This window comes from Notechis scutatus, chromosome 2 (assembly GCF_049901735.1).
Source record: "Notechis scutatus isolate UNSWTSFEM ecotype Mainland chromosome 2, rNotScu1.2, whole genome shotgun sequence".
In the NCBI taxonomy this organism is placed as follows: Eukaryota; Metazoa; Chordata; class Lepidosauria; order Squamata; family Elapidae; genus Notechis; species Notechis scutatus.
In genome coordinates, this window is record NC_142010.1 from 149,772,877 (window position 1) to 149,833,824 (window position 60,948).

Here is a 60,948-nt window from a genome sequence, read left to right on the forward strand (position 1 = left end):
TTAATTTGCTTGTGTACTTATTTCTTAGATTGATACAGCTGCTCATCTCATGTTAGGTGACTCTGGGTGGCTTATAATGAAAACATTATCTGTACAGAGCAATTATCTGGAGAGAGAGTGATACATGTACACACACACATGCACCAAAACAGAACCTTCTCTACCCTAAATGCAACAAGAACTTCACAGTCTTCTGGGTAGAAGGCTCTGTTTATGTTCCCTTAAAATCCTAAATCTTCCCTCTGCCGCCATCCTTCATTCTAAGAACCTATTTTTTGCTCTGTTTTCTATGACTAATTCTGTAGCATTTCAGCAGAATATATTATCCCCATGCAAATCAAACCTGCCGATTATCAGAGAGCTTCCTTCCTTCCTTCCTTCCATCAGGATCTCCCTTTTCATCCAGAGGCTGCAGATTTCTCAACATCTCTTCTATATAAATATGCAAACTTTATGCCTGGTTCTCTTCTCCCAGCCTAGGGGCCCCCAAGCTTGGGGAAAAAGGGAGAGGAGAGGGGTCTCCAGGGATCTCTATACATAGCATGAGGGAGGGGACTTTTCCTGGGACCCATGTCTGTGTTTGTGGCCACAAAGATGTCTATGTTGTTGTTTGTGAATAAGCCAGTCAATTGCCACTTGCCCTTTGCACAATCCTGTTGTCCCCATTCCTTAGCTGCCCGCTTCCAACTCTTGTTGCCTTGGCTGCAGGTTCCGCCCCCACTTCAGCAATGTGCAACTTTATTCCCATGCGTTTTGGTAACCGTATACTCGGCAAGCCTTAATCTAGACATACAATTCCTTTCCATCCTACCTCACACTGTTTTTTTCCCCCCTCCACCCTCCTAATAACACTGCAGAAAACTCCCAGTCTGTCACTCCACCGTAAGCTTTAGCACCTACTGATCATCAGGAAGGTGCTGGGCAGGGCCAATGAGGTACTTTATCCTCAAACCTTTTGCTAACCTGGTTTAGACCCCAGTTGTCATGGAGGAGAGACAATTGGCCAATATTTGAGTTTGTGTTGGAGAATGCAGTTGTTTTTGTCAAGCCCGTTTCCTGTTCTTCCTCCCACTTGGCCAATCAAATCTATCTGCTCTTCTCCCAAAACAGCCATAGTACTGCCACTATAGCCAAGGGATGCTTTTTCTATTTTGATGACTGAAGAAATAAAACTTCATCCCTGATGGACACATACAAAGGGTTCACACCCAAAAGCAGAACTTGGTCCCCTCCCTCTCCCCCTTGTATATAACTCAAGAGAGAAACACCCCACTCTATTTTTGTGATTCTCCTTTATCCCTAAAGCTGTGTCAATTACTCTTGTCCCCTTCTTTGAAAGATCATGGGGACAGGGCCACTTAACGCGTGATGGTCTGATAGCTGCAAAGTCGCGTGTTGTAGCTGTGTTGTGACATGACGCTTTGAGCTGTGTTTGCAACTTAACTGTCAGGTTGGGGAGGGGGATATGCAGCAGAGGCTCAATCCCTGTGTATTACACCCCCTTTCCATTCTTCAGCCTCTTCTCCCCAGAGATCTATTCCTTTGCCACCAAGAGATCTGGGAAGGACAATTTAAAGTGCTAACTTGGTATCTTTGTTATTTATTCTTGTCTGGAAAGTGCATCCCCCTCGCACACTATTTTGGTGGGAATAGAGGCCTTTCCTATTGCTGTGATTCTGTCTCTGTGAATCAAAGTTTCAATGGATCAGTGATGTAAAAAACCATAAATAAATAAATATATCTATATTAAAAATCTGAATGCTTGCTGGAAAATGCATGTTCTGTCACTGAAATGAAATCAATGCACACACAGAGACACTACATGTGCAGAGAGATGAAGCAAAAAGGGTATGATGATGACATCAAAATGGAGAAGCGAATCGATGACAGCAAGTATATGTAGTATGGGAAGAAAGGGGTGTGGATTTTCTTCTGTTTTTGTGGCCTCGAATCAACAACACGTAGATGTAATCTGTCCCTGCTGGTGAGCTTCCCAATGCACACGTGGGTCCTGTTGAGATACAAAATGCTGGGTTACATGGATACTTATCTTGATTTGGCAAGATTCTTACTCTGTTTTGTTAACTTTGTTGATGTATCCACTAGCAGTGAAAATAATTTTCTCAATATCCCACATTCTTAAGGACCCTTTTTCACATTGAAACCTGTGAGACCAGTATGAAACATTATTTTAAAAACAGCATTTATTGCCGTATTACTTTTATTTTATAAGCAAAATTCCAATGTAAAATAAGTAAGGGCCTACTGAATACACACAAACCATTTAAAGCAGCAGCTTGTTCATTATCATGGTAAAATGTGGCTGGGCAGCCATTTTGAAAAGGGCAGCAGTCCCATTTGCTGCCATGGATCATGTGATCTACCTTTTTTTGGAAAAAATGTAAAGTCATTTAAAGTCGAGGGGAATTTATGCTTAGGCTGTATAGCGCTTTGAACACAATAATTTTGAGTAAGAGGTTTAGATGCTATTTTATAGTACAATACAAAGATACACTGTTAGTGTTGTAGCAACACTGTACCAAATCCTAAAAATTAGACTGCATGGTTACTACATTTCCCAATGTTGTTGGGAAATTTCTCCTTACTTCTAGGTTGCTTCTCTCCTTGATGAGTTTCCACCCATTGCTTCTTGTCCTGGAAGAAAATGGACAGACACCAATTTTAATTAAAGAGTTTTAAATACAGCTGCTCCTCACATAGTGACCACAATCAAGACTGGCAATTTTGTTGTTAAGTGAAGCGGTCACTAAAAGAGACCATAACTTTGCTTATGATCTTACTTCAGCTTACCTTTGTTGAAGTAAGGCCCTAAATATGAGCATTGTCTGTAAAGTTACTTTTTCATCACTCACAATTGCAAATGATCTCTAAATGCAGTTGTTAAATAAAGGTTACCTATATACAATTATTGCCACTGGCATTACAGCAGCAATAGTCGTGTGCTTGCACTGTATCATCTGGTATACAAAAAAATAACTCCTATAGTATCATGCTAGTTCTTCCTGAGGTGAAGGAGAGGCATCCATTTTAAAGTTCTTTCTAAGGATGAGGAATGCTGAAAGTCCAAAATCCAGGTAAGTCGACTCTAGCCTCACATCACGCCTAGGCTGTGGGGCCAGGCCACTCCACTTCCATTTGATGGCAGCTCTGATTATGACTCCTTGTTAGCAAAATAGGGAGAAGAAGCTGTAAAATGGGTTTCGCCTCATCAGAGGGAAGATGTATCCAAATTCATTTCTGGAAGGTACAAACGGCAAACCTCTATGGTGCATTTCTTTACAGATACTCCTTGACTTACAACCATTTGTTTAGAAACTGTTTGAAGTTATCATGGCACTGAAAAAAGTACAGCCAGTCCCCGTACTTACAACTGTTGCAGCATCCTTGCGATCACCTGATCAAACTTCAAGAACTTGGCAGCCAGCGGGCATTCATGGTGACTGCAGTATCTCTGGTTCATTGATTGCCATGTGTGACCTTTCTAGCCACCTTCAGACAAGTAAATTCAACCAGGGAAGCTGGATGTGCTTAACAACCATGTGATTCACTTAACAACTATAGTGATTCACTTAACAACCGTGGCAAAAAAGGTCCTAAAATTGGGCATCACTCAGCAATAGCAATAGTCCTTAGACTTATATATCGCTTCACAGTGTATTACAGCCCTCTCTAAGTGGTTTACAAAGTCAGCATATTGTCCCCCAATAATCTGGGTCCTCATTTTACCCACCTCGGAAGGATGGAAGGCTGAGTCAATCCTGAGCCAGTCAGAATCGAACTGCCTGCAGTCAGCAGAATTAGCCTGCAATACTGCATTCCTACCACTGCACCACCATGGCTCTTACCATAGAACAGTGATCCCCAACCTTTTTTATGGCGCAGCCCGGTATCCCCAACCTTTTTATGGCGCAGCCCGAGTCAGTGGCGCCGCCATCTTGTTTGATGAAAAAGTGCCCGTGAGCTCACGGAGCATCAAAACAGTGCAGCTGGGCGCTTTCCGGTGAAATGGCTTTCTCCGGAAAAGCTCACGAGCTCGCCGATCTTGTTTGATGAAAAAGTGCTTCCGGTGAGCTCACGGAACTCCGAAGCACTTTTTCATCAAAACAAGATGGCGGCGCCAGCAAGCCAGCGGCCTGGTAGGACTTGTTCCACGGACCAGTCCCGGTCCGCGGACCGGTGGTTGGGGACCCCTGCCATAGAACACAGACCATGATTCTTAAGTTAAAACTATAGACTATAGATCAGTGGTAGTCAACCTGGTCCCTACCGCCCTCTAGTGGGTGTTCCAGCTTTCATGGTGGGCGGTTAGGGTTTTATCCCCTACTTTATCAATCACCATTACTGTGGAACCGGTGGGCGGTTAGAGATAATTTTACTACTAACAGAGATACAAAAGTGGGCAGTAGGTATAAAAAGGTTGACTACCCCTGCTATAGATCATAGTTTCTAGTTAACCACTGCCTTGCTTAGCAATGGAAATCCTGATCTCAATTATGGTCAAAAGTCAAGGACTGTTTTGAACCAATTTGTATGCCACCCAACTCCTAATGACTCTTATTTATTGTTCCCTGTTTATAGGGTTTCTGGTGACAGGTTTGGCCAATGTAAAAAACAATAGGGTGAACTAACTAGACCTTTGGCTTGATTCAGCCAGCAAGCTTTCTGGATTGCCAGTGCTTCTTCTTTAGGAACAGCATAAAGAATATGATATCTTTCCTCTCTTCGGTCCTTGTGTCACATCAGTTACTGTTTCAGGACTTCCTGCTGTTTTCTCAGACTGTTTATCATGCTTACCACCACCATAACCACCCTGGCCCCAATTGTGACTGTTCTCACCAAGTCTAATATGTTTTTCTTCCGCTTCCACCCTGTGATGACCCGGGGCGTGGCATGAAGGCAACACAGCCAGAGAACCAGTATGAGTTCCTTTATTGGCACTAGCTTTGCCTCCAACATCCCATTTACTCTCCGGCCTGGAGAAAAGCTCTCCCACAAACCTGCAGCAGCCTCTGGCTGCAGATACTCCAGTCCGAACACTGTAAGCAGAATGACTGCAATCAATCACTCCAGCGGGGCAAGATAATGAGTCCAAGAAGCATTCTTCCAGGAAGACAAGCACACAGAAGCAGGGCAATAATTCAAACAGTCAGGAGGAGTGCCAGGAATGCAGGCCAGCAACTCTCAACACTAGATGAATTCAGCATGTGTTCCTGAAAAACGCCCCCTCCCAACTGCCCCACCTTTAAGCTCCATCCCCAGGTGCGCCTTGTGAAGGGGATTGGGGCCCTTCCTTGTAAGCCACGCAACCTATGTTGCTGTCTTCTGTGTTCTTCCCTACATGACCTAGGATGAGGTGGGCGTTGGTCTTTATCTGAACAGCATCTGCCTTGTTCTACCTCTTCCTTGCTCTGCCCAGCCTGACTTTGCTCTTCCCCAGTTTCCTCCAAAGCCAACAAAGCCACTCTCCCGCTCTCCGTCAGCTGTTCGTCTTCCATCTCAGATTCAGATTCTGACGGAGGCATGACACACCCCTTCTTCCTGCATTTTTTCAATTTTTATTACCCACTTTCTCCAAGACCTGCTCACTCTTTCATTCGTCTATTTATTTCTCCAACTCATCAAAAAAGAAGAAAAGAAGAACCGATGTTTCCTTAATCAATAGAGAGGGTGCTAGAATAGTGGGACATAGTATCACTGTTATAATCTCATTAAAAGAAAATGCTCTGTTCTACTAACTTCCCTTCAGGAAAGAAGGCTATGAAACTGAGTCTGTAGCACCTCCAGCTGGTAAAGGAAATAGCTAGGTTAATTTTTTTGTTGTTCTAAGTTCTCCCGCATGATAAAATAAAACAAAACGTAAACATAAAAGTTATAAATTTAAAGTATAATATGTTCACTACCAAATTTACAATTAAAATCAGTATAAAATTTAAAAAATGAACCCAACGTTTGGAGCATAGTCCTTGACATGCTATTCAAAACCTGGCCTGGCCCAGCAACCAAACTCTTTCCTGTTTTTGTTTTGGGCCAGTGATTGGTCTATCTATGTCTAGATTAAATCTAGAGTAATCTAGATTAAAGCCTTCTAGACATTCAGCAGCTAATGAAGGAAAAAGGAATCTGAAGGCGGAATTACAGTAGCAACATGGACCGTAAGCAGCATAAGCAGGAAAATTCAACACATTGAAAGATGAGATGAACTGATTTTACAATTGAGCATTAATGAATTGAAATGGCCTAGAATCAGGCCCCTTCGTTTGGAAGATCATTTTTTTTTTACTACTTGATTTTTTACTACTCAGGACATAAAAACCAAAGGAATGGTGTTGCTTTTACAGTAAGGACTCTTCTTGGATACAATGTAATCAGTGACCGAGTAACATCAATTAAAATTCACAGGTGGCCCTTTAATATGATAATTATTCACATTTATGTTCAACTACCAATGGAGAACAGGAAGTTGACAGGTTTTATTTGCCAAGTTCAAGCTAATGACAGAACATGCAAGCAACTTGTGCTGCTTGTATTTTAAATATGGAATGTCAATGAAGGATAGAGTAGGAAGGAAAACATAATTGAATGATATGATCCAGTAGATAAAAATAAAGCAGAAGAATGCCTTATCATGATGTGGCTGGTATATCCTGCTGACCAGTTGTTAAGAAAAGGGATTTTTGCAGTTACCTAACACTTAACAAAAGGAAGGAAAAAAATGTTTTTCCTCTTTCATAACTTGTTGCAATAGCAGAACCCTGTCAGGTTAATTAATTAACTAGCTTTTAGGCTCAGGAAGAATTGGCATCAAACTTTGTAAATTTTGGGTTGGAGACAAGACAAAGTGATATCATATGACTGAAGGGACTATGGGAGTTGTCAAGTGCTGATGTAGCTGCAACTGAAGAAGGAACTGTTGACCAAACAACCTAAGTTTTTGCATTTTTCAAAGTAAGTTTTCCATTCATAGAAAAAAATATATGTGGTTTCCAGGAATCGAAAACAATTTCATGGCACATAACCAATCCAGCAATCCTGTAACTCTGATGTTTTAGCAGGGATAAACAACTTCCAAACATCATGCATGGACTGGGAAACCAGCACTTAAGTAATGAAAAAAAGAAAAGGAAAGCCAAACAGAAAAAAAAAAAAAACACAGAGGAGGAAGAGATATGGATAAAGGCACAAAAAGCCAAGGAGGCAACTAGAGTAGAGTCAGGCAGGGGAAGAAATGCAGTATTTGAGATGACCAAATGATAGAAAAGCTGAGAGCAGAAAAAAAAGTGACCAAGAAACATTTTATGGAATGGATGGAGAGGGACAGAAGGGGAACAGAAGCAGTGGGGAGGGACAGAAGGGGTGTGAAAGTGTTGAGCATAACTGAAAACAAACATGGCCCCTCACTTCTTATTTTTTCCCCCTTTTCTTCCCTTCTGACTGTATTTAACTTGTTTATTGACCGATAAAATGATCACTCACGTATTGTATTCCTGTGATCTCTCTTTGGAATGCCCTTTAAAATCCTTATTGTACAGATGAGGATTGGTGAAACCGAGAGAGCATGTGGTCTCTCATGAACATTAAACCTGAGAATGGGGATTCTGAATTGGTGAATGTGGTTTGCACCCCTGTTTCCCACATACCCAACCCTGTTGCACAGCAGCAGTCCAAATGAAGTCAAAGACACTGACACAAACCTGTGGGTTTATATAAATAAATATATTTTGTCATTTATATTTACAAGAAACAAGATAGTCAGGAACACAGAAACATCATGAGGTAAATCGGACACCACACAGAACACATAGAAGAAAGGTGGGGGTGGAAGGGAAATTCACCCTTTAACCCCCCACAGCAACCAAACATAGCATAGATTGCCTCATGCATGAGCCAACAGTTTCCAAACCAATCAGCTACAAGTGTGTGTTCTGGCCCATTGTGTATTTTACTGTTTCAGCTCCTAAATTCAATATCCTAATAAACCCTAACTTATTATACACTCCATTGCCTTACCAATAGTGAGACAAGCTGATCTTGTTTTCCTGGCCATTGCGGAACCAACAGAGCCATTAATTTATGAGTTGCATTCTTACAGCTCACTTGCTGTAAGGTTTTGAGGATGCAAGGCTAATGAACTGTCTCTAGACTAGCTCTACATGTTCCACCTCCCTATGCAGTTACATCCATCCATCCATTTAAGAATATAGCAATATAAAAGGAATGCAGGTGCATCAGAACAATCACCTACTTCCTGAGATCTTTCAGGAAGTCCAGCATGAGAATAAGAGGGCACATTTTTTCCGTGCTTCTAATCCTGGATTGTCTATATACCATCCATTACTTGGTTAGTTGTAGACTTTCCTTCATGTACAGCACTGTTTCTGTTCTCTTATAGCGGTTTTTGCAAAAAGCTGTTGTGTCATCCAGTAACAAACTGTGTAACTTCTTTTTATTTCTATGTACAAGTACCTTTATTTTATCTGCCCTGAATCTGCGATTGATCAATTTCACATGAGGATGTCAAGATACACTTATTAGGATCAAGGGAGCGTGCAGTGTCTCTTCACATTTCCTCTCTCATGTCCCATATCAAGCCCATTGTGTTACAAGAGTACTCCACAGTTCTCAGTCCACAGTTACAGTCTCTGCATCCTTCCATTTAAAGTTGATGTTTTTCAGATCTTCCTGATATATTTGGTCCCCGGTTTTTGTTTGGCTTTCCTCTTTTTCTCTACTTCATCCAATTGATTGTGGTCTTTGCTGGGCATTGTTCACTCATGCAGAGCACATTTTACATCCCGATTATTTTAGTAAACATTTATATCTAATTTGAAATCGCTCACAATCTTGTCTCCTTGGATGGTAATGGAGAAAACTGGGCTGTTAAACCTGCATGTACATGGTTGTTGGTTGTTAAACCGGCATGTACATGGTTGTTGTTTCCAGTTTGTTTGTCTTAGTTGATAGTTCCTTGTTTGGAGTAATGTTCATTGTTAAACCTGTTAAACCCATGTATCTTTTTTTAAAAAAATAAATTTTATTGAGTGTACACATTGAAAACATTGAACGTAGTGGTCTTTGACATACATTTTTGTCAGTGCATATTACATTCAGAAAGAAATTATGTACATTTTCCCCAACACTTTATTGGTTTTTTCTGTTGGAAATTACGTACATTTATATACATGTATATACATATATACATTTGAACTTTATAATTTTTAATTCTTTCTCATTACTCCTTGAATAAGTGGTCCCTCACATCCTCCCTATTTCACCTTTAATTCTTATTCCAGTTTTATGAACTCCCTTTCATATTCCTCCAATAGTAGAACTTATTCCATATTTTGTGGTATTCTGACTCATCTTTATCCTTGTCAACCTATCCATTTTGGTGCATTGTAGTGCATTTTGGTGCACTGTAGTATCTTATCAAATGTATCATCCTCCCTAGGAATTTCTCTTGCCTTCCAATTTTGAGCAAATATCATTCTTGCCGCCGTGATTACATGTATTATTAGATAAGTATCAGCTTTGCTGATACTTCTCTTCCATTATTCCCAGTAAGAACATCTCAGGTTTATAACAAATTTTTACCCCCATCATTTCCTCTAGCCATGACCAAATTCTGTACCGGGACTCCTGAGCCTTTTTACAGGACCACCATATGTTTTTACTATGTTACAGAGCCCCTGATTATAACATCGAACATGCAAACAAGCTAAATACACTACTAACATGGGCAGCATCCTGCCCACACGCTTTTATCTTTCTTGGTGACTTCAATCTACCTCATATTATCTGGACCCTTAACGAATGTACAACTGAACCCACACATGCAACCTTCTACAATGCAGTAACCAATCTGGGACTAGAACAACTCGTAACCAACAACACTAGACTTAACAACTGCCTCAATCTCATCTTCTGCAATAGTTTGAATTCAATTTATGGAATACAGATTAAAGAACCCTATTCCAACAGTGACCACAACATGATTGACTTTTGTCTCAACATACGTCCATACAAAAATCATCCCAATGACGGAATCCCCAATTATAACTTCAAAAAAGGCAACTATGATCTTATAAACAATGATCTCTCATCCCTTGATTGGCCATTTCTATTCACTGGATGCAATACTGTAGAAGACCATTACAACATATTTTTACTTGAAGTCAAAAGAGTCATCAAACTATATGTACCAATAACAACTCCCAAAACCAGAAAAAACAAATTACCTATAACAATAAGGAAACTTCAATCCAAAAAGAAATCACTTTGGTGGAAAAACAAATCTGGTCATGTTGCCAACTTCAAAAGCCGATACAAAAATTTATGCCACCAGATAAAGGCTGAATGCACCATTATCACATTGAACAAGAAGAAAACCTTCTACGCACCAATTCCACCCGTGCTTTCTACAATTTTGTAAACAACAAACTAAAAGACTCAAGGTCCATCCCACCCCTGAAAGGGCCTAATGGTAAAGACTGCAATGATGACACCATTAAAGCCAACCTCTTTAACACATTCTTTGGCTCAGTATTTGTAAACAGCAATGGATCATACCCAGTATTTCCTAGCCAAACCACAGACAACTACAATGATCTAATACATATTGATTTTACTGAAGACATTGTTGAAAAAGCACTGCGCAATCAAAAACCATCTCCATCTATTGGACCGGACGGAATATGGGGCTACTTCTTAAAAAAGCTACCCACTGCCATAGCCAAAGCTCTAAGCATAATCTTTGAAAAATCTTTCAGGATCAGCTCCTTGCCAAAACTATGGTCACAAGCCACGGTCATCCCCATCTTCAAAAAGGGAGACCCCAGCCTAGTTGAAAATTACAGACCAATTTCTTTATGCTGCATCACCTGTAAAGTCATGGAATCAATTATTAACCAATCTATTATCCTCCACTTAGAGACAAACAACCTACTCTCTAATAAACAATTTGGTTTTAGGAAAAAACTATCCTGTAATCTGCAACTCTTACACTGCAAAAACATATGGACCACACAACTCAATCAGGGCAAAGCAATAGACACAATCTACATAGACTTCTGTAAAGCCTTTGATTCAGTGGTACATGACAAACTACTACTAAAACTAAAATCTTATGGTATCTCTGGACACCTGCATAACTGGATAGAAGCATTCCTGTCAAACAGACAACAAATGGTCAAAATTGGGAGCATCCTATCAAATTCTGTACCTGTCAACAGTGGTGTCCCCCAAGACTGTGTTCTAGTACCAACTCTTCATACTCTACATAAATGACCTCTGTGATCATATTAAGAGCAACTGCGTTCTCTTCGCTAATGATGTAAAGCTATTCAATACCACAGACAATACTGCCACCCTTCAAAAGGACCTTGACTATGTATCAGAATGGTCAAATAAATGGCAACTTCAAATCTCAACAAATAAATGTTCTGTCCTACATATTGGCAAAAAAATCAGAAAATAAAATACAGGCTGAATAGTCAAGACCTTGTTGATGATCCAAACTCTGTCAAGGATCTTGGAGTACTCATCTCTAATGATCTACGTAAGTGCTAGAGCCCACTGTAACTACATAGCCAAAAAGGTGTTAAGAGTTGTTAACCTAATCTTACGTAGCTTTTTCTCTGGTAATATTACAGTACTAACTAGAGCATACAAAACATTTGCTAGACCAATACTCGAATACAGCTCATCAGTCTGGAACCCACATTATGTATCTGATATTAACACATCAGAGAAAGTCCAGAAATATTTCACAAGAAGAGTTCTCTACTCCTCTACTCGTTGCAGAATATCTTATGCCACCAGACTTGAAATTCTAGACCTAGAAAACCTAGAACTACGCCACCTTTGGTCCGATCTAAGTATAGTATATAAAATCATACATTGCAATGTTCTACTTGTCAATGAATACTTCAGCGTCAACCAAACCAATACAAGAGCAAACAATAGATACAAACTCAAGGTTAACCACGCCAAACTTGATTGCAGGAAATACGACTTCAGCAACAGAGTGGTCAATGTCTAAAATACTCTACCTGACTCTTTGGTTTTTTCCCCAAACCCCAAAAACTTTAACCTTTGACTTTCTACTATTGACCTCACCCCTTTCCTAAGAGATCTGTAGGGGGCATGCATAAGCGCACCAACGTGCCTACCATCCCTGTCCCATTGTTTCTTTTATATTTCTTATATGTATCCATGTATTCATAACTATGTTTTTACTTATACCTATTATCTTGTAAGCAATTGACAAACCAAAATAAATAAATAAATAAATAAATAAATCAGAGCAATCCTAGATTTCTATGAAATAAATGGGACTGAAAGAAGATTAGGAGATCATGTCTTTCCATCACAGCATCAATCCTAGGAAAATCCCAATCTCTTTGTTGAAAAGATGGTTTCCCCTACCTAGCTCATCCTTTCAGAAAGTGGTAAAACTGAGCTTTTCCATTCTTGAATGGCACCTTGCTATTAAATTAACTTGTGAATTGTTGGGGAATTATCATAGAATTGCTGTTTTTCAGAAACCTGTTTTTAAGATAGTAAATTGTACTGTGTTTTTTTGTTTACCATGGCTTATTAATGATATTTATGGTGGATGGTTTTTTCCCCTTTTGAACATAGCAAGATGGAATGTCATGGAGAACATACACATCTGAAAAATAAATGACACTCTTCAATCACTTATTTTATTTTATTTCATTTCATTTATTAGATTTATTTGATGCTCATCTTATCTTGAACATTTGCTTTCTTGTAATAAACATTCAGGTACATATAGTTTATTTGTTATTCTCTAAGCAGTAGTATATTGATAGCCAAGGCCATGAATTTTATAACTGTGCACAGATGGTACTGCAATCCTTACCGGCGACACTGTTCAGTTTCTTTTTCTGTATATCATTTATTTTATTCCATGGTTTTGCAAAGTTGCACAGTTTGATTTGAGGTCTATTTTCATTAATCGACCCTTTTGAAATAGAAAAGATACATAACAGCGGTGTCAATATGTAACTGATAAGATTTCTTCACAGTAACTTGTCAAAACTCCTTGACAATTTTCTGACATTTGCTCCACCTTTTAAGTAGGGATTGATGTCAGTTCCAAACAAGCCCTTTCTCAACATTTATTATTTATTTAGTGTATGGCATACAATGTCAGGGAAATCTACACATGGTAGACCCAATGCAGTCCTGACAGCCGAGATTGCATTTTGTCTCTAGATTGCATTAGATCCAAAAATGGGATGAAAAGTGACCAAGAAATAATATAGACTAGATTAGGAATAATACATTTGGGGGAATTAAAAACCAAGCAGTAGTCAAGGGATGGACATTGCATGGTGGCCACAAATGCAGATACAATATCAATACGAGAAATTTGCTAAAATATATGGTTTTAATAAAGAATTAACAGAATTAATTTATTAATTAATTAAATTAATTCTTTAATTTGTTAATTAAAGAATTAACAGAATTAATTTAATAAACAGAATTAATTTACTGCTACCCTACAAAAAGATCTTGACTATGTATCAGAATGGTCAAACAAATGGCAACTTCAAATCTCAACAAATAAATGCTCTGTCTTACATATTGGCAAAAAAAATCAGAAAATAAAATACAAGCTGAATAATCAAGAACTTGTTGATGACCCAAGCTCTGTAAAGGACCTTGGAATACTCACCTCTAATGATCTAAGTGCTAGAGCCCACTGCAACTACATAGCCAAAAAGGCATTAAGAGTTGTTAACCTAATCCTACGTAGCTTTTTCTCTGGTAATATCACACTACTAACCAGAGCATACAAAACATTTGCTAGACCAATACTCGAATACAGTTCATCAGTCTGGAATCCACATTACGTATCTGATATTAGCACAATTGAGAAAGTCCAGAAATATTTCACAAGAAGAGTTCTCCACTCCTCTACTCGTTGTAGAATACCTTATGCCACCAGACTTGAAATTCTAGAACTAGAAAACCTTGAATTACGCCGTCTTCGGTCTGACTTAAGCATGGTATATAAAATCATACATTGCAATGTCCTACCTGTCAGTGAATACTTCAGCTTCAACCATAACAACACAAGAGCACACAATAGATACAAACTCAAAGTAAACCGCACCAAACTTGATTGCAGGAAATACACTTCAGCAATAGAGTGGTCAATGTCTGGAATACTCTACCTGACTCTGTAGTTTCTTCCCCAAACCCCAAAAACTTTAACCTTAGACTGTCTACTATTGACCTCACCCCTTTCCTAAGAGGTCTGTAGGGGCGTGCATAAGCGCACCAACGTGCCTACGTCCCTGTCCTATTGTTTCTCTTATTCTTTTTATTTTTCATATATGTACCCATTTCATGTATTCACAACTATGTATACTCTTATACTTATTATCTTGTAAACAATTGGCAAATCAAATAAATAAATAAATAAATAAATAAATTGGACCGACTGGAACTGATGACAAATTGCTAAAGAAAATATATTGTTATTATTGGGTATTAAACTTGAAAGTGAGCAGGTAAAGGAGACAATGATTGTTTGGGCTAAACATTTGGGAATTAGACAAATGGCAGAAACCATGGGATAGAAATGTTAAACTGACTATGTCAACTGCATATAAAAATTTTTTTTATAAAATGTTTTACAAATGGCATTTTGTACCAACAAGATTAGTGAAAATTTATAAGGATAGATCTACTAAATGTTGGAAATGTGATCAAACATCTGGTTCATATTAATATGTGTGATGGACATGTCCACAGACTAAAAAATATTGGATGAAAATACAGTACATACTTGGTTGGAAAAAATGATAAAACAGCATATAGATATGAAACCAGAAATATTTTTATTGGGCATTCTACCAGAAAAATATGATAAAGAGACTATATACGTGATTTTACATGTACTAACAACAACTAGAATTGTGTATGCTCAACAATGGAAGTGTGATGAGATCCCAAGAGATGAAAAGGTAATTAAGAAAGTATTAGAATGTACAGAAATGGATAGACTAACACATACTATTAAAGACAAAGAAGAAACTAAATACTTTTTGACATGGGGCTTATTTTACTGATGGTTAGACAATAAAAACAGAAATTAGAAAGAAAGCAACATAAAAAGGATAAGTGTTAAAATGGAAATTTCTAAAATGGACAAAAATATTGTTACTACAGTAATATTATTCTGATGCATGTTATTGTAAATGCCTTGATTATGATTGCCTAAAAATAATTGTACCCAGACAACACCTTATTTAATTGAAATGGAATTTTTATATATTATACTAATAAAACAAAACTTTTTTTAAAAAAGGAATAATGATTATATTGAAAATATTAATATGCACTGTGCCATCCTCTTTAATTTATATATGCATTAATTGTGCTGTTACTTGTTAAGTGGTATTCTCTACCTGAAATAAGGTATTCTTCTTTGAAAGGGCCTCTGTGTAGATATCCACAGAAAGACTGTGATTCTGGGCTGTAGAGAAACTTTGCACTTCTTAGTTTCTCTGGACCCTTGTATATCTTCAGAAAGAAAGAAAAATTCAGTATATGATAAGGACAAGAGAAGGTCAGAAGAATTTGTCATGAGAGGAACAATATCCCTTCACAAAAGACTGAATATCTGTCAACTTGCTCTTCATCATATGTTTCAGGAAGTTGGCAGGCTTACCTCGATGGGATGCATAGTAAACTTATTTATGATCATATAGGAAGGAGACTCAGGATCCTGCATGACGCTTTTAAATTCGACCCTCATCACTGCAGAGAGAGAGAAAGAGAGAGGGAGGGAGGGAGAGAGGTTTTCCAGTAAGAGGTTTATTTTATTTATTTATTTATTTTTGTCAATTGCTTACAAAACAATAGGTATAAGTAAAAACATAGTTGTGAATACATGGGATATATATAAGAAAAATAAAAAATAAAAATAAAAGAAACAATAGGACAGGGACGGTAGGCATGTTGGGTCTGTAGATTTCTGAATAAAAAAGCAAACTAGATGGTGCTGGTTAGTTTTCTGCACAAAGGCTTCTGAAATAAATAATATGTTTGGCTTTCTTGCCATAGGAATGATTTTACTGCAACTGGAAGGATTAACGCTGGCAGCAAAACCTGCAAAGTAAGGAAGTGGGGAGTACTAAAAGATGGAAGGGAGAAAAACATTCATTTTCAAAACTCACCGAACTCATGTTTGCAACATGCTTCCTGGAGAGATGTTCGCTCACATTTACAGGCCTCTGTGAGAACTCCCAACAACATGAGAACAAGGAAGCTGACTAGGAAAAATCCATGTGGTTTTGTAGTATCCATTTCTTGCCGCTTATGAAGCCGGTCACTTAGGACAGAGGAGATGTTTTCCTTCTGCAGCAGTCTTTCTGGAAGAGCGTTGAGTGAGAAACACCAGCTGCAGATTGAAGGCAAAGTGGTGTTTGAGATGGTCCTAGAATTGGTCTTAGGACGATTCGAGTCCTGAAATATAAGGAAGGAACATGGGTGCTTCATCCTGTGGGACAAATTGAGAGTTAAAGCTTTGTCCCTGTGGGAATCACTCTCCACAGGACCAAAGCCTCAGCAGAGCCAGAACACCATGTCTGAGTTGTAGCGAAGAAACATGTGACAAGTTAGGCTCAAAGACACATCATACACCACATACTGTATATAATTTGTCAGTTTCCTGATAATGTTATTCCACACTCAACAAAATCAGAGGTTTCTATGGGAGTCCAGGAAAGAGAGTCCCCTTCTAAGGAGAGATGGGTCTGAGGCATGGAGGAACACCTTTAGGATAAGAATTATTGTCTTAATACAAGTATTTTATTCTTGTTAGTTTCAAATCAGTCATCCCTTCTGGTTCAACTCCATGCATTCTCTTGATAACCTTTTCCATAAATGTTTTGCTGTTGACTACTTCTTAGAGCTTCCTTCCTTCCTTCCTTCCTTCCTTCCTTCCTTCCTTCCTTCCTTCCTTCCTTCCTTCCTTCCTTCCTTATTTATAACTGCCAAAATGAGGCCACCTTTTCTCTCTGTTTTATCATTGGCCAGAAACAAATCACTTTGGCTGTACTCTAATGGTAGTTATCGACAAACCAACAGTTGGCCCAGATTCTCATCTCCCAACATTTGCACTGCATGTTGTTATCTTTTTTTTTTTTTTAAAACAAATTTTATTAATTTTCAAAACACACAAGTCATCATTATCCATTACATATTTAAACCTTTTTCCATTATAAATTTAACAAGTCAGATGAACTATAATTCTGTTTTAAACCATTTCCATATAAACATACAAAAACCTCTTATCCACTTTCTCTTTATTTCTCTTTACTCTTATTCCATTTTATTATTATTATTTCATCTATTTCTTTCTGACTTAGTTACCATTATTCTCATTCTATATTTCTGCAAGGTTTCATTAATTCTCCCCCCCCCCCAAAAAAAACATATATACACAACACACAAAACATAAAAAAAATCTTTTTGGAAAGTAACTTGGACCCAGGTATCTCTTTCTTCATGGACTTCAACTGTATTCATGCTCATCTTACATATCATTACTTATTTTATTTACCATTCTAAGTCTTCTATATTAACTTCTCCACATATTTCACTCTTTTTAATTCTATCTTAATTAATCATCTTAATTTGAGTCATTATATTTGTATCTTTTGTCCATTCTTTATTGTACCTTTGTCTCATTCCTTATAAAAAGAAAGAAATTTCTCCTGAAATCACTAATCAGAGTATGATGCCTTTCTATCTCCCCACTAAATTAATCAAGTTAATCTTTAAAATAACACCCAATACCCAATCCGATTTTGCTTGGTACATTCTAACTGAATAATACATCCAGAATAATTAAATACATAGTTAAACAATAGATCTAAATATTAAAAACAAATACTATAATAAAAATTTTATAATAACATCAATACCATAATCTTATTAAACTCTTTAATTAAAACTCAATATTCCAAACCTCCCCTCATATTATTAAATTTTAAAACCAATCATTATTAACATTTCAACATTTTAATCTCTTATCAACTCTTAAGCCATTTAAGTTTTCTATTTCTAATACAATACTACAATATCATCTTATGTACCTTGCAAAATCTCTTTGAAGAAATTATACTTATCCTTTATCCCTAAAAAAGATTCCTTTTTTCCCATTTAATTTCAAAACTTTGTAGCTTTTCTCCACCTTTTCCCTTTCTTTCTTCTCCCAACAAACCTTTCTACCCCCCCTTCTTCTGGCCTCTGCCTTACTGGCTTCCCTTCTCTGTCGTATTCCTCTTCCCTTTTGTTTACTATCATTATATTGATTTTGCACCTTATTTTTCCCTTTCTTAAATGTTTTTTTAAATCTTAAGTCCTTTATTTCTCTTCCTTTCCCTCTTCCTTCTTTCTTGGTCGAGTTCTGAGATTTATTAAAGATGGCTTCCTCTCCTTCTTCTTCTTCTGCTGTCTTCATCTGTTGTAATGTTTGTTGATAGTTAATGAGCGCCATTTCTAAAAAAAGGAAGGCTTCTTTCAAACCAGCTTTACCATTTTTTTTTGCTTGTTCATAATCTTTTCTCAGTTCCTCAATAGAAGGAGCCATTATAAATCTTTTCTTTTCTTTTCTCTTACAACAACCAGAATATTCCAAAGGAAAAATAAAACAATCCCAAAGTTATCAATCAGTCCAAACCAAGGCAGAGTTCTCACTTTCTCCTCCTAGGGTAGTATCAATCAAAGAAAAAGAAAGTCCAAATCTGTTTCTTAAAATCTTATTGCAATATATTTTAGTCTTTCAATCCTTAAGGCATCTCCTCCAACAAAGTCTTAGCATACAAATATTTTTTTTTTAGTCCTCTCTTTTCCCACTCATCGCTTAAAGCCAGTTTTCACCTAAAAAAAATAGGTTTCTTAATATTCACTTTTTATTCCGTAGAAAAAGAGGGTAAGCTATCCTTTCAGCACCATCAAACTGCTGCTTTTTTCCTCTTCTCGAAGGTATCATTCAGAAAGTCATACTTTTCAGGAATTTTGTTAAATATGTCTTAGAGTCCTAGGAACCAAGAAAAACTTTCTCCTTTCGAACACTTTCTCCACTTCCTCCTGCACATTCTTACCCGGCTGCCAGCTTCTTTGTGGCGGCCATTACGGACCGCCGCTGCACTGCCCCTGGGAAGAGGGGTTCTGCCGGCCGGGAGGGGGTCTGCAACACCCCCAAACCCCTCTCCGGACCCCCTACCTTCAGCTGCCCCTGCAGGGCAGCCTAGCTCCGTACCCGTCCGGATCGGAGCCCCAAAAACGGCTAGCACGGCAGGGATCGCGCAGCTTCGCAAATCCCTGCCGCTCGCGAAGCCGACAAACCGGAAGTTCCTGCATGTTGTTATCTTGCAGCATCCCCCACTTGAGGATATTGGCCTCATATTTAGGCACTCCCACCCTCCGCCGATTCAATGTCCTCCAAGTAAGATAGGGCAGATCAAATCCATCAGCCACGTTCTCTTCTAGGACTATTTCTTGTTCTGTGAATTCTTTCTTCCATCTTCTAATATGTTTTTGCTCCTGTGGGCCTTCAAGCATATTTCTTTGTGCCACAAAAGTCTTCCTAGATCTAAGTTGATGAATTTGAGGCACCTGTCCATTCAGAGGATGGTGGGGATCTTTCTGTTGTTTGGGTCCCTCACCATCTGTTGCTACTACTCTCCTAATCCTCAGTGGAGCAATACCAACAAGAGGACACTCTTTCTCAATTGGTGTGGGTTTAAGGCATCTTGTCATGATGCACACTGCTTCATTGACAGCAATGTCAACTGGCTCTGTGTGTGTGGAGACACTCCATAGGAAAGCCAATTTGGTGGCATGGGTAAAGCACTGAGTTAAAAGTGCCTTGACCACCACTCACACACTGCTGAAATACACAAGCACAAAATGATGTCTGCAGAGTGAGTGGCTGAGCACCACATACTGTATATAATTTGTCAGTTTCCTGATAATGTTATTCCACACTCTAACTTTAGCCTTAGTATTCAGGCAATGTTGTTTAAATGAAAGTGTCCTATCAAGTCTCACACTGAGATACTTTGGTGCAGTGCAATGCTGTATTTGATTCTCTTGCCATGCAACTCGACCCCTGCACCTCGATTTCAAGGAGGAAAAACACACACTTGGGTCTTGCTTGGATTGGGCGGCATATGACTGATGGTATATAATACCATCCTAATTTTTCAAGGGCTACAGTGAGCCTTGCAACTAACTCATCAAACCTTGATCCTTCTGTGGCCACTGATATATCATCTGCACAGATAAAGAATCATGTATTGTCAGCAGGGATGGGTTTCAAAAAAATTTGCAATGGGTTCTCTGTCTGGTTGATGGGTGGGCGTGGCCATGGTGGGTGTGGTGTAGTTGGCCTCCTGCACCCCTGGGGGGGTGTTTTTGCCCTCCCCAGGCTCAGGAGACTTTCCTCGAGCCTCTGGGAGGGCAAAAATGGCCTTCCCAAGCCTCCACGCATCACCTACACTTACCGGCATCCAAAATGGTCCGCGTGGGGATTCCTGGGAGGGGCAGGTCTGGGTGAGCGAGGCCAGCCTGGAGTGGGATTTGGGGGGTTCTCTGAATAGTGCAGACTCTTAGCTAGAGGATCTCCTGAACCCCTGCAAACCCCCAGCAGCTCACCCCTGATTGTCAGAGACCTGTTGATCGTTTGTATATACTGCATGTGACACAACATCAGAAACAATACATTTCCTTTCCTATGCCTAACTAGAAGTTTTTAACCTACTGCCTTGCCCACTATACCAAACTGTCTCTCCTGGAGAGTTGGCTTCAAAAGAAATCGGCTCTTTTTTCCTCACCTTATTCTCTGTTACTCCTGGTTCTTCTCCAGAGGGAAGTTTTGTCCCCAACCTATTCTGCTGGTATTTAAAGCTTCCCCTCACTCCTTCCCCCAAATTTCTCTTGCGTTTATGTTTACACTTGTCATTCAAACTAGCCACACTTGATTTCTCCAACGTCCCCATTTGGTTTGCTGAATAGATTAGATTTCTGGAAGACAGGTTTGGACACAGCGTATCTTACATTAATGTCATGTTAACACTGACTATAAAAAACCAGCCATTTGTGTTTCTAGACTCTTCACGGTTTAATGGAGGGTGATGAAAAAATAACTCTGCTGGAGAGAAGTTCCTTAAGTCTGAAAGCTCTGAAGACTAAACCCCTGGTAAGAGATCAAAATCAATTGGTTTCAAATGTTTGAACGCTTTGTGAGATTCTGTGTTGAATATTATCTAAAGTCTTTGCTTGGCTATATATGCAGTTGAAACATATGCATTGAACAGTATGGCCCAGAACTTCTAACAACCTCCTTCTCCCCCATGTATATAGATTAAGAGAGAAACTCCCCACTCGGTTTTTGTGATTCTCCTTTATCCCTAAAGCTGTGTCAATTACACTTGTCCCCTTCTTTGAAAGATCATGGGGACAGGGCCACTTAAAGCATAATGGTCTGATAGCTGCAAAGTCGCATGTTGTTGCTGTGTTGTGACATGATGCTTTGAGCTGTGTTTGTGACTTAATTGTCAGGTTGGGGAGTGGGATGCAGCAGAGGCTCAATCCCTGTTTATTATACCCCCTTTCCATTCTTCAGCCTTTTCTCCTTAGAGATCTATTCCTTTGCCACCAAGAGATCTAGGAAGGACAATTTAAAGTGCTAAATTGGTATCTTTGTCACTTATTCTTGTCTGGAAAGTGCATCCCCCTTGCACACTATTTTTGTGGGAATAGGGGCCTTTCCTATTGCTGTGATTCTGTCTCCGTGAATCAAAGCTTCAATGGATAGTGATGTAAAAAAACCTGTGCTATTGTGAACAGCATTATTGTACACGACCTCCATGAAAGGCAGGAGGTCCACCCAATTGGACTGCTGATAATTCATGTAGCACCTCAGGTACTGCTCTATCATGGCATTCAGTCTGTCTGCCCCCTGATTGGTGTTCAGATGAAAGGCTGAGCTAAAGCCCTGGGATTACCCAATAGACCGCAGGAAATCCCTCCAGAACTTAGCTGTGAACTGGACCCCTCTGTCTGAGATAATTCTCCATGGTACTCCATGCAGGTGGTAGATGTGCTTCAGGAACAGCTTGGCTAACTGGTGGGCTGAGGGTAGTCTGCTGCAAGGTATGAAATGCCCCTTTTTGGAGAATGTTTATTACAGTCCAGATCACTATGTTCCCCCCACTTTTCGACAACCCCACTATGAAGTCCACGGCGATCTCCTCCCATGGCTTCATCAGCTCCACTACCATTTGTAGCAGTCTGGGGGGATTTCCTGGTTGTTTTTTTCATTGCGGCACAGATGGTGCAACCCTTCACATAACTGTCCACATCTTTCTTTATGCCAGGCCACCAGAATTGCCTGCATGCTAAGTGTAAAGTCTTTATGAACCTGAAGTGGCCTGCTGGTTTGGCGTTGTAGCTCCTCTGGAGGGCTAGGGTGAATAGGGATTCTGGGACATAGAGTTTTGTCCCCTTCCATGCTAGGTCATCTCTTTTTGTCAAGATGTGTTGATTGTCCTGGAACTAGGGGTCTGCTAGCAGCTCAGTTTTGAGTTTTGTGGTTAAGTCATTTGCGGGTTGGTCTTGCTGATCGCGGCGTTATTGTCTGGTGATTACTTGGCCAGCTATTTGGATAGTGGGGATGATGGTGTTTACGACTTCCTCCCATTCGCATTTGTACTGGGGTATGTGGGAGAGGGCATCAGCAAGAAAGTTCCACTCCCCTGGGATGTGTTTTAGCACAAAGTCAAATCTGTTGATTAAGCCCAGCGGACTTGTTTGAGTGATAGTTTTCACGGGGTCCTAAGGGCCTCCAGATTTTTATGGTCGGTCCAAACTTTGAATGATCTCTGCCCCCTTCCAGCAGGTGGCGCCAGGTTTGCAGTGCCCATCTCACTGTGAAAGCCTATTTTTCCCATTCAGCTCATCACCTCTCTGTGTCCGTGAGCTTGCGGGAGGTGTAGGCGCAGGGCTGTAGGCTTACTTGGTTCTTTCTTTGGAGGCAGCATTCAGCAGTTACCCCAATCGAATCATGAGTCTCGAGCCAAACTTCCAAAACTTCAAAGGATTTATTGGGAGTTAACATGGGTGTAGCCGATTCTGAGACACATAATTCACTGTCACCTTGACCCTGGTGTTCCCCCACCCCCTGGATGTATTATAATTCATATTCTCCAATGAGATACATCCATAGCCAAGAGTCATCAATCATGTTCTCCAGGTAGATTTTTGCACGGTAGAAACTTCAGTCACCTAGTTACTATCTCTGAAAAACTATGTATGGAATGCACTTTTGATTTTCAAGCTGCTGCACTGCTCTTTCAAACCCCTTTCCCCCTCCCTTTCTGTTGGCAACTCTAAAAAGACCATAGAAATATTTTATGAGTTGACAACTGCTCCCACTGCTACGTCACTGGTATCGGCTTGAATGACGAAGGGTTGTTTGGGCTCAGGATGCTTCAGCACTGGTTCTTTTCCAAAAAGTTCTTTTAGTGTTTCAAATGCCTTTTAGCAGGTTAGGTCCCACTGGTAGGGGTTGGGCAGGGTTTCATTCCTGGACTTCCTGTCATTAGGAGGTCCATCATGGGTTTGGCAATCCTCATTAAGGAGGGGATGAATTGCCGGTAGAAGTTTGCAAACCTCAAGAAGCTTTGTAACTGTCTGCAGGTGCGAGGGGGCCACTACTTAACAAAAAGAAGGAAAGAATTTTTTTCCCCTGTCATAACTTGTTGCAATAGCAGAACCCTGTCAGATTAATTAATTAACTAGCTTTTAGGCTCAGGAAGAATTGGCATCAAACTTTGTAAATATTGGGTTGGAGACAAGACAAAGTGATATCATATGACTGAAGGGACTATGGGAGTTGTCAAGTGCTGATGTAGCTGCAACCGAAGAAAGAACTGTTGACCAAACAACCTAAGTTTTTGCATTTTTCAAAGTAAGTTTTCCACTCATAGAAAAAAAAGTATGTGGTTGCCAGGAATCGAAAACAATTTCATGGCACATAACCAATCCAGCAATCCTGTAACTCTGATGTTTTAGCAGGGATAAAAAACTTCCAAACATCATGCATGGACTGGGAAAACCAGCACTTGAGTAATGAAAAAAAGAAAAGGGAAACCAAACAGAAAAAAACAGAGTGAAGGAAGAGATATGGATAAAGGCACAAAAAGCCAAGAAAGCAAGTAGGAGAATAGAGTTGGGCAGGGGAAGAAATGCAGTATTTGAGACGACCAAATGACCGAAAAGCTGAGAGCAGAAAAAAAGTGACTGAGAAACATTTTATGGAATGGATGGAAAGTTCAGCAGTGGAGGAGGACAGAAGATAAAGAAAAAGCATTGGGGGTGTGAAAGTGTTGAGCATAACTGAGAACAAACATGGCCCTTCACTTCTTTTTCAATATTGTATTCCCATCTTATTGTTTATTGATTTGTTTATCTTCTTCAACTTGGATGCTGCCCTACTTCAACTGACTCTGGGTGACACACAGCATGAAAAGAAGCAACAAAGATACAAAAACAAATAACAATAGCAATAACCAGATGGAAGAACTAGTCAAGGAAACAAATCATATATCCATCAGGGACTCAAATCACTCTAGCTCAGGGCTGTCAAACTCATGGTGTCTGTTGAGGTAATTTCCCGTTAGAAGAATGAGCGCATACAGGGAGACGTATAGAGAGTAGTGTTGGAATAATACACACAGAGCACACAGATACACTGTACAGTAAATGTAGGTTTTTACTTCCAGAAAGTTTAAGCAAAGTTCAAGATAAGCAGTCCAAAGTCATTCATAGGTAAATCAGTCAGTTTTCAATCCAGGGATAATCCAATAACAAATTTCAGTGTCAAAAACAGTTCAGTATCAGACTTACATTAAATCCAGAAATATCAATCAATTAGGAAAAATGGAGCAACGGCAATACTTTCCAACAGAAGGAAACAGAGATACATTTACACTCTCTTCTGAGACTCAGACTAAACAACCCAGGTTTCTGGCTCCATCTTATGGCCGTTTGAGAAACCACACCTAATTACAGTTTTGCATTTTCTTAAAGATACAGTTTTAAAATATTTATCCTGGTTTATATATATTTCTAACCTAAATAGCTGTTAGGTGACCCATATTCCTAACAGTGTCACATTGTTGTCACGTGACATATTATGACTTTTTCCCATTCGCTAAACCAAGGTGTAGGCGTGGCCAGTGTATGATGCATCTGGCCTTTGGGATCGAGTTTGATACTCCTGCTCTAGCTCAACACCTAGTGCAAGGTATTTAAAGCCTCCTGGAATGCCCTTTAAAGTCCTTATTTTACAGATGAGGACTGGTGAAACCGAGAGAGCATGTCATCTCTCATGAACATTAAACCTGAGAATGGTAATTCTGAATTGGTGAATGTGGTTTGCACTCCCACACACCCAACCCTGTCAAGGAATTGCACAGCAGCAGTCCAAATGAAGTCAAAGACACTGATGCAAACCTGTGGGTTTATATAAATAAATATATTTTGTCATTTATATTTACAAGAAACAAGATAGTCAGGAACACAGAAACATCATGAGGTAAATCGGACACCACACAGAACACATAGAAGAAAGGTGGGGGTGGAAGGGAAATTCACCCTTTAACCCCCCACAGCAACCAAACATAGCATAGATTGCCTCATGCATGAGCCAACAGTTTCCAAACCAATCAGCTACAAGTGTGTGTTCTGGCCCATTGTGTATTTTACTGTTCCAGCTCCTAAATTCAATATCCTAATAAACCCTAACTTATTATACACTCCATTGCCTTACCAATAGTGAGACAAGCTGATCTAGTTTTCCTGGCCATTGCGGAACCAACAGAGCCATTAATTTATGAGTTGCATTCTTACATTTCACTTGCTGTAAGGTTTTGAGGATGCAAGGCTAGACTAGCTCTACATGTTCCACCTCCTTATGCGGTTACATCCATCCATCCATCCATCCATCCATCCATCCATCCATCCATCCATCCATTTAAGAACATAGCAATATAAAAGGAATGCAGGTGCATCAGAACATGAGATCTTTCAGGAAGTCCAGCATGAGAATAAGAGGGCACATTTTTTTCAGTGCTTCTAATCCTGGATTGTCTATATACCATCCATTACTTGGTTAGTTGTAGACTTTCCTTCATGTACAGCACTGTTTCTGTTCTCTTATAGCTGTTTTTGCAAAAAGCTGATGTGTCATCCAGTAACAAACTGTGTAACTTCTTTTTATTTCTATGTACAAGTACCTTTATTTTATCTGCCCTGAATCTGCGATTGATCAATTTCACGTGAGGATGTCAAGATACACTTATTAGGATCAAGGGAGAGTGCAGTGTCTCTTCACATTTCCTCTCTCATGTCCTATATCAAGCCCATTGTGTTACAAGAGTACTCCACAGTTCTCAGTCCACAGTTACAGTCTCTGCATCCTTCCATTTAAAGTTGATGTTTTTCAGATCTTCCTGATATATTTGGTCCCCGGTTTTTGTTTGGCTTTCCTCTTTTCTCTACTTCATCCAATTGATTGTGGTCTTTGCTGGGCATTGTTCACTCATGCAGAGCACATTTTACATCCCGATTATTTTAGTAAACATTTATATCTAATTTGAAATCGCTCACAATCTTGTCTCCTTGGATGGTAATGGAGAAAACTGGACTGTTAAACCTGCATGTACAAATAGATTATTTGTAGCTCAGTGTTGTGGTCCAAAGTACTCTCAGAGCTTGTTGTTTTCTTACAGATGTTTCATTACCAAACTAACATCTTCAGTCCTAGAAGGTCATCGGGCTTGTTCTTATTTTTATAACTTGTTGGTTGCCCTGTCAGTGTTGGGGGGGGGAGGCCTGGGGGTGTGTGTTCCTTCTTTAAATTGTTGTTTCCAGTTAGTTTGTCTTAGTTGATAGTTCCTTGTTTGGAGTATTGTTCACTGTTAAACCTGTTAAACCCATGTATCTTGTAGAATATAAACATGTTTGAATATTAGCTCCAGTCACGGTAGGTTGCTTTTGAGAGTGGAATTTACAAAATTAGGTCTGGAAGTTGGATGGTTGTTTCTATTTGAAGAGTAAATAGAAATGAATGGTGATTTTGCATGTTTAAGGCTTTGCTTTATGTTGTTCTCTGCGGGATTTGGTTGAGGGCTTTGGCAAGGCTTGTAAGAAACATTCTGCATTCTTAGTGTAAACATGACACCCCCCCCCTGTTATTGAGATAGCAAGTCATTACATTATATAATAAAACTCCATTCCATTTTTAAGGGTGCTACTAAAATAGTTTCAGTAGCATCATTTAAGGAGAAGGAAAGACAAAATTATTAATTATTATTCTTTAGGATGCTTAAAAGTTACTTTAAGAGTAAATGTAAGGCAAGGTTGCATTGCTCAAACCATATTTGGTAAATAGTTTCAGTTGAGACCTTAGGTAACATACGCCAGGGCACAGATGTTTCAAAAAGGGAACACACCACCATGGAGTGGTGTGGTGGGCTAGAGGTGAAGCTTTCGCCTTACAATCAGGAGGCTGTGAGTTCGATCCTTGGTAGAGGTAACTATTTCTGCCTCTGGGTACAATGAGAATATATCTGCTGAAGAAAAACCCTGTATTGGTGACAGGAAGGGCATCCAGCCATTAAAAACTTTGCTAGTTCTATTCAGTTGCCCAGACTCCACCCCGCAAAGGATTATGGGGTCATTAAAAGATGATGATGAATACAGATTGATGCATCCCGGGGCATGTTTTGCTGATATCAGAGGTTCCATTCTCTGTATTTAGACTTGGGAGATCAAGATATGGAGGTGTAAACTGGGAAAGTTGTAAGCAAACTGATTTTGTGATATTAAGCAAGATTCCTTCTGATCATGACTATAAAAACTGTATTGATTAGCAGAAGAAGCCTATTGCTACCCATCTTTGCATTTAGTTCCCTCTCCATAGAAGGCTAGGCACACAGTGTCAGGGCTCCAACAAATCCTCCTCATTCAAAGCAAAAGTCTCTAGCTGCATCTCAGAAAAAGTAAATTGGTTTATTAGAAATTGCCATGTTGGTGCCTGGCTGGGTGCAGCCGGTACTAAATCACATCATATATTCCCCCTTGACCCTGGTCTTTCCCCCACCCCCTGGATGTGACTTCTCCAATAGAACACATCAGTCTCCAAGAGTCACCCATCATGCTCTCCAATAACCTTCTTATGCTCTGACAACTTTGGGCTGCTGAGTTGATTATCTAGGCATTCAAGAATGCCTTGTTTTCCCACACTCTCTTTTTTTGGCAGCTAAAAAGACTAAAGGAGTATCTTTTTAGCTGACACACAGATTCCATATACACTTCTGAAAGCACCAGACTTCCCAGTCTACTGACTGAATGTTTGCAATTATCTTTCTGAATTTTCACTGTAATTTGGATCATCTTGTGAACATTCTTACTAGATATAGAAGAGGGAAATTTCCTTTCTTTGTGCCGGTAGTGTAAATGATTTTAATAGGATGGGACATGATGAGAAGAGATTGGGGGAATTTGGAAATGGGTTGCAATCACAGAGTCTCTTAAATTATAGCCCAACACTATCTACACCTGGCCCATTTGAAGACCACCCTATCTGAAGCCTTCCTTTCTGGGAAAAGATAGTGGCAAGGCAATTTCAAAGTACTGGAGAAACAACCTTTTTGGCAGGGTCCCTTTCAGTCAGGATTTAAACCCAGGCCTGGGAGAGAAAACACTGGCTATATAGTTGATATGATTTGCCAGGACTTTGTTTGGGGTAGTTTCCATCTTCTAGTATTGTTATACTATTCAGTAGTTTCTATAATATTAATCCTGTTATACTTAACAGGGTCATCTGCAAAATTTGGGAACCGTTTTATGGTAATTTAACTCCTTTCTTAGGCAGTTGCATTCAGAGGGGAATGTGATCAATGCCTTGCACAGGTTACCTGTAATTTTCTGAGTGGAAATCCAAGGGATGGTTTTGTCTAACAGAGCCCCACATGGTTGGCACTACAGTATTTTCTGGACCACCTTCTCCAACCCGGATTGACATCTCCAATACATAGATCATAATCAGAGCAATCCCAGATTTCTATGAAATAAATGGGACTGAAGGGAGATTAGGAGATTAGGAGATTATGTCTTCCCATCACAGCCTCAATCCTAGGAAAATCCCAATCTCTTTGTTGAGAAGATGGCTTCCCCTACCTAGCTCATCCTTTCAGAAAGTGGTAAAACTGAACTTTCCCATTCTTGAATGGCACCTTGCTATTAAACTAACTTGTGAGTTGTTGGGGAATTATCACTGAATTGCAGTTTTTCAGAAAATTGTTTTTAAGATAGTAAATCATACAGTGTTTCTTTGTTTACCATGACATTAATGACATTTACAGTGGATGTTTTTCCCCCCCTTTTGTACATAGCAAGGTGGAATGACATGGAGAACATACACATCTGAAAAACAAATGATACTCTTAAATCACATTTTATTTCATTTCATTTATTAGATTTATTTGCTGCTCATCTTATCTTGAACATTTGCTTTCTTCTAATAAGCATTCAGGTACATCTAGCTTATTTGTCATTCTCTAAGCAGTAGTATATTGATAGTCAAGGCCATGAATTTTATCTATCTACACAGATGGTACTGCAATCCCTACCAGCGACACCATTCAGGTTCATTTTATCTGCAAGAGTTACTTCTTCCCATGGTATTGCAAGATCGCACTTCTTGATGTCAAGTGTATTATTATCATTAATCCACCCTTTTGAAATAGAAAAGACACATAACAATGGGGTCAATATGTAACTGATAGGATTTCTTCACAGTAACTTGTCAAAACTCCTTCACAATTTTCTGGCATTTGCTCCACCTTTTAAGTAGGGAATGAGGTCAGTTCCAAACAGACAAACTTTGTCCTTTTCTCAACATTTATTATTTATTTCGCTTATGGCATACAATGTCAGGGAAATCTACACATGGTAGACCCAATGTAGTCCTGACAGCCGAGATTGCTATCGGTAGTTCATTCTGTTCAATGCTTGAATGCCTGTCCTTGGTACACCATGGGGGCAAACTAGCTTTGCACCAACAAAGAAGCAGTGCTTGGCTTGCTGGCTCTTCCAGCTCATCCACTGGTCTCCCCTAGCCATGTGCTGCGATGCCTCGCATCTGGCCAGGTCCAGCACTGGCTTCTGCTTTCTGCACATATGAATGCAGCTTTCCCACTGAAGTGGTACCCATTTATCTACTTGCAATATCATACGTTTTCAAACTGCTGGGAGGATAAGAGCTAGGAATCTAGTGATGGGATCTCACTCTGTCTCACGGAGCTGGGCTGAAAGCACTGGAGTAAAGACCATTTCTGGCCAGGAGTTCCAGTGTCATTAAGCCCCTGCACCACTGCATTCCCTTTCCTCAACACATCTATAAACTTTTAAAGCAAGCTTAGTATCTCTGAGGGAACTGACAATACATCACTGACACTGGTTTATCCCTCCAAAAATGGGATGAAAAGTGACCAAGAAATAATATAGACTAGATTAGGAATAAGGATAATGTTGAAAATTTTACTATGCGATGTGCCATCCTCTTTAATTTATATATGTATTAATTGTCTGTTACTAGATAATTGGCATTTTCTACCTGAAATTAGGTAGTCATCTCCTTTGAGAGGGCCTTTGTGTTGATATCCACAGTGATATTCTGATTTTGGGCTGTAGAGAACCCGTGCATTTCTTACATGTCCTGGACCTTTGAATACCTTAAAAAAAATTCAGTATACGATAACAACAAGAGCAGGTCAAGAGAATTTATCATGAGAAGAACAATATCCTTTCACAAAAGACTGAATATGTCAATTTGGTCTCTCCACCATGTTTCAGGAAGATGAGAGGCTTACCTGGATGGGCTGAATACTAAACATATTTATGGAGAAATATATAGACCTAGGATCCTTCTTGACACTTTTAAATTCGACCCTCATCACTGCAGAAAGAGAGAAAGAGAGGGAGGGAGAGAGGTTTTCTAGTAAGAGGTTTAAACTGCAGATTTCTCAATACAAAGCAAACTAGATGGTGCTGTGTAGTCTTCTGCACAAAGGCTTCTGAAATAAGTAATAGGTTTGGCTTTCAAGCCATAGGAATGATTTTGCTGCAACTGGAAGGATTAACGCTGGCAGCAAAACCTGCAAAGTAAGGAACTGGGGAGTACTAAAAGATGGAAGGGAGAAAAACATTCATTTTCAAAACTCACCGAAGTCATGATTGCAACATGCTTCCCGAAGAGATATCTCTTTACATCTGGTGCAGGCCTCTGTGAGCTCTCCCAAGAACACAAGGGCAAGGAAGCTGGCTAGGAAAAATCCATGTGGTTTTGTAGTATCCATTTCTTGCCGCTTATGAAGCCAGTCGTTTAGGACAGAGGAGATGTTTTCCTTCTGCAGCAGTCTTTCTGGAAGAGCGTTGAGTGAGAAACACCAGCTGCAGATTGAAGGCAAAGTGGTGTTTGATATGGTCCTAGAGCCTTCCTTCCTTCCTTCCTTCCTTCCTTCCTTCCTTCCTTCCTTCCTTCCTTCCTTCCTTCCTTCCTTCCTTCCTTCTTTCTTTCTTTCTTTCTTTCTTTCTTTCTTTCTTTCTTTCTTTCTTTCTTTCTTTCTTTTCTTTCTTTCTTTCTTTCTTTCTTTCTTTTTTTCTTTCTCCATTTATTATTTTTAACTGCCAAAATGAGGCCACCCTTTCTCTCTGTTTTAGCATTGGCCAGAAACAAATCACTTTGGCTGTACTCTAATGGTAGTTATCGACAAACCAACAGTTGGCCCAGACTCTCATCTCCCAACATTTGCACTGCATGTTGTTATCCTGCAGCAACACCCATTTGAAGATTTTCGTCTCATATTTAGGCACTCCCACCCTCCGACTATTCAATATCCTGCAAGTTAAGATAGGGCAGATCAAATCCCTTGGCCATGTTCTGTGAATTCTCTCCTCTATCTTCTAATTCATTTTTGCTCCTGCGTATTTCTTTGTGCCATCAAAATCTTCCTAGATCTAAGTTGATGGGTTAGGGCATTCAGAGGATGGTGGGGATCATTCTGTTGCTTGGGTCCCTCACCATCTGTTGCTACTACTCTCCTAATCCACAGTGGAGCAATACCAACAAGAGGACACACTTTCTCAATTGGTGTGGGTTTAAGGCATATTGTCATGATGCACACTGCTTCATTGACAGCAATGTCAACTGGCTCTGTGTGTGTGGAGGCACTCCATAGGAAAGCCAATTTGGTGCCATGGGTAAGGCACTGGGTTAAAAGTGCCTTGACTACCATCACACCTGTGCTGCTGAAATACACAGGCCCAAAACGATGTCTGCAGAGTGAGTGGCTGAGCACCACATACTGTATATAATTTGTCAGTTTCCTGATAATGTTATTCCACACTCTAACTTTAGCCTTAGTATTCAGGCAATGTTGTTTAAATGAAAGTGTCCTACCAAGTCTCACACTGAGATACTTTGGTGCAGTGCAATGCTGTATTTGATTCTCTTGCCATGCAACTCGACCCCTGCACCTCGATTTCAAGGAGGAAAAACACACACCTGGGTCTTGCTTGGATTGGGCGGCATATGATTGATGGTATATAATACCATCCTAATTTTTCAAGGGCTACAGTGAGCCTTGCAACTAACTCATCAAACCTTGATCCTTCTGTGGCCACTGATATATCATCTGCACAGATAAAGAATCATGTATTGTCAGCAGGGATGGGTTTCAAAAAAATTTGCAATGGGTTCTCTGTCCGGTTGCTGGGTGGGCGTGGCCATGGTGGGCGTGGTGTAGTTGGCCTCCTGCACCCCTAGGGGGGGTGTTTTTTCCCTCCCCAGGCTCAGGAGGCTTTCCTCGAGCCCCTGGGAGGGCAAAAACGGCCTTCCCAAGCCTCCACGCATCCCCTACACTTACCGGCATCCAAAATGGTCCGCGTGGGGATTCCTGGGAGGGGCAGGTCTGGGTGAGCGAGGCCAGCCTGGAGTGGGATTTGGGGGGTTCTCTGAATAGTGCAGAGTCATAGCTAGAGGATCTCCTGAACCCCTGCAAACCCCCAGCAGCTCACCCCTGATTGTCAGAGACCTGTTGATCGTTTGTATATACTGCATGTGACACAACATGTATATACTGCATGTGACCCTAACATCAGAAACAATACATTTCCTTTCCTATGCCTAACTAGAAGTTTTTAACCTACTACCTTGCCCACTATACCAAACTGTCTCTCCTGGAGAGTTGGCTTCAAAAGAAATCGGCTCTTTTTTCCTCACCTTATTCTCTGTTACTCCTGGTTCTTCTCCAGAGGCAAATTTTGTCCCCAACCTATTCTGCTGGTATTTAAAGCTTCCCCTCACTCCTTCCCCCAAATTTCTCTTGCGTTTATGTTTACACTTGTCATTCAAACTAGCCACACTTGATTTCTCCAACGTCCCCATTTGGTTTGCTGAATAGATTAGATTTCTGGAAGACAGGTTTGGACACAGCGTATCTTACATTAATGTCATGCCATTTGTGTTTCTAGACTCTTCACGGTTTAATGGAGGGTGATGAAAAAATAACTCTGCTGGAGAGAAGTTCCTTAAGTCTGAAAGCTCTGAAGACTAAACCTCTGGTAAGAGATCAAAATCAGTTGATTTCAAATGTTTGAACGCTTTGTGAGATTCTGTGTTGAATATTATCTAAAGTCTTTGCTTGGCTATATATGCAGCTGAAACATATGCATTGAACAGTATGGCCCAGAACTTCTAACAACCTCCTTCTCCCCCAAGTACATAGATTAAGAGAGAAACTCCCCACTCGGTTTTTGTGATTCTCCTTTATCCCTAAAGCTGTGTCAATTACACTTGTCCCCTTCTTTGAAAGATCATGGGGACAGGGCCACTTAAAGCATAATGGTCTGATAGCTGCAAAGTCGCGTGTTGTTGCCGTGTTGTGACATGACGCTTTGAGCTGTGTTTGTGACTTAATTGTCAGGTTGGGGAGTGGGATGCAGCAGAGGCTCAATCCCTGTTTATTATACCCCCTTTCCATTCTTCAGCCTTTTCTCCTTAGAGATCTATTCCTTTGCCACCAAGAGATCTAGGAAGGACAATTTAAAGTGCTAAATTGGTATCTTTGTCACTTATTCTTGTCTGGAAAGTGCATCCCCCTTGCACACTATTTTTGTGGGAATAGGGGCCTTTCCTATTGCTGTGATTCTGTCTCCGTGAATCAAAGCTTCAATGGATAGTGATGTAAAAAAAACCTGTGCTATTATTGTACACGACCTTCATGAAAGGCAGGAGGTCCATCCAATTGGACTGCTGATAATTCATGTAGCACTTCAAGTACTGCTCTATCATGGCATTCAGTCTGTCTACCCCCCAATTGGTGTTCAGATGAAAGGCTGAGCTAAAGCCCTGGGATTACCCAATAGACCGCAGGAAGTCTCTCCAGAACTTAGCCATGAACTGGACCCCTTTGTCTGAGACAATTCTCCGTACTCCATGCAGGTGGTAGATGTGCTTCAGGAACAGCTTGGCTAACTGGTGGGCTGAGGGCAGCAGTGGGTTTCTACCGATTCTGTCCACCTATGTAGAACCAGTAGCTCTGAAGAGCAGCAGACATAGGACCAGTTCTATGTCTGCTGATGTTTTTGCCCACCCGCCCACCCGGGCTCTTACCTGACCTTTATTTCCTGATTTTTCAACTTCAGCTGCCGTGCGAGCCACAGCTGCAGTTTAAAAAGCAGGAAAAGAGGGCTCTTTCAAAGGCTGTTTCTCTGCACGCAGCGTGCTGATGATGATTTACAGGTGCGTGCTCGCAGCATGCAGGAAAGCACATCCTAAATCACCAAACCTTATAAATCACCGAACCGGTAGTTAACCCTGTCGTATCCCACCCCTGGCTGAGGGTAGTCTGCTGCAAGGTGTTGCTGTGATTCTGTTTCTGTGAATCAAAGTTTCAATGGATCACTGATGTAAAAAAACATAAATAAACAAATATATCTGTATTAAAAATCCAAATGCTTGCTGGAAAAATGCATGTTCTGTCACTGGAATGAAATCAATGCACACATACAGACACTGCATATGCAGAGATATGAAGAGAAAGGGGAATGATGATGACATGGAAAAGTGAATAGACGACAGCAAGTATATGTAGTATGGGAAGAAAGGGGTGTGGATTTTTTTCTGTTTTGTGGCCTTGAGTCTACAACAGTTAGATGTAATCTGTCCTTGCTGGTGAGCTTCCCAATGTACATGTGGGTCCTGTTGAGATACAAAATGATGGGTTATCTTGATTTGGCAAGATTCTTACTCTGTTTTGTTAAGTTTGTTGATGTATCCTAGCAGTGAACATATTTTTTTGCTATGTCCCACATTCTTAAGGGCCCTTCTTCACAATGAAACCTGTGAGACCAGTATGAAACATTATTTTAAAAACAGCATTCATTGTCATATTACTTTTATATTATAAACAAAATTCCAGTGTAAAATAAGAAAGAGCCTACTGGATACACACAAACTATTTTAAAAATCTGCTTGTTCATTATCATTGTAAAATGTGGCTAGGCAGCCATTTTGAAAACGGCAGCAATCCCATTTGCTGCCATGGATCATGTGATCTACCTTTTTAAAGAAAAAAATTAAAGTCATTTAAAATCGAGGGGAATTTATGCTTAGGCTGCATAGCGCTTTGAACACAATAATTTTGAGTAAGAGATTTAGATGATGTTTTATAGTACAATACAAAGCTACACTGTTAATATTATTGTACCAAATCCTAAAAATTAGATTGCAAGGTTACTACACTTCCCAAGGTTGTCAGGGAAGAAATGCAGAGCTGACTCAGACAAGTGTATACAAAAGTAACAATTTATTTTGTTTATATACTGGTATAATTAAAGACTCCTGGAGTAGATCCATCCTGCTCTGTTAATTAGTCTGGACAAGTGGGTTTCTTTGAAAACGTATATGTGGAAGAAGAATGAACTCTGTCCATAGTCAGTGCAGTTCAAACTGATTAGAGATTAAAATAATCCTTATGGTTAAAATAGTTTTAACCAAAACAAATGGTGGACTGGGGTAATCCTCTCTGTCATGCCAGTGTAACAGAGGTGGTATTCAGCAGGTTGTGACTGGTTATGGAGAACCGGTAGTGGAAATTTTGAGTAGTTTGGAGAACCAGAAAATACCACCTCTGACTAGCCCCACCCCCATCTATTCTCTGCCTTGTGAGTCCCAGGTGATGGACTGGGTCTTCTTTGGTTGCCCTGCACAGGAGAACGGAGCTGGAAAGCAGGGTAGTGGAGTGGGGAGGGAATGGAGATTTTACAGTATCCTTCCCCTGCCACGCCCACCAAGCCGTGCCTACCAAGCCACGCCACACTCACCAAGCCACACCCACAGAACCAGTAGTAAAAAATTTTTTGAATCCCACCACTGCAGTGTAAGGTTCAAAACAAAACAAAAAGAACTGCACTTGAGTCACCAGAATGCCTCAAGAAGAGGCTTGGAAAATTACAGTTTTTATTTGTACAAAGAAGAGCTGGGTAGACTTATTCCATATGCATATAGACAACGCGCAAAGAGCAAAGCCACACCTAGGTAAAATTTGTCTAGGATCTTATACACTTGTTTAGCCAATCAGAGACAAAAGTTCATTATTCAATGTGGGCAATGTCTTGCCCATGCCCTCCTCCACTTATCCATGGAGCGTTCCTTGTCCGTGCTCTGTCCATGCTTTGTTATCTTACAGAGTATCCCTTGTCCTTGTGTGTTCGTGCTTCTAGGCAGTCCCCCTTATCTATGGAGCAAAATGTTCCTGGAACTGCCTCCAAGGATGTGCCTAGCTCTGAAGTAAATTACAGAAGCAAGAAAACAGATAGAAAAGGATACAATTCTTTTACAGAATGAGTTCCCAACAAATAATTCCTAATGGTAGCAAAATAGTGCAAGCAACTTTTTTAAATAGCAAAGGTTAGATTGATTCATGTCAATATATCCTTTCACCAGGATACATTTGGGGCTCTTTTAGCAAAGAAAAGGCATGTGGTAGAATGAGAGTGAGAGGCATGTATCATGTATGTATCTCACATGTATGTCATGTTTGTATCTCAAGGATGAGGAATGCTGAAAATCCAAAATCCAGGTAAGTCGACTCTAGCCTCACATCACACCTAGGCTGTGGGGCCAGGCCACTCCACTTCCATTTGATGGCAGCTCTGATTGTGACTCCTTGTTAGCAAAATAGGGAGAAGAAGCCGTAAAATGGATTTCGCCTCATCAGAGGGAAGATGTATCCAAATTTGTTTCTGGAAGGTACAAATGACGTCTTGTCAGATGTGCCTCTGTTCAAAACCCAAGAAAGAATACCCCTGATTCTATGTTTGTAGAGAAGAGGTACTTTTACTGAGTTAGAAGTGATAGCAATGAAAGAAAAGCAAGATCTGAGGCAATAGGCGCGAAAATTACTTATTGAAAGTTATCCCAAGTTCCCTCCCCCAAAGACCCAGATTGGACATCCAATTTTCAGTGTCTATGGCCGTGATGGCGAACCTATGGCATGAGTGCCACAAGTGGCATGCAGAGCCATTTGTGCTGGCATGCGAGCTGCATGCAAACTTACCTCACTGCGAATGCCCGTGCCTCACAGCTGATTTTTTTTCCGGCTGGTTTGAGGCCTTTTTCGGCCTTCCAAAGGCTTGGAAAAAGCCTCTGCAAGGCTTCTCAGGCCGAATTATAGGCCAGTTTCATCACTTCCTGTAATACCGAAAGTGACAAAACGTGCCTATAATTCGGCCTGAGAAGCCTTGCAGAGGCTTTTTCCAAGCCTCTGGGAGGCCGACAAAGGCCTCAAACCAGCCGAAAAATCAGCAGTGATGTGCATGCAGTTAAAGGGGTGGGGATTGCGCAGGCATGTGCAGGGGATGTGGGGAGGGGGCACATTGCAACTCCTAATGATTCTTATTTTTTGTTCTCTGTTTATAGGGTTTCTGGTGACATGTTTGGCCAATGTAAAAAACAATAGGGTGAACTAACTAGACCTTTGGCTTGATTCAGCAAGCTTTCTGGATTGCCAGTGCTTCTTCTTTAGGAACAGCATAAAGAATATGATATCTTTCCTCTCTTCGGTCCTTGTGTCACATCAGTTACTGTTTCCGGACTTCCTGCTGTTTTCTCAGACTGTTTATCATGCTTACCAACCACCATAACCACCCTGGCCCCAATTGTGGCTGTTGTCACCAAGTTCAATCTGTTTTTCTTCTGCTTCCACCCCATCTTCCTGAGTTTTTTCAATTTTTTTCAATTAAATTTTTATTAAGTAAACATTAAAAACAGTTGAACACCGTGCGACTTTCTTGGCAATCATTTTGGCCATTTGTACTATAACATAAAAATAGATATAACAGTTAGTCTTTCCTTTTCCTACATTGTTAATTTAATGCTGGTTACATATTTGTTTCTATTTACATATATATACACTTATATACATATTTACAACCTAGCTTCTTTCCCACCTCCTTTTTCCCCTTATAGTCTTTATATTCATATCATACTTGTCCATTATATTTCATTTTCTTTAGCTTACAAAACTTTAACTTTCATTCCTATAAAGCATCAATGAGTTCTTCTTTTCTTCGACTCCAACCATTGATACATTTTGCTCCAGACTTCATAATACTCTGTCTCACCCTTATCCTTAACTCCTAGAGTTAGTCTGTCCATCTCTGCACGGACTAATATTTTCCTTATTATTTTGCTTTCGATGGGGGTGTCCTCATTCTTCCAGTTTAGGGCATAAATATGTTAAACCCATAGAAAAGGGATTTGATTGAGAAGATAAATATTCAAATAGTGAAAAAAATGAAATACTTGGGAATACAGCTAACAACGAGGTGCATAACAATTAAAGAGGACAATTATATTAATTTGATCAATCAAATAAAGAAGGAATTAGAAAGATGAAAAAATCTGCAATTCTCCTTTATGGGGAGAATTGCAGCAATAAAAATGAATATTCTACCAAAAATACCTTTTCTTTTCCAAAACGTACCAATAAAATTAGAGAAAAATATTTTGAAGATTTGAACAAAGAAACATTGAAATTTATTTGGCAGGGGAGGAAACCAAGAATCAAATTAAAACTATTACAAGATGCTAAAGAAAGAGGGGGGGTTGGTTTGCCTGACTGGGAGCTGTATTACCAAGCTGCTACATTAAATTGGGTGCGAGAGTGAATAAAATTAAAAAATAGGAGGTTATTAACATTGGAAGGCCATGATCTACAATTAGGATGGCACGCCTTTTTATGGGGCAAAAGATATAAAGCTAACCAGTACTTCCAGAGGCATTATGTAAGACATACTCTGCTTAAGGTATGGATAAAAATTAAACAGCAGAATTACATAAAGGCTCTCATCATTAGAAGCATTAGTGCATCCAAATTTTATGAACCTGGGGAAAGTTACTATATATAAAGAACGACTAAATGAAAAAGGGGAATTAAAATCCAAACAGGAACTGAAAGAAGAAGGGATACAATTTGAATAATGGGCATATCTGCATATCCAATCATGATATAAGAAAGATAAGAACGGGTGGGATATACAGAGATAATTTATGACATTTGATAAAATATTATTAGGAATAGAGGAAAAAGCAATTAAGATAATCTATAAATACCTACTAGAATATAAAATGGAGGAGGAGCAAGTTAAAGAAGTAATGATGGTATGGGCCAAGAACTTTGGTTACAATATTGAATTAGACAATTGGCAAAAGTTATGGGAAAGAAATAGAAAACTAACACTTGCAACTTCATATAAAGAAAACCAATACAAAATGTTTTACAGATGGCACCTCTCTCCAACAAGATTGACAAAAATAACTACAAATGTATCACTGCAATGTTGGATATGCAGCATGGCGATAGGGACCTACTACCACATGTGGTGGAAATGTATACAAGCAAAAGAGTATTGGTGGCAGATAAAGGTATGGATGGAAGTGATGATTAGTCAAAAAATAGAGTTTAGACCGGAAGTGTTCCTATTGGGAATTATAGATGAGAAATATAGTAAAGGAATAATATACTTAATGTTACACGTATTAACAGCTGCAAGTTTTTTCAATTTTTATTACCCACTTTCTCTAAGACCTTCTCACTCTTTCATTCGTCTATTTATTTCTCCAACCCATCAAAAAAGAAGAAAAGAAGAACCGATGTTTCCTTAATCAATAGAGAGGGTGCTAGAATACTGGGACATAGTATCACTGTTATAATCTCATTAAAAGAAAATGCTCTGTTCTACTAACTTCCCTTCAGGAAAGAAGGCTATGAAACTGAGTCTGTAGCACCTCCAGCTGGTAAAGGAAATAGCTAGGTTAATTTTTTTGTTCTTCTAAGTTCTCCCGCATGATAAAACAAAACAAAACGTAAACATAAAAGTTATAAATTTAAAGTATAATATGTTCACTACCAAATTTACAATTAAAATCAGTATAAAATTTAAAAAATGAACCCAACGTTTGGAGCATAGTCCTTGACATGCTATTCAAAACCTGGCCTGGCCCAGCAACCAAACTCTTTCCTGTTTTTGTTTTGGGCCAGTGATTGGTCTATCTATGTCTAGATTAAATCTAGAGTAATCTAGATTAAAGCCTTCTAGACATTCAGCAGCTAATGAAGGAAAAAGGAATCTGAAGGCAGAATTACAGTAGCAACATGGACCGTAAGCAGCATAAGCAGGAAAATTCAACACATTGAAAGATGAGATGAACTGATTTTACAATTGAGCATTAATGAATTGAAATGGCCTAGAATCGGGCCCCTTCGTTTGGAAGATCTTTTTTTTTTTACTACTTGATTTTTTACTACTCAGGACATAAAAACCAAAGGAATGGTGTTGCTTTTACAGTAAGGACTCTTCTTGGATACAATGTAATCAGTGACCGAGTAACATCAATTAAAATTCACAGGTGGCCCTTTAATATGATAATTATTCACATTTATGTTCAACTACCAATGGAGAACAGGAAGTTGACAGGTTTTATTTGCCAAGTTCAAGCTAATGACAGAACATGCAAGCAACTTGTGCAGCTTGTATTTTAAATATGGAATGTCAAAGAAGGATACAGTAGGAAGGAAAACATAATTGAACGATATGATCCAGTAATTAAAAATAAAGCAGAAGAATGCCTTATCATGATGTGGCTGGTATATCCTGCTGACCAATTATTAAGGAAAGGGATTTTTCCTTAATGGAAAAAGTGGTGATGGAGTGGTGCGGTGGCCTAGAGTTGGAGCTCTCACCTCACAATCAGGAGGCTGCGAGTTCGATCCTAGGTAGAGGCAAATATTTATCTCTCTGGGCACAATGAGAATATATCTGCTGAACAAAAACTCCACATTGGTGACAGGAAGGGTATCCAACCATTAAACACTCTGCTAACTCCATTAAGTTTCCCAAACTCCACCCTGCAAGGGATTATGGGGTTGTTAAAAGATGATGATGATGAATACAGATTGATGCATCCTGAGGCATGTTTTGCTGATCTCAGAGGCTCCATTTGGTATATTCAGATTTGGAAGATCATGATACGTAGTTGTTAGAATGCAGTACTCAGGCTATTTCTGCTGACTGCCAGCTGCCTCCAATTTGGCACTTCTAACCTCACAAAGCTCAAGGTCGACTCAGCCTTCCATCCTTCCAAGGTCAGTAAAATGAGGACCCAGAGTGTTGGGGGGCAATAGGCTGACTCTGTAAACCCCCTAGAGAGGGCTGTAAAGTACTATGAAGTGGTATATAAGTATAAGTGATATTCCTCTAAGTGAGTTATGGCTAACCTTTTCGGCACCAAGTGCCAAAAGTGTGCGTGCGTGCACCCCCAAAATGCAATGTGCATGCGTCCCCTGATCATGCGCCCCGTACATCCACAGGGATCCCCATGCATGTGTGCACCCCCAATCATGCCCCCTGCCCACTGTGCATGCACCTGTGTCCCACCCCACGCATGCATGTGCATCTCCTGTGCACACACCCTGCCTCCCCACATGTGCCCCACCCCCACGCATGCATGGCAGAGACCCGAAGACCAGCTGGGCCAGTGGAAGGCACGTGCGCACATGAGGAGCAAAGCTGAGCTGGGGCAACGGCTCACGTGCCCACAGAGAGGTTCTACATGCCACCTCTGGCATGCGTGTCAAATAGGTTCGCATTCACGATTCTAAGTGCTCTATCCTTCAGAAAGCACCAGACTGTTCAGTCCTTTTATTGAATGTTTGCAGTGAGTTGTCCTGCTGAATTTTCATTGTACATTGTAACTCTGGTTGTGTAGTTGATGACATTTCCCATGACTTTGTTTGAGGTAATTCCCCCGCTTCTTGAATGGCACCTTGCTATTAAATTAACTTGTGAGTTGTTGGGGAATTATCATGGAAATACTGTTTTTCAGAAAACTGTTTTTAAGATAGTAAATTGCTTGTTTACCATGGCTTATTAATGATATTTACTGTGGATGGGATTTTTTCCCTTTTGTACATAGGAATGTGGAATGACATGGAGAACATACTCATCTGAAAAACAAATGACACTCTTAAATCACATTTTATTTTATTTCATTTATTAGATTTATTTGCTGCTCATCTTGTTTTGAACATTTGCTTTCTTCTAATAAGCATTCAGGTACATCTAGTTTATTTGTTATTCTCTAAGCAATAGTATATTGACAGCGAAGGCCATGGATTTCATAAGTGTTCACAGATGGTACTGCAATCCCTACCACCAAGATTGCTCAGGTTCACTTTATCTTTAACACTTACTTCACTCCATGGTTTTGCTAAGTGGCACTTTCTGATTTGAAAACCAATGTCATCAATAGACCCTTTTAAAATAGAAAAGACACATAACAATGGTATCAACATGTAACTGATAAGATTTGTTCAAAGTAACTTGTCAAAACTCCTTCACAATTTTCTGGCATTTGCTTCGCCTTTTAAATAGGGAATGAGGTCAGTTCCAAACAGACGAACTTTATCCATTTCTCAACATTTATTATTTATTTCGCTTATGGCATACAATGTCAGGGAAATCTACACATGGTAGACCCAATGTAGTCCTGACAGCCGAGATTGCTATCGGTAGTTCATTCTGTTCAATGCTTGAATGCCTGTCCTTGGAACACCATGGGGGCAAACTAGCTTTGCACCAGCAAAGAAGCAGTGCTTGGCTTGCTGGCTCTTCCAGCTCATCCACTGGTCTCACCTCGCCATTTGTTGGGATGCCTCACATCTGGGCAGGTCCAGCACTGGCTTCTGCTTTCCATACAGATGAATGCAGATTTCCCATGAAGTGGTACCCGTTTATCTACTTGCAATATGGTACATTTTCAAACTGCTGGCAGGATAAGAGCTAGGAATCTAGTGATGGGATCTCACTCTGTCTCATGGAGCTGGGCTGAAAGCACTGGAGTAAAGACCATTTCTGGCCAGGAGTTCCAGTGTCATTAAGCCCCTGCACCACTGCATTCCCTTTCCTCAACACATCTATAATCTTTTAAAGCAAGCTTCGTATCTCTGAGGGAACTGACAATACGTCACTGACACTGGTTTATCCCTCCAAAAATGGGATGAAAAGTGACCAAGAAATAATATAGACTAGATTAGGAATAAGGATAATGTTGAAAATTTTACTATGCGATGTGCCATCCTCTTTAATTTATATATGTATTAATTGTTCTGTTACTGGATAATTGGCATTCTCTACCTGAAATTAGGTAGTTCTCTCCATTGAAAGGGCTTTTGTGTTGATATCCACAGTAATACTCTGATTCTGGGCTGTAGAGAACGCCTACAGTTCTCATGTACTCTGGACCTTTGTATACCTTCAGGAAAAAAAATAATTCTGTATATGATAAGGACAAGAGCAAGTCAAGAGAATTTGTCATGAGAGGAACAATATCCTTTCACAAAAGACTGAATATCTGTCAACTTGTTCTTCATCATATTTTTCAGGACATTATTAGGCTTACCTCGATGACGTTAATACGAAACATATTTATGGGTATAGGAAAGTCAGAATCCCGCCTGACATACACAAAATGGACCCTCATCACTGCAGAGAGAGAGAAAGAGAGGGAGGGAGAGAGGTTTTCCAGTAAGAGGTTTAAACTGCAGATTTCTCAGTACAAAGCAAACTAGATGGTGCTGTGTAGTCTTCTGCACAAAGGCTTCTGAAATAAGTAATATGTTTGGCTTTCAAGCCATAGGAATGATTTTGCTGCAACTGGAAGGATTAACTCTGGAAGCAAAACCTGCAAAGTAAGGAAGTGGGGAGTACTAAAAGATGGAAGGGAGAAAAACATTCATTTTCAAAACTCACCGAAGTCATGATTGCAACATGCTTCCCGAAGAGATATCTCTTTACATCTGGTGCAGGCCTCTGTGAGCTCTCCCAAGAACACAAGGGCAAGGAAGCTGGCTAGGAAAAATCCATGTGGTTTTGTAGTATCCATTTCTTGCCGCTTATGAAGCCAGTCGCTTAGGACAGAGGAGATGTTTTCCTTCTGCAGCAGTCTTTCTGGAAGAGCGTTGAGTGAGAAACACCAGCTGCAGATTGAAGGCAAAGTGGTGTTTGATATGGTCCTGGAATTGGTCTTAGGACGATTTGAGTCCTGAAATATAAGGAAGGATCATGGGTGCTTCATCCTGTGGGACAAATTGAGATTTAAAGCTTTGTCCCTGTGGGAATCGCTCTCCACGGGACCAAAACCTTAGCAGAGCCAGAATACCATGTCTGAGTTGTAGCGAAGAAATGTGTGACAAGTTAGGCTCAAAGGCACATCAGCTCTCAACAAAATCAGAGATTTATATGGGAGCCCAGGAAAGAGAGTCCCCTTCTAAGGGGAGATGGGTCTGAGGCATGGAGGAATACCTTTAGGATAAGAATTATTGTCTTCATACAGGTATTTTATTCTTGTAAATTTCAAATCTGTCATCCTTCTGGACTTGCATGTTCAACTCTATGCATTCTCTTGATAACCTTTTCCATAAATGTTTTGCTGTTGACTACTTCTTAGAGTTTCTTTCTTTCTTTCTTTCTTTCTTTCTTTCTTTCTTTCTTTCTTTCTTTCTTTCTTTCTTTCTTTCTTTCCTTCCTTCCTTCCTTCCTTCCTTCCTTCCTTCCTTCCTTCTTTCTTTCCTTCCTTCCTTCCTTCCATATTTATTTATTTATTTATTTATTTATTTATTTATTTATTTATTTATTTATTTATTATTTTTAACTGCCAGAATGAGGCCACCTTTTCTCTCTGTTTTATCATTGGCCAGAAACAAATCACTTTTGCTGTACTCTAATGGTAGTTATCGACAAACCAACAATTGGCCCAGATTCTCATCTCCCAACTTTTGCACTGCATGTTGTTATCCTGCAGCAACCCCCACTTGAGGATATTGGTCTCATATTTAGGCACTCCCACCCTCCGCCTATTCAATGTCCTGCAAGTAAGATAGGGCAGATCAAATCCATCAGCCACGTTCTCTTCTGGGACTATTTCTTGTTCTGTGAATTCTCTCCTCCATCTTCTAATACGTTTTTGTTCCTGCAGGTCCTTCAAGCATTTTTCTTTGTGTCATAAAATCTTCCTAGATCTAAGTTGATGAGTTTGGGGCACCTGTTCATTCAGAGGATGGTGGGGATTATTTTGTTGTTTGGTTCCCTCACCATCTGTTGCTACTACTCTCCTAATCCTCAGTGGAATAATACTAACAAGAGGATACACTTTCTCAATTGGTGTGGATTTATTTATTTATTTATTTAATTAATTAATTTATATCACTACCTATTTGCCCATGGTGACTCAAGGTGGCTTACAGTATAGAAAACGACATTTAAAACAATAAAAACCAACAAAAGGAATCAAATAAATTAATATAGTACAATACAACAAAATAACTTCCCAACTCCCACCCCACTGCGACAGCAGATCACATGAGCCATTTAATGGGTTCCATCCTGCTCTGGATTTCCCAGGCTGGTCTCAAGCCATGAAGAGCTTTAAAGGTAACAATCAGCACCTTAAAGTGCACCCAGAAGCAAATTGGTAACCAATGCAGCTCCTTCCTGCAGGAGAAGTGATACGTGCACATCGGAGTTTGAAGAGTGAGTGGCTGAGCACCACATACTGTATATTATAAACTGTATACTGTATATAATTCCTGATAATGTTATTCCACACTCTAACTTTAGCCTTAGTATTCAGACAATGTTGTTTAAATGAAAGTGTCCTACCAAGTCTCACACTGAGATACTTTGGTGCAGTGCAATGCTGTATTCGATTCTCTTGCCATGCAACTCGACCCCTGCACCTCGATTTCAAGGAGGAAAAACACACACCTGGGTCTTGCTTGGATTGGGCTGCATATGATTGATGGTATATAATACCGTCCTAATTTTTCAAGGGCTACAGTGAGTCTGACAACTAACATGAAAACGTGATCCTTCTGTGGGCTATATCATCTGCATAGATAAATAATGATGTATTGTCAGAGACCTGTTGATCATTTATATATACTGCATGTGACACAACATCAGAAACAATACATTTCCTTTCCTATGCCTAACTAGAAATTTTTAACCTACTGCCTTGCCCACTATACCAAACTGTCTCTTCTGGAGAGTTGGCTTCAAAAGAAATTGGCTTTTTTTCCCTCACCTTATTCTCTGTTACTCCTGGATTCTTCTCCAGAGGCAAATTTTGTCCCCAACCTATTCTGCTGGTATTTAAAGCTTCCCCTCACTCCTTCCCCCAAATTTCTCTTTCCTTGATTTTCATAGTTTTCATTCAAACTAGTCACTCTTGATTTCTCCAAGAACTGGCAGCATAATATGTTCCCATTTGGTTTGCTGAGTAGATTAGATTTCTGGAAGACAGGTTTGGACACAGTGTATCTTACATTAATTAATGTTAACAACTGACCATAAAAATCAGCCATTTGTGTTTCTGGCATAGGTTCTTCTCTTCATGGGGGCAGGGGGGTGAAGAAAAAATAATTCTGCTAGAGAAGTTCCTTAATTCTGAAAGCTCTGAAGACTAAACCTCTGGTAAGAGATCAAAATCTGTTGATTTCAAATATTTTAACACTTTGTGAGATTCTGTGTTGAATATTATCTACAATCTTTGCTTGGCTACAGTATATATGCAGTTGAAACATATGCATTGAACAGTTTGGCCCAGAACTTCTAACAGCCTCCAGCAACTTTAGGAGCCTTAAGAAATGCAGTGCTTGAACCAAGAATTCATTTTTATATATATAAAAAAGTGAAATGGAAGTATTAATTATTTGAATTTGGTTAATGAGGAACTGAAATATCTAGTTTTGGAGAATCAATGGTTTTCAGTGTAGGAAATATCAAATGTATGCATAACCTCAACTGAACTAATTCCTTAGAAAGTGTTATTTTTTTCTTATTGGTTTGTGTGAAAGAAAATTTAAAAAGAGGTAGACGATCCATTTTTTAGCACTGGTATAATAAATTAGGTAATTCATTCATTCTTGTTTCCTAAAACAAAACAAAAAGACTCTGTAGAGCGGATAACTCTGTAGAGGGCACCAGATGCAGAGCTGGGCAAGCGGGTGAGCAAGGAAGCGGGCTGTCAGAGAGTGGCAGTGATGGGCAGGGAGCTGGATGGAGAGCCGGGCGGGAGAGCGAGTGAGCAAGGTGTCAGAGGGTGGCTTGGTAGGTTGGCTCTGGTCCAGTGGTGGGATTCAAAAATGTTTACTACTGGCTCTGTGGGTGTGGCTTTGAGGGTATGGTGTGGCTTGGTGAGCATAGCTTGGTGGGTGTGGCTGGGGAAGGATATTGTAAAATCTCCATTCCCTCCCCACTCCTGGGGGAAGGTTGCTGAAAAATCCCTATTCCCTCCCCACCCCATTAACCTGCTTTCCAGCTCCGTTCTCCTGTGCAGGGCAACAAAAGAAAATCCAGCCGATCAGCTGGGACTCAGGAGGCAGGGAATAGATGGGGGCGGGGCCAGTTAGAGGTGGTATTTGCCAGTTCTCCAAACTACTCAAAATTTCCAGAACTGGTCAGAACCTGCTGAATACCACCTCTGCTCTGGCCCAAAGGCCAAACTGGCAGTTTGGCTGCAGCAAGGGATTGGGGGTGGGGTGGAAGGCAGGGAGGCAGTGGCAGGCAGGAGATTCCTATTTTGACACCCTCTACCATTGCCCCCATGCCTTGGGCTGTGTCGGATGGGAAGCGAGTGAGCAGGCTGTCAGAGGGCAAAGCGGCGGCAGTGGCAGCTTCCCATCTTGACCTTTTCACCACCAATGTTGCTCCTCTATGCCTTTTCTCTGGACCGAGCACAGAACAGGCAGGTTGGCGGCTTCGCAAGATTATTTTGTACAATTTTTTTGAAAGTGCCGTGGCTGTGCAGGTTTTTTTTTTTTTTTTAAGTTTTGTGACTCTGCAATTTTTTTAAAAAAAATGCCGCAGCTCTTCAAGCTTTTTTTAAAAGCGCCACCACCGCATTGCAAGGTAAAACTTGCAGAGCCACTCAGCCAGCTCTCCATGTGGTGCCCACAGCGAGTTACTCCCTGCAGCATCTGTCTGGGGTTCAGAGCTCCGGCAAAGAAATGGTGGCAGCGAGTTGGCAGAGGGAACTTGGCGGTGGCAAGAAGGCCACCCACTGCTGACCGTGTCAAGTTAGTGGTGTCAAATCATCCCATTCCAACCCAAGACTGAACAGCTACAAAAGAAGGATAGTATTAAATCTGAGGTCCTGGTGGATTATATTCTTAGTGTGAAAGTAAGGTTCCTAAAAGAAGGCTCTGTACCCAAGATTGGACAGCTGCAAGAGAAAGATAATATTAGATTTGTGGTCCCAGTGGATTATATTCTCAGCATGAAAGTAACTGCGGGAAAAAGAAGAGCTATGAGTATATTTTCTTTACATAATCATTTGTAAGTGCGCCTCCCATTTCTCTGTGTGCTTGGCCTGCATGTTTATCGGGCATACATTATATGGTGTAAGCGATTCTTTTTTTCCCTTTTCTTAATTTTACTGATTTATGCATCTCACCTTTTACCACAGGGCCTTTTCTGTTGCATCAGATCCATTTCTCAGAGCTCAACCCCATGAACATAGACATGGGATGGAAACTGATAATGGATGGAAACTGAACAAGGAGAGATTTAACCTGGAAATAAGGAGAATGCTGCCCAAAACAGAAGTATCCAATTAATTATAACAGAAACTGTTGTGAACTAAAGAAATGTATTTAATAAAGATTCATTTGCATAGCAGGATCGTAATCCTGCACTTCCTATTGGCCCATATAATGGCAAGTTATGATTGGTTCATTCCGAGCAATCTGATTGGCTGTTGGCGGGCGCGCCAAGATTCAAACGCTATAACGCTATCCATTGGTTATCCGGATAGTAGCTTACTCTATAAAAGAGTGACTGCTAGCCGGGGTTTTTGTCTCTGTTATGTTTGTGAATAAAGAGCTGAAGTTCACGGTTTACAGTCTGGTCTCCGTTCATTAAACCCATGCCTCAAACTTAACAGAAACCAACCAAAGTACCAGAAAAAACCAACCAGAGTACACAGAGCTTCGAGGAGGATTCGGAATCTATCAAGCTACTTTGCTTCCTGCAAAGATTTCATAATTGAGGTCTGACTTTTATCCCTTATGGGAGGGGCCATCACCTCCCAGCCTTACTCCTGAGGCACTCCTTCTGTTTCAGCTGCTCTCACCTTCTAGCAGCTCTGCGCAAACGCGCACTGGGAACAGGCTCCCCTGGGTCCTCTGCTTCGCTGCTGCCAGACTCCGAAGGCTCCAAAAGCAGCACCCCACTCTCAGGTGGTCCTGACCCCATCCCTGCATTGGATGCAGGACCCTCGTCCAAGTCCTCTCCAGACTCCTTGAGTAGTCCCCTTTCTTCCTCACTGTCCATCTGCACCGGCTGCCAGCGAACCACAACATACCAAGAGCAGGCAGCAACAAGCTGTTGTCATTTTCTGTTTATTTCTGCTGCTGGGGACATGTTGCTGCAATGCGCCCCTTCATTAAGAGGAACACCCCACTTCTGGTCCATTGGAAAGCCAAACCATCTGAAGCCTTCCTTTCTGGGAGAAGATAGGGACAAAGCAACTACAAGGCACTGGAGAAGCAGCGATTTTTGGAGGGAGGGTGTGTTCTTTCAATCCGGATTTAGTCCCAGGCCGGGGACAGAAACAACGCTCCTTGTATAGTTGATGACCTTTGCCATGACTTTGTTTTTGGATAATTTCCCCTCTTCCAGTATTGATGTACCATTCATTAGCTTTGGATACTATCGATCATTGTTATCCTTTGGATCACATGCAAAATTTTGGGGACTGTTTTACAGTAATTTAACTCCTTTCTTAGGCAGTTGCAGTCAGAGGGGAATGTGATCAATGCCTTGCACAGGTTACCTGTGATTTTCTGAGTGGAAATCCGAGGGCTGGTTTTGTCTAATAGAGCCTCACATGGCTGGCACTACAGGATCTTCTGGACCACCTTCTCCAACCCAGATTGACATCTTCAATACATAGATCACAATCAGAGTAATCCCAGATTTCTATGAAATAAATGGGACTGAAGGGAGATTAGGAGATTATGTCTTCCCATCACAGCACCAATCCTAGGGAAATCCCAATCCCTTTGTTGAGAAGATGGCTTCCTCTGTCTAGCTCATCCTTTCAGAAAGTGGTAAAACTGAGCTTTCCCATTCTTGAATGGCACCTTGCTATTAAATTAATTTGTGAGTTGTTGGGGAATTATAATAGAATTGCTGTTTTTCAGGAAACTGTTTTTAAGACACCGGTAAGTTTCTTTTTCTGTATATCACTTATTTTATTCCATGGTTTTGTAAAGTTGCACGGTTTGATTTGAGGTCTATTTTCATTAATCGACTCTTTTGAAATAGAAAAGACACACAACAGTGGTGTCAATATGTAACTGATAAAATTTGTTCACAGTAACATGTCAAAACTCCTTGACAATTTTCTAGGCATTTGCTCAACTTTTGTTTGTAAAGTTTTTTTAAAAACATACATCAATATCATGTCATGGGCAGTGTGGTATCTGAGTGTCATTCATTTTGATACAAAAGTAGTATTAATATAAATAAAAATTACATTAATCAGACTTAAGTGATCTAATGTTACTATATATATCTGTATCAGTACATAATCCTTCATTTTTCAATTATTCAATATTTGCTACATCCTTCTAATAGTAATAGCATTATTTTTGAACATACCTGATAACATCCTTTTTCAAAATCTGATCTTAACTTCTAACATTCACTTTAAATATGTTATGTAAAAATATGTATAACAATATTCCCATTTCTAATTTTTTAATCTATCCCAATTTTTAATACAGCCAATCATGTTTTTTTAAGAAGAAGCCTTCCTAGCCACACCTGATTTCTCCAAGAACTGGCAGCATAATATGTTCCCATTTAGTTTGCTGAATAGATAAGACTTCTGGAAGACAGGTTTGGACACAGCATATCGTATCTTAATGTAATGTTAATACTGTCCATAAAAATCAGCCATTTGTGTTTCTGGCATCAGTTCTTCTCTTCATGGTCTAATGGGAGGGGGTGGTGAAGAAAAAAATAACTGCTGGAGAGAAGTTCCCTAAGCCTAAAACCTCCAAAGACTAAACCTCTGGTCCCAGTGACCAATCCAGATTGGATCCTCAAACATTGATCCTGGGACACGTATATTTGCCTTCTTTTGAAAAGTCCAAGACATTTGCAAACTTCAGGATATAGTGATCTTGGCTGCTAAACCTATTTGTTTATTAATAGATGAGCAATTACGCTTTCATTCCAAATCATATGAGAACCTGGAGTTGTGGAATAACCAGATTTGAAAACAAGAGAGAAGATGTTTTGCTAGAAATCTTGGGCGAAATAAGAGATCAAAATCCATTGATTTCAAATGTTTTAACGCTTTGTGATATTCTGTGTTGAAGATTATCTACAATCTTTGCTTGGCTACAGTATATATGCCGTTGAAACATATGCATTGAACAGCATGGCCCAGAACTTCTAACAGCCTCCTGGAACGTCAGGAGCCTTAAGAAATGCAGTGCTTGAAACAACAATTCATTTTTTATAAAAAATCAAAAAGTAAAATGGAAGTATTAGTCACCTGTGCCCCAATGGAAAATCTGTAGAGATCAGTTTGAGAGTTTTTCTAAATTAGGACCACCAGATCTGGGCAAAGAATAGGCAGCAACAAGCAGTTGTCATTTTCTGTTTATTTCTGCTGCTGAGACATGTTGAATCCAAAAAATGGTGACTGACTCATGTGGGTGGGAGCCAGAGTTAAGCTGCTGGGGGTTCGCAGAGGTTCGACAGAACCCCTAGCTAAGATTCTTACAGTTTGGAAAACCTCCCAAATCCCACTCCTGGCAAGCCCCCCCCCTCCCAGGAGTCCCCACACGGCCCATTTTGGATGTAGGTAAGTGCAGGACGCACGCAGAGGCTCGGGGAGAGCAAAAAACGGGCCTCCCAGAAGTTTGGGAAGGCCAGAAATGGGCCTGTTTCTGGCTTCCAGAGAGCCTCCGGAGCCCGGGGAGGCTGTTTTTGCCCTCCTGGAGGTTCAAGGAAAACCTCTGGACCCCAGGGAGCCCCACATGGCTGGCACTACAGTACCTTCTGGACCACCTTCTCCAACCCGGGTTGACATCTCCAATACATAGGATCACACTCAGAGTAATCTCAGATTTCTATGAAATAAATGGGACTGAAGGGAGATTATGTCTTTCCATCACAGCACCAATCCTAGAGAACAGCTTCTTTTTGGAGCGAAAATGATTTCTCCCACATCATCCTTTCAGAAAGTGGTAAAACTGAGCTTTTCCAAACTTGAATGGTACCTTGCTATTGAATTAACTTGTGAATTGTTGGGGAATTATCATAGAATTGCTGAATTTCAGAAAACTGTTTTTAAGATAGTAAATTGTTTGTTGTACCATGGCTTATCAATGATATTTACTGTGGATGTTTTATCCCACAGTACATAACAAGATGGAATGGATATGGAGAAAATACACACCTGAAAAATAAACGACATTCTTCAATCACATTTGATTTATTTGCTGCTCATCTTGTTTTGAATGTTTTCTTTCTTGTAATAAGTATTCAGTTTATTTATCATTCTCTAAACACTAGCATATTGACAGCGAAGGCCATGAAGACTTAGAACAGTAGACTCGGCAGTCTTTGACACCTTTCAGGATTTCTTTCTGTTTAGAAGTTACTTTATCCCATGGTTTTGAAAAGCTGCACATTGAGATTTTAAAACGACCATCAGAAATTGACCCTTTTGAAATAGAAAAAGTACAAAAAGATGGTGTCAATAAGTAACTGTGAGGATTTATTCACAATCCTAACTCTAATCTGAACCCAAACCCTAACTGTTGCTATTTGATCAACATTTTAAGTAGGCAATGTGTCTGTTCCATATAAGCCAACTTTCTCCTTTTTTCAGCAAATCCATAGTCTTTCAAAGCAAGCTTTATTTCTTTAAGGGAATTGACAATACAGTATCTCACTGACACTGGCTTATCCCTCCAAAAATGGGATGGAAGTTGACCAAGTAGTATTATAAAGCAGATTATTAAAAATGATAATGTTGAAACAAATGTTTTGCAATGTGCCATCCTCTCTAATTTATATGTATTAATTATTACCAGATTGTGGGAATTATTCTTTGTTCTTTGCGTACGTGCAAGGACAACGGGCCTTCTGGTAGTTGACTGTAACACGAAGCAAGGAACAAGGTCAAAATGTGGCCATTTCTTACCCAGAACTGTAGCAAACTTAGACTTTGCAGCTTTGTATGCTTACACGAATAATCAGTGCATTTTGTGTGATGTAATGCGTTTGTAAAAGACACTAACAAAATTGTTACAAGGATTGCTTCTAATAAAAGAGGGTGTCAGAGTATGTTTTGTGCTCTCATCCCGATCTTGCGTCATGGCGTCGTCTCAGTGTTTTCATTCATGAGAGACCACCAGTGTTTTCATTCATGAGAGACCACCACAAATGGTGACCCCGACGTGATCATCTGCGAGGTGGTACGTCTTTGGACCATCCATACTCATCGGCTGGCATAGCCTTGGTGCACCTCATCCCTGATTCGATCGCAGGCGATCGCCGTGGATTCCTCGTGAGTATGGGTGGAGGATTCTCTCAGGACCAGAAATTGCACATTGAGGAACTAAGAGAATTAACCAAACGAAATTTTTTTACCTTTAAAAAGGGGGGCTCCCTTCATGCCCCCCTCACAAAAACCTCTATTGAGGAACTCCTAGAATACATTTGGCAACACTGCCCTTCTTATCCGGCTAAAGGCAGTATCAAAACTACAGTATGGAAGGAGATTGGGAAATACTTTCATGAAAGTCCTAGAGCCCCTTCATCTATATTAATTGCTTGGAGGGTGGTTTTTGAGGCTATCTCCTTTCTAGAGCAACCCCTACTTGCCCCCCTTTCTGGACCCCTCCCTATGTGAATCCTGCTGTACAACTCTTGCCCCCGCTGTGACGCCTGTGTCTTTTAAACCGACTGCCCCCCCGGAGGCAAATGAGGTCAGTAAATCTCCCCCAACAGCTCCTAAAAATCCATCAGGAGATGTCAAGGTGGGAAATCCTAAAATGCAAGCAGCTTTTCAAAGAGGACAGCTGGAGGGGGGGGAGATTGACTCCATGCAATTGTTTCCCGTTCAGAGGCAAGTTGATAATGCAGAATATCAAAGAGAAGCAATTAACAGAGGAAATAATTTAGGGGGTTTGTATATACCTGATCAAATCTATGGGGCAGGGCAGTTTGCAACTGTGGAGCAGCAGGCAATAAATTTGCAGCCTTTGGTCGCGCGAAGGAAGGCAACCTTGGCAGATTTGATTAAAGCTTGTGCTGTAGTAAGTTTGCAATTTTATAACATGGAGACCTTGGCTGTAGCTTTGCAAAAGGGTCTTAAACCTACTGGGAATTGCTTCAAAGCCCAATGCCGGGCCCCAGAGGGAGGTGCTGCTCTTTTTCGGAAGAGTTGGCCTTGCCTCGTTCCTCAGCTTCTATGAAAGGTTTTTTGTGATTCCAGGGATTATTGATCAGGATTATACAAATATTACAAAAATTCAATTTTATTCAGATGTACCTGCTAATCTAGAATGACTCACCCTCATGCCCTCCTCAAAGGAATCTCTGTGATTCCCGATCTGCTTTATCCTTCCTCAAAACTCTCAGCCATTAACCTTTCTTTTTTTTTTAACAAATTTTATTAATTTTTAAAGACATACAAAACATAAATACACAGAAACACAAAACATAAAAGCATAAAAAATCTCTTTTCTGAGAGTTGCTTAGTCCCGGGTCAAAACTCTTGGTACAGACACAAATTCAAATTCATATTCATTTTACATACCATTCCATATCTTATTGGCATTTTCAATTTTCTACATAACTTCTCCTCTCTTTTGAATTTTCTCAATTTTGTTTTGTTTGTCTCCTCTCAATTCGAATCATGGTGTTTGTTGTTCTTTGTCTGTTCTGTTTCCAGCTATCCATTTGTCTTTCTTCTTTGAAGAAAAACTTCTCCTGTGCACTAAATGGAGTATGATGCCTTTATATTGATATTCATTTGTATCTTAAACATTTAGCACATTACTTTTCAGTTAAATCACATGCTTTTATGGGAGCACCTATTTTCCATGGTTGTCCCCCTCCCCACATCACATATTATAGATCATTATTTCATTGCAGTGTTCCCCCTTCTCCTACTTCAGGTCTCTCATTTCACAAAAAGTTTCGCTGGGATAACATAGTCTAATCATTGATGTTGACAATCATTTATGTCTTAAACATTTTATCCCTTTCCGTTAGATATCATGTCTTTGTGGGAACACTTATGCTTTCCAAAATTGTTTTCCCCCCCACATCCCATGTCTTAAATCATTGTTTCATTACAGTACTCTCCTTTTCTTAGCAAAGGTTTCACTAGATTATACTGAGTATTTTGTCACATTTTGAATTGCATGTTGTTTCCAGTTTTCTATGGTTATTTCTGGATGCAGGTGTAGAAGTGCGGTCTTGTGTGCCTTTCTGGAATCCCTTTTTCAGTGGAATTTGTCCATTATCTCTGGAGAACTTTTGCTTCTTTGCATCTTGCTCCCCACCATTAAGGCTTCTCATCTCTTTCTTTCTCCCTTGCTTCTTCTTCTCCTTGTCCTCTTTACCCCCTTGTCTCTCCACCTCCCTTTTATTCTGCTTTCCCCCTTTCACCTTATTCTTCTCTTTTGGGGTTGTTTTTCCAGGCCTTGAAGTCTTTTTCTCCTTTTTCTCTTTCTTTTTTCCTTCCCCAACCAAAGTCACTTGTTCATCAAAGATGGCTTCTTCTTTGCCCCAGTCCTCATTCAGCTTTACATAAGTACAAACTGCCATTTCTAAAAATTGGAAAAGAGTGCCAAGGACATCTTTCCCTTCTTGCCTTTCTTTTTCATATTTTTGATATACAAGTTTCAGTCCATCCACACGTGATGCCATTGTGTAGACATCCCTCGTACAATTACAACAATATTTAGGGGCTATTGATTGGACCCATCCCTATTTTGGCATCACTACACACATGCTCAGCCCTCTGTTTGATGCATTAAAGGGAGGAACCACTCCAGGGGATAAAATTACCCTTACAGATCATCAATTAAAAATCACCCAGGACATACAGCACATTATGCAGAAAAGGTGGGTCGACTGATGTCACAACAATGCTCCTATTTCTTTAATCTTGCTCAATACACCTCAGCCACACCCGCTGCTACTATTCTATCCGCTTTCTCTCTTTCTCCCCTAACCCCTTGGGACAGTCATAACTATTTTCATCAAAATAAAAGGGCTCTTATGAAGGAATTCCAAATCACCACCCAAGAGGCTGCTGCAATTATTCAACAATGCCCTACTTGCTCAGGGACAAGCCATTGTTGAGCGAACTAATCAAACCCTTAAAAATAATTTGGAAAAATTCAAATTTAAGACCGTCACAGGGTTGCCAGGACTCCAGAATGCATTAAATGTTTGTTTATTTACTCTTAACTTCCTCAATGAGTCCGGATCCCCCCCCATGCACGGCGGCATCATGTCATTTCGCTTCTTCGCCTCATCCTGAACCCAGACCAACGGTATACTTTCGACAGCTGCCAGATCCCACATGGCATGGACCTGCTGAACTTATAACCTGGGGACGAGGGTACGCTGCTGTTTCCTACAACAATAACACCACCTGGGTCCCCGGACGACAAGTAAGACCTTTTCTACCCAAACCAGCCTTGCCTACATCAGCATCATGAAGCTGCCCACTGCAATCATCATTTGCTTCCTGGGTTTCCACATCGTTCCTGCCGATACGACAGCCACCCCATCCTCCTGCGACGCCTGCATCAAAACTACTCGCAGCGGAACGAAGACCCAATCCACCCTGATCTATCATACTTTGAAGCCTGAGTGCAACTCCATGATGGTCTCCCCTTGTCTGCATAACAACACTCAATACGCACGATGCTACACCAAACAAGGTATCCAATGCTACGAACCAAAGGCTGTGGGGCCCATCACCGCCTCGCTGTATGTCTATGCCTACAAAGGAGGATCCAGCTCTGACCTTGCCTCAATGTTCTCAACCAGTCAAGCAAAAAATGGGTACATAACCCATAATGTCACTCGGGGGGGTACCAACACTTCTGTGTGTTTTGATGCTTGCTTTGCCATCAGCAAAGGCCAAGGTCCTAACGACGCTGCAGGCTCATACAGCTGGCAGAGATCTTATCTACAGAAAAAGAAATATCTCTTCCAAAAGGTGTCCGGGACTAACGTGGGGGCCACCACTGTTTACAACTACTGGTACACCCCCATATATATGCTCAATAGAATTATAAGGTTGCAAGCTGTATTAGAAATTATAACCAGTGAAACTGCTCTTGCTTTGAAAACACTAGCTAAAGAAAGTGCATTGTCTAGAACATATATCATGCAAAATCGCTTGGCTTTAGATTATCTCCTTGCCAAAGAAGGAGGAGTGTGTGGAAAATTTAACCTTAGTAATTGTTGTATTGAGGTAGATGATAGTGGAAAAGTTATCCAACAAATTACTGATAGAATGATCAAGATTGTGCATGTACCTGTACAAACATGGAATGGTCTTGATTTTAGAGACATGTTTGGATCCTGGTTCCCAAAATTGCCTGGTTTGCAAGCTATTGTAGTGCTTATTGGTATGATTACTGCGGGATGTATTATATTGCCTTATGTATTACCTATCTTTGTACGCACTATTTCTAACAGTTTATCCCTTTTGGCTGAGAAAAAAGCCACTGCGCAGGTAATGGCTCTCTGGAATCAACAAATAACTACCACATATGAACCACTGCCATCCGAAGATGAGATGGGAGAGCCAACCTGTGACGATCCAGACAAGGACAAGATGTTTGTGATGGTCGAAGAAGTCACGAACGCTATGGGTAACATCAGCATGCACAGCACTCTTGCCTATGCGCCTGACAAAGGCTGTTATTGGGAATACACACTCCCTGTCTCTTAAAAAAGAAAAACAGAGGAGATGTGGGAATTATTCTTTGTTCTTTGCGTACGTGCAAGGACAACGGGCCTTCTGGTAGTTGACTGTAACACGAAGCAAGGAACAAGGTCAAAATGTTGCCATTTCTTACCCAGAACTGTAGCAAACTTAGACTTTGCAGCTTTGTATGCTTACACGAATAATCAGTGCATTTTGTGTGATGTAATGCGTTTGTGAAAGACACTAACAAAATTGTTACAAGGATTGCTTCTAATAAAAGAGGGTGTCAGAGTATGTTTTGTGCTCTCATCCCGATCTTGCTTCATGGCGTCGTCTCAGTGTTTTCATTCATGAGAGACCACCAGTGTTTTCATTCATGAGAGACCACCACACCAGATAATTGGTATTCTCTACCTGAAAATAGGTATTCTTCTCCTTTGAGAGGGCCTTTGTATACATATCCACAATAATCATCTGAGACTGGGCTGTAAAGAAACTGTGCACTTCTTAGTTTCTCTGGACCCTTGTATACCTTCAGAAAGAAAGATTATTCAGTATATAATAAAGACAAGAGTAGGTCAGGAGAATTTGACATGAGAAGAATAATAATATTCCTTTACGAAAGTTGAATGTATGCAAACCCTGCTGTTCCTGATAATGTTTCAGGAGGAGAGGCTTACCTCAATGGGCTGAATATTATAAATATTTTTGGGAAAATATGATGGAGATTCAGGATCTGGCTCGACACTCATAAATTTGGCCCTCATCACTGGAAAGACAGAGAAAGAGAGAGAGATTTTTTAGTAAGATGTACCTTCAGATTCTCAATATAGAGCAAATTCAGTGGTGCTGGTTAGTCTTATTTTAAAGAGGTTTCTGAAACAAGTAATATGTTCAGTTTTCATGCCATAGGAATTATTTTCTGCAACTGGAAGGATTAACGCTGGCAGCAAAACATGCAAAGTAAGGAAGTGGAGAGTACTAAAAGATGGAAGGGAGAAAAACATTCATTTTCAAAACTCACTGAAGTGATGTTTGCAATAAGCTTTCTTGAGAGATGTTCGCTCACATCTGCAGGCCTCTGTGAGATCTCCCAAGAACATGAGAACAAGGAAGCTGGCTAGGAAAAATCCATGTGGTTTTGTAGTATCCATTTCTTGCCGCTTATGAAGCCGGTCGTTTAGGACAGAGGAGATGTTTTCCTTCTGCTGCAGTCTTTCTGGAAGAGCGTTGAGTGAGAAACACCAGCTGCAGATTGAAGGCAAAGTGGTGTTTGATATGGTCCTGGAATTGGTCTTAGGACGATTCGAGTCCTGAAATATAAGGAAGGAACATGGGTGCTTCATCCTGTGGGACAAATTGAGAGTTAAAGCTTTGTCCCTGTGGGAATCGCTCTCCACAGGACCAAAGCCTTAGCAGAGGCAGAACACCATGTCTGAGTTGTAGCGAAGAGACATGTGACAAGTTAGGCTCAAAGACATATCATACACCACATACTGTATATAATTTGTCAGTTTCCTGATAATGTTATTTCAACAAAATCAGAGGTTTCTATGGGAGTCCAGGAAAGAGAGTCCCCTTCAAAGGGGAGATGGGTCTGAGGCATGGAGGAATATCTTTAGGATAAGAATTATTGTCTTCATAAAGGTATTTTATTCTTGTAAGTTTCAAATCAGTCATCCCTTCTGGTTCAACTCCATGCATTCTCTTGATAACCTTTTCTATAAATGTTTTGCTGTTGACTTCTTAGAGCTTGCTTGTCTTTCTTTCTTTCTTTCTTTCTTTCTTTCTTTCTTTCTTTCTTTCTTTCTTTCTTTCTTTCTTTCTTTCTTTCTTTCTTTCTTTCTTTCTTTCTTTCTTTCCTTTCTTTCTTTCTTTCTTTCTTTCTTTCTTTCTTCCTTCTTCCTTCCTTTCTTTCTTTCTTTCTTTCTTTTCTTTTTTCTTTCTTTCTTTCTTTCTTTCTTTCTTTCATTCTTTCTTTCTTTTTTTCTTTTTCTTTCTTTCTTCATTCATTTATTATTTATAAGTTCCAAAATGAGGCCACAATTTCTGTTTTATCGTTGGTCAGAAACAAATCACTTTGGCTATACTCTAATGGTAGTTATCGACAAACCAACAATTGGGCCAGACTCTCATCTCCCAACATTTGCACTGCATGTTGTTATCTTGCAGCAACCCCCACTTGAGGATATTGGCCT

At 40.2% G+C, this 60,948-nt stretch overlaps 3 protein-coding genes across 4 annotated transcripts in view; 1 reads left to right on the top strand and 2 right to left on the bottom strand.

The window, feature by feature from the left end:
• SYN1 (synapsin I) overlaps positions 1 to 1,759 on the top strand; it is a 110,605-nt gene extending 108,846 nt beyond the window's left edge. For both annotated transcript variants that reach the window (XM_087956657.1, XM_026684146.2), the window contains exon 13: positions 1 to 1,759. This exon is cut by the window's left edge and continues 518 nt beyond it. The gene's annotated coding sequence lies outside the window, so the exon portion shown is untranslated.
• Positions 1,760 to 42,779: 41,020 nt separating this feature from the next.
• Positions 42,780 to 45,307, bottom strand: LOC148132322 (metalloproteinase inhibitor 1-like). Its single transcript, XM_087954095.1, has 4 exons — positions 44,515 to 45,307; positions 44,165 to 44,247; positions 43,900 to 44,017; positions 42,780 to 43,018 (listed from the first exon to the last, which is right to left on the bottom strand). The coding sequence occupies exons 1-4, from the start codon at positions 44,645 to 44,647 to the stop codon at positions 42,882 to 42,884; spliced, it is 471 nt and encodes a 156-aa protein (XP_087810221.1). The 5' UTR covers positions 44,648 to 45,307; the 3' UTR covers positions 42,780 to 42,881.
• A 7,945-nt stretch (positions 45,308 to 53,252) lies between these two features.
• On the bottom strand, positions 53,253 to 60,224 carry LOC148132323 (metalloproteinase inhibitor 1-like). Its single transcript, XM_087954096.1, has 4 exons — positions 59,775 to 60,224; positions 59,431 to 59,519; positions 59,165 to 59,282; positions 53,253 to 53,506 (listed from the first exon to the last, which is right to left on the bottom strand). Exons 1-4 carry the CDS (start codon positions 60,094 to 60,096, stop codon positions 53,352 to 53,354), a joined length of 684 nt encoding a protein of 227 aa, XP_087810222.1. The 5' UTR covers positions 60,097 to 60,224; the 3' UTR covers positions 53,253 to 53,351.
• Between the last annotated feature and the right edge of the window lie 724 nt (positions 60,225 to 60,948).

Bases quoted from the DNA above. Each gene is read 5' to 3' on its own strand.
- LOC148132323 (XM_087954096.1), bottom strand. From the start codon at position 60,096: ATGAAGCACCCATGTTCCTTCCTTATATTTCAGGACTCGAATCGTCCT. The intron at 59,283-59,430 runs GTAAGCCTCTCC...TTCTTTCTGAAG, and splicing joins ATAATATTCAGCCCATTGAG to GTATACAAGGGTCCAGAGAA. The intron at 53,507-59,164 runs GTAGAGAATACC...CTATTTCAAAAG, and splicing joins AGAAGAATACCTATTTTCAG to GGTCAATTTCTGATGGTCGT.
- LOC148132322 (XM_087954095.1), bottom strand. From the start codon at position 44,647: ATGGATACTACAAAACCACATGGATTTTTCCTAGCCAGCTTCCTTGCC. The intron at 44,018-44,164 runs GTAAGCCTAATA...TTTTTCCTGAAG, and splicing joins TTCGTATTAACGTCATCGAG to GTATACAAAGGTCCAGAGTA. The intron at 43,019-43,899 runs GTAGAGAATGCC...CTATTTTAAAAG, and splicing joins AGAGAACTACCTAATTTCAG to GGTCTATTGATGACATTGGT.